At 41.6% G+C, this 68675-nt stretch overlaps 9 protein-coding genes across 13 annotated transcripts in view; 4 read left to right on the top strand and 5 right to left on the bottom strand.

The window, feature by feature from the left end:
* The window catches only part of LOC109467070 (zinc transporter 7-B-like), a 10842-nt gene extending 5964 nt beyond the window's left edge, over window positions 1-4878 (top strand). The window contains exons 6-11 of the mRNA XM_019764974.1: window positions 1-66; window positions 410-478; window positions 820-955; window positions 1482-1572; window positions 1990-2139; window positions 2668-4878. The exon at window positions 1-66 is cut by the window's left edge and continues 54 nt beyond it. Coding sequence (XP_019620533.1) covers window positions 1-66; window positions 410-478; window positions 820-955; window positions 1482-1572; window positions 1990-2139; window positions 2668-2715 — 560 coding nt within the window. The 3' untranslated portion in view covers window positions 2716-4878. The remainder of the gene's footprint in view (window positions 67-409; window positions 479-819; window positions 956-1481; window positions 1573-1989; window positions 2140-2667) is intronic.
* Window positions 4879-11356: 6478 nt separating this feature from the next.
* Window positions 11357-14693, bottom strand: LOC109467073 (cytochrome b-c1 complex subunit 6, mitochondrial-like). Of its 2 annotated transcripts, none has more exons than XM_019764978.1 (4): window positions 14572-14692; window positions 13905-13955; window positions 12858-13022; window positions 11357-11808 (listed from the first exon to the last, which is right to left on the bottom strand). In XM_019764978.1, exons 1-4 carry the CDS (start codon window positions 14611-14613, stop codon window positions 11776-11778), a joined length of 291 nt encoding a protein of 96 aa, XP_019620537.1. In that variant the 5' UTR covers window positions 14614-14692; the 3' UTR covers window positions 11357-11775. The 2 variants fall into 2 exon arrangements, with proteins under 2 accessions (XP_019620537.1, XP_019620538.1); XM_019764979.1 differs by lacking the exon at window positions 11357-11808 and adding an exon at window positions 11815-12370 and having other exon boundaries at window positions 14572-14693.
* Window positions 14694-15352: 659 nt separating this feature from the next.
* On the top strand, window positions 15353-41303 carry LOC109467040. 2 transcript variants are annotated; one of them, XM_019764936.1, is made up of 17 exons: window positions 15353-15533; window positions 17979-18154; window positions 18568-18630; window positions 19150-19233; window positions 19531-19772; window positions 20113-20322; window positions 20746-20893; window positions 21531-21667; window positions 36624-36759; window positions 37251-37346; window positions 37806-37936; window positions 38248-38339; window positions 38665-38821; window positions 39182-39274; window positions 39459-39620; window positions 40111-40206; window positions 40728-41303. In XM_019764936.1, exons 2-17 carry the CDS (start codon window positions 17983-17985, stop codon window positions 41022-41024), a joined length of 2316 nt encoding a protein of 771 aa, XP_019620495.1. In that variant the 5' UTR covers window positions 15353-15533; window positions 17979-17982; the 3' UTR covers window positions 41025-41303. The 2 variants fall into 2 exon arrangements, with proteins under 2 accessions (XP_019620495.1, XP_019620496.1); XM_019764937.1 differs by lacking the exon at window positions 18568-18630 and having other exon boundaries at window positions 15354-15533.
* Window positions 21846-29954, bottom strand: LOC109467054 (hydroxysteroid dehydrogenase-like protein 2). 3 transcript variants are annotated; one of them, XM_019764956.1, is made up of 8 exons: window positions 29885-29954; window positions 29030-29193; window positions 28546-28652; window positions 24697-24803; window positions 24200-24306; window positions 23861-23962; window positions 23290-23481; window positions 21846-22293 (listed from the first exon to the last, which is right to left on the bottom strand). In XM_019764956.1, the coding sequence occupies exons 1-8, from the start codon at window positions 29896-29898 to the stop codon at window positions 22181-22183; spliced, it is 906 nt and encodes a 301-aa protein (XP_019620515.1). In that variant the 5' UTR covers window positions 29899-29954; the 3' UTR covers window positions 21846-22180. The 3 variants fall into 3 exon arrangements, with proteins under 3 accessions (XP_019620515.1, XP_019620514.1, XP_019620513.1); XM_019764955.1 differs by lacking the exons at window positions 24200-24306; window positions 24697-24803 and adding an exon at window positions 27899-28005 and having other exon boundaries at window positions 21848-22293; window positions 28439-28652; XM_019764954.1 differs by lacking the exons at window positions 28546-28652; window positions 29030-29193; window positions 29885-29954 and adding exons at window positions 25320-25483; window positions 25840-26071 and having other exon boundaries at window positions 21853-22293; window positions 24697-24910.
* On the bottom strand, window positions 30762-35976 carry LOC109467052 (hydroxysteroid dehydrogenase-like protein 2). The gene is made up of 9 exons (XM_019764951.1): window positions 35910-35976; window positions 35128-35291; window positions 34819-34877; window positions 34380-34534; window positions 33886-33989; window positions 33392-33493; window positions 32297-32494; window positions 31614-31808; window positions 30762-31118 (listed from the first exon to the last, which is right to left on the bottom strand). The coding sequence occupies exons 1-9, from the start codon at window positions 35921-35923 to the stop codon at window positions 30874-30876; spliced, it is 1236 nt and encodes a 411-aa protein (XP_019620510.1). The 5' UTR covers window positions 35924-35976; the 3' UTR covers window positions 30762-30873.
* Window positions 41304-45422: 4119 nt separating the features above from the next.
* On the top strand, window positions 45423-48208 carry LOC109467050 (slit homolog 2 protein-like). The gene is made up of 2 exons (XM_019764949.1): window positions 45423-45810; window positions 46747-48208. Exons 1-2 carry the CDS (start codon window positions 45423-45425, stop codon window positions 47712-47714), a joined length of 1356 nt encoding a protein of 451 aa, XP_019620508.1. The 3' UTR covers window positions 47715-48208.
* A 7582-nt stretch (window positions 48209-55790) lies between these two features.
* On the bottom strand, window positions 55791-59289 carry LOC109467057 (transcription elongation factor A N-terminal and central domain-containing protein 2-like). Its single transcript, XM_019764960.1, has 4 exons — window positions 59127-59289; window positions 56991-57132; window positions 56451-56644; window positions 55791-56149 (listed from the first exon to the last, which is right to left on the bottom strand). Exons 1-4 carry the CDS (start codon window positions 59226-59228, stop codon window positions 55955-55957), a joined length of 633 nt encoding a protein of 210 aa, XP_019620519.1. The 5' UTR covers window positions 59229-59289; the 3' UTR covers window positions 55791-55954.
* Window positions 59290-59502: 213 nt separating this feature from the next.
* Window positions 59503-68675, top strand: part of LOC109467060 (serine/threonine-protein kinase Nek8-like) — a 19014-nt gene continuing 9841 nt past the window's right edge. The window contains exons 1-7 of the mRNA XM_019764962.1: window positions 59503-59667; window positions 60207-60412; window positions 60593-60648; window positions 60779-60849; window positions 61315-61470; window positions 62462-62543; window positions 63079-63287. Of these exons, the coding sequence (XP_019620521.1) occupies window positions 59621-59667; window positions 60207-60412; window positions 60593-60648; window positions 60779-60849; window positions 61315-61470; window positions 62462-62543; window positions 63079-63287 (827 nt within the window). The 5' untranslated portion in view covers window positions 59503-59620. The remainder of the gene's footprint in view (window positions 59668-60206; window positions 60413-60592; window positions 60649-60778; window positions 60850-61314; window positions 61471-62461; window positions 62544-63078; window positions 63288-68675) is intronic.
* LOC109467056 (tripartite motif-containing protein 2-like) lies at window positions 64614-65647 on the bottom strand. The gene is made up of 2 exons (XM_019764959.1): window positions 65369-65647; window positions 64614-65254 (listed from the first exon to the last, which is right to left on the bottom strand). The coding sequence occupies exons 1-2, from the start codon at window positions 65537-65539 to the stop codon at window positions 64670-64672; spliced, it is 756 nt and encodes a 251-aa protein (XP_019620518.1). The 5' UTR covers window positions 65540-65647; the 3' UTR covers window positions 64614-64669.

The following is a 68675-nucleotide window of genomic DNA, read 5'->3' as shown; positions in this document are numbered from 1 at the left end:
ATGGTCACAGCCACGGAGGTCACGGACATTCCCACAGTCATGGGCACGGGCACTCCCATGGACTAGGTATGGACTTGATGATTTTTTAAATATTTATTTATCCAAACATATGGGGGCAGGGGGAGTCACAGATGTGTCCCTACTGAATTACCTATAGTTTGTAGCATGCAAAGACAATAATGTACAAAAGTATATTGACTGGGGCAGTTAGTCCTCTCTTAGTGAGTTGAACCCGTGTCTTAATCATTGATGGTTCTGACTTCCAGGGAAGAGATGGTGTTACAGTAGCCCAAACTTGGGTCAGTGCCTAAAAGTAGTCTCTTTGCCTGACACTACGAAAATTTGTCAAAAAGAGAAAAAAAAAACAAGTTTTTTGTTTAATAAATTTGTTTTTGATGTGTTTCCCCAGGTTTAGGTGGAGATGACTGCACAGAACCGTCACAACCGGTAAATTCTTCACAGAACCAGATTCTTAAAGGTACAGTCTATGTTTTCATTTTCAAGCTTCTATTCTAATTTCTTGATTAGTCAAAGAGGGGTGTTGCTTTTGTTTGAAATCATCCTCTAGACCTGTGTGGCTTTGCTATGGCTCATATTGTCAGCCAAACAGTTTGACAAACAAAACCACAGAAAATACAACATACTACTATAAATTACTAAAATAACGACATACTTTTTTTCCACAGGAGTTTTCCTGCACATCCTTGCGGACACACTAAGCATTCGACTAGTCACTCTGGTACACTGTTTAGTCAGACCCATGAAATAACACACTGCAGATGATATTTCCAAAGTTGACTTCCTTTTTTCTTTTCCCAGGTGTATTCCTGCACATCCTTGCGGACACACTGGGCAGTGTTGGAGTGATCATCTCTGCGTTCCTGATGCAGCAGTTTGGCTGGATGATCGCTGATCCCATCTGTTCCATGATCATAGCCACACTTATAGGCATGAGGTGGGTTTGGTGTTTCCAGAACGCTGCTTTATCCAGAACTATGCTCAGGCATAGTTCTGGATAGTCCACACATGCCCAGAACCATGCTTTTTCCAGAACTGTGCTCCAGCTGTGCTTCAGTTCTAGGTAGTTACCATGTATCTAGAACCATGCTATATCCAGAACCATGCTCTGGCTCGGTTCTGGATAGTCCATGCATGTGTATCCAGAATTGTGCTTTATGCAAAACCATGCTCAAGCGCCATTTGGGATAGTCCACGCGTATCCAGAACCATGCCTTGGGCAAATTTATGTTCTTGACTACATAGGGAATATATCCAGAACTGTGTCCAATCCTAACCCATTCAGGCATAGAGCTTGATAGGCACAGTTCTAGATATGATAATGTTGCTAAGCACTAACTACAAGTAGTTTAACGTAACTACAGAATTGCAAGCAAACCTACAGACATGCCACAAAGAAACCTGCTGTACATAGAAGTAAAAATAACTGTTGTCTTCAAATTGTTTGTGCCCCCCTCCCGCAGTGTGATCCCGTTGATACGTGACTCCGTCAGTATCCTGATGCAGAGGACACCGTATGACCTGGACCATCAACTGCCAGCCTGCTATCAAAGAGTGAGTTTAATGGAACGTAGAAGCTTTAAAACTCTTAATCTTTTTATGGAAAGTCTTGGGTGGATAGGCTATGAAATTGGCAAGTTTGAGACTAAAAAATGTTACAGTACTTGATCCCTGTAACACTACAAAAAGATAGCCTTTCATGAAAGAAAATAAAGGCAAAATTCTTCCAAAAGTAACCTACTAGAGACTCTCATCAGTTTCTTTTGTGACCAAAAAGGCTGTCTTTGCTTCATACTATACTGTGCAGTGCTGCATGTTTTGCAATTGGAGTCTAATAGGTTTTTGCAGCAATCTTCCCCCTCTTGTGTTTTCCTGTAAATGCTCTAACAGTGTTCCTACTTCAGGTAATAAGAGGGGGTTTGTGGGGGTTCATCAGTACCCACATCTAACAGTACCCATATTTTTACACAGGTAATGGGACTTGAGGGAGTTTACAGTGTACACGAACCCCACTTCTGGACCCTCTGCAGTGACGTCTACATCGGCACAGTTAAGGTCGAGGTTTCTCCTGAAGCTGACGCCAAATACATCCTGAGTGCCACACATAACATCTTCACACAGGTACTACAGTTCAAGTTACAAGTTAAAGTTCTTTCTGCACTAGATGGTGTATATGGTCTCTGAAAATCTGGTTCAGTAGCCCTTGGGAAACACAGTTGTGCAGCCACTACAGCAGGGGGCTAGTCCACTGGTAGTGGTATGTGTTTAACTCCCATGCTATCTCTCAAATGCTGATTACAAAGCAAAGAAAGCAGTATGTACCATTTTTAAAGTCTTTGATATGACTTGGCCAGGGATTGAACTCACAACCTACCGAATGCAGGATGGATACTCTACCCACTTGGCAATGAGAGTTTGCAATGTGTGTAGTCCAGTGGATAAGTGAATAACAACCCTCGCTCCGGACCAATAAGTCATTTGAATCCTGTACTGGTACAAAAACCTGTACACAATTATGACATGGCTTCTGTTTTATGTCATGACCAAATGTAAGTACTGACAATTATTTCTTGTCTTAACCAATGAGATGATCCGTTACAAACCTGTAGTGTTTGTTAACAATTGTGTCGTTTTGTGTCGTGCCCTCAGGTTGGTGTGAGACAACTCTACGTGCAAATCGACAGGGCGGAAATGTGATGAGGAACGGACCATTGTGGAGTGGGGGAGGACAGGTTTCTATTTCATCATCCTCATACGAACAAGTGAAATAGCCTAGTTTTGGGGTCAGCTTAATGCAGTTGTTAAAGCTTTTATTTTAGATCTCAGATAAGGTTTTTGTCCAAAAAACCTCTGTGGGTTGAGCCACATTGTCTAATTTTTGAAGATTACTTTGTGGTAAAGTGTTTTAGGGGGAAGCTTAAGACAACAACATGTCCAGTATTGTTCTTTTGTGGTCCTATAAGAGAGAAACCACTCACTGAATTTGATGTGTAAATGGAAGAAAAATGCACCACCATCCCCCAACAAATTTTGCATGTTTTTCCTGTCTGCAAGAAAATTAAGTGGAGTGGAGACACAGAACGTTTGTGTCAATGTCAGCAATGTGTTTAAGAAATGGACCAAAGTCCTGATACTAACACATAAAGCTCATCCTCTCTAAATTGTCATTTTGGTCAGACATACCATCTCAAAAATTAGATCATGTGGTTCAAGAAAGTTATGTTATGTCAATATCTTTTAATGTGAAAAGTGCCCAATGTGTAATTGTATAATTATCATAAAATGCTGCCATTCCTTTTCATTGTACAGACTTAATTAAAGTGTTATAATTCCTTTATGTATAAATGCAGTCTTCAGAATAGTTTACACAATGTCATGACAATTTCCAATAGCGTTATCATGTTATACTAGACTAGTATATTCTGAAATCGAAATGAAAAATGAAGAACTACTTAACATTCAATTATTTTAGTTTCATTTTAAAAAGGAGGGCAGATGATGACACAAAGTTAATAAAGAAGTAACTGTGTTAAACACAGGTAACATGAAGAGTTCACTTTATTATTTATTAGTTTACTGCACATCATACTAAACAGCTGCGTCTACAGGCTTTTAGTACAAAGTTACATGTTTTGTTGTTGCAAAGAGCATATTAGTTTGTTTTTTTTGCAGTTGAAAACCTAAGTACAGACAGACATGAAAACTCTGGTGGAAAGTAGGAAATTCAGTAAATTTGTATCACTGGATAACCTCTACCAGGCTCCAGAAGCATACTAGTCAGTATTTGTGTATCATTTGACTTGAAGATACAATTACTGGTAATACATGTATCATAATTTTGATTCAGACCCTCTACATGTACAGTGTATTGTTGAGAGCTGCTTGTAAGAACTTAAGTGAAGCCATTGCTGCAATAGACTCTGATCCTACATTCCTATGATGAACTACATTTATCCTTCTGACACTGTGACATAAGTGTAAAATTTGAGTTTGCATTCCTTTGACAATGTCAGCTTTCTAACAAGGGATAGGAGTTGGGAGAGTTGAGTAAAGATTAGCTTGTTTGTGTCCTTATTGCTAACATTATTGCAAATCATTCCCCAGTCCCTGAGAAAAAGTGAGATTATCGTACTTGGGGGGAGGGGAGAGACTTGCCAAAATTGATGTGTGTGTGGCTGTAATGAAAGTACTTGACGATTGTCGAAGTGTGGACACAAGGGCCATATGTACAATGAAACACAGTAACAATGTCTGAATCATTGTAAACAACATGACAGTTGCAGGAATTTGACATATATAGCTGTATGCAGTATTGGCCAAGATTGTTAGGCCACACCAATTTTGATGTCCTTGGATCTGGAACATTTTCAAGCAAAGATTAAATTTTAGTAAAATGGCTGGAAGAAAACTGCATCTCAGACTGTATTCAGTCCCCAGAACTGTGTCAACCAAAGTTAGTCACTGACGAAAAGTAGTTGATTCTACCTGAAATGTCTGACCAAACAGTTACTTGAGTAACAGATTTCTTATGTATCTCATTACCTGGATGTGACTTGGTATAATCTTCATTGATGTGTCGACCAAGGTACAGACTTTCCCCAGTATTTTTACAGAATTCCAGAGCCAACAAATCTTATTGGTGTGGCCTAAGGTTACTTTGTGGAAGTGTTTGAAAGTTTCACTCAAGTCATGCCATGTCTTTATTTGTTAGCTATGGGTTAAACCATAAGAAAATATTTGAGGAGGAAGCTGGAAGAAGAAAAAAACATCTTGGCATTCCAGACTCTCAGACATGTTCCTTACATGTACCTAAGATTTTATCATGTCAGCAGTATTTAGTAAAGTCATCAGTGGAAAATATCAGACTTTTGGTGTCATTTACTACTTTCCTTTTAACCTTCTTCTGACAGTGCTTGGTTACCATTCAGCAGTAGCCATTGTGAGTTATTTAAGTATGTTCTGGGTGCATTCTAATGAATGTTTAAAAGGCTTCTTTTAATCATAATATTTATGAGTGAAACTCGCTACAGAATTCAGCATAGCTAAGGGCTGGCTAACATATATCTGTATGATTAAACTGGGAGAATTCCTGGGATTGTTGTGCATGTGTCATACAAAATTCAGCTATCTAAAATATCATGGTTTGTTCTGTCACAGCCTGCTTCAAATTCAACAGTATTAAAGACGTAGGACAGCCTACGACAAATATGACTATGCTGGAAATGAAATACCCTGGTAAAGCAAATTGGTGGGAGGCATAATTTATTTTTTTAGACTTTAATTTCAGGCCATTTCATTTTCCTTAGAGCAACAGTTTTACTTCTCTTTTAGTCTTTATTTATTTTACAAATCACAAAGCAACACAAAGCCAAGTATGAAATATATACTGACTTTATTTTGAGACCATACCATACTGTCAGCCATACGTACAATACAGAATGGCTCATATTTATGGACTTATGGACTTTCCAATTCATGATATCCTGATTAATAAAACATGCACAGTCCTGCAAATTGACATGACAATTACACACTACTAAGTATTACTAACAACAGTTCTTGACCAAAAAGGCCAAATTTCCACAAATTGATTGTGGCAGCAAATTCCACATACATGGAACAGTAAAATCTGAACAATAGCCAGGTAGTCCTTACATGTATGTAGAGATGGGACTTGTACAGATTTACAAGTAATGGCTAGTTGGTCATTATAAAGTCTCCTCACAACATGATCACAAAGCAGCAAAACATTCTCTTCGAACTCTCTTCGAAGACTTAACAAGATTCTGTGCCAAATATAGATACACAGTTCGCAGGACTATACTGTAACTTGTAAGAGATATGATACCATGACAAAAACAATAGACAAATTGTCATAACTTACATTATAATCATATGCTGAATAAATTGGTACAATTGTATCTTGACTAAATGATGCTTTAGCCTGGGTGATAATAATGCTACTAACAGTAGTGATAGACTGACTGAATCTGACAGATGCACATTCATTTATTCCAAGTACCTCAACAAATTGGTTTTGCCTCTTTGGTACACAGAAATATGTGCAGGCTTTACACAAAGCAATCAGACCTCCCATAGAAAACTCTCCTCAAAATTTCTAAAATACCTCTTTCTTTCAACACAATACATTATTGCGTAGTACTGGCCTGATGTGCGTCAGCTGCTGATGGCATGGTAGTCATAGCAACCATCACCATGACAACCATCACTGTGGCAACCGTTTCCATGGCGACTAGAGTATGCAGCATCCCTTCTGCTCCCTGTAGGGGTTCTGGGAGTTGGGTATCCCGACCACCAGAGGGTCGTTGTTCTGCCGCTGCTCCACGTACTTCTGCAGGTCAGCCGCACAGACTGACACCTGTCAATCAAACCAGAACACCTGTCAATCAAACCAGAACACCTGTCAATCAAATCAGAGCACCTGTCAATCAAACCAGAACACCTGTCAATCAAACCAGAACACCTGTCAATCAAACCAGAACACCTGTCAATCAACCCAGAACACCTGTCAATCAAACCAGAACACCTGTCAATCAAACCAAAACACTTGTCAATCAAACCAGAACACCTGTCAATCAACCCAGAACACCTGTCAATCAAACCAGAACACTTGTCAATCAAACCAGAACACCTGTCAATCAACCCAAAACACCTGTCAATCAAACCAGAACACCTGTCAATCAAACCAAAACACTTGTCAATCAAACCAAAACACTTGTCAATCAAACCAGAACACCTGTCAATCAACCCAGAACACCTGTCAATCAAACCAGAACACCTGTCAATCAAACCAGAACACCTGTCAATCAAACCAGAACACCTGTCAATCAAACCAGAAAACCTGTCAATCAGTGAGATCTCCTCTTGTATAATAAGGATGTGTATAGATTTATTAGGACTTTCACATTAAACTGTAAACTGTGACCTCAATGAAAAGTGGCCTGCAGGCTGGTTTGAGCTTCACATGCTCAAACAATAGAATCTGATTCTACATTCCAGTGATGGCAGTACAATTGAGATGTTTTTCCCCAAAGGATAAATGCTTTTCAAAACCTTTTCAAACCTTTCTTAAGATATCTGGCATGTTGTATAATCAGTGCACATTGTGTAGAAACTGAAAAGAGTTGTCAGCTCAACACACCACTGCCACTTAGAGAGTGTATCCCACTATTGGCAGGCTGTAATGAAGAGAAAATTAGTGCTGATACAAAATCTTTATATTAATAATCATTACGGCCTTCACCCTATCTGGAAATCATATTAAAGTATCACATAAAAGAATTTATGCTGAATGTTTGATGTTCTTAGACTCGTGCTGCAGCTAAAACCTGAACTTATATTCACCCCTAAAACTGTGTGTACCTAAAAAATCACAAGTTATATCACAAGGAACAAAAAAAAGCTCAGGACCTTCTCCCGTTTGGTGTTTTTAGCCTCATACTGGAGCTGGCTGAGCTCCTCCTGTGCCTCATGCAGGTCCTGCTCCTCCCGACTCTGGAACATCTCCCCGTACGACAGCAGGGCGGCCGTGTTCTCCAGCTCAGCTGGGCACAACGGAAAATCAAAAGACAGGGTTAGACACTTTGGTAAATAGAAAGGTCCCATAGCATTTTTGAGGCCTGGCTACCTGTGTCAGGGACACCCACAGCAGTATAATCAAAACTTGGATGGTGAGTGAGGGGCAAGTGGGTTGCAATTTTGAGTCATTACTTGCAGTAACTCAGACTTCAGCATTTTGGCCCATTTAGACTAGCGATTTGCTGACACTCTATATAATAAACACTGCTGGACATCACAAAAAAGAAAACAGTGCTGTGTCAGACATTTTAGTGCACAATCTGTATTTCATTAACTCATACATAGTTCACCATTTGGGATCACTTGGAAGATTTGTCAACAGTACTCTGAATGTGTCTCCAGTTCAGCTGGGTGCAAACGAAAAACATATAAACAAGTTGAATGATTTTGTAAAACATTATCTTGACCAACAGTATCTGTTGTACAAATTTTACATGAAATTTAGATTTATTTCTTGCATGGGCAAAATAGCTGAATAGGATTAAAAGCACTTTGAAGGAAATTAAACCATGCTTGATAATAATAACATTCAATTAATGATAGTCATGCATGGATGAGACAGCATATTCATTACACACTTCCAAACCAATCTACACATACATAAAGAATGCAAATTGATTTTTAAATATTGATGTAATACATTGACCCACATGCTGGAATAGAATTTTCATTCATGAAGTTCTTAAGCCTGTGTTCAGAAGGAAGATTTTTAAAAGAGGAAAAGTCGTCAGTTTAGGCTTAAAAATTGCTGTCCAAACCCATTTTGTTTAGCCCTGATGTAGTAAGTCGTTGGTTGACGCTTCTGGTGAGAGTTCTTCTCTCTTCTTGTTCTCCGCAGCAAAAGAAATATGATAAACGTCACGCATCCCACTCATCATGCGGGTAATTATCTTTAGAAAAATTATTTTTACATGTAGTACAAAGGCTGGTAGTTTACCCTCATACCAGGAGCCAAGCGAGAGGCCTGAAGATGAAACCCTGCTGATTTATAAATCGTTTAGGTACAAAGCCTGAGGCCTGGGGAAAAAATGTTTCCTGTTTCAGTCCAGACAAAATTAGGGTCGGTAGTTAGGGATTACTTTTTTTTTTATAGTACAGTTTAACAAAGTAAAACTTGCATGAGGACACTTATATCTTCAATGTCAATGTCAAAGAACTAATATTGTACAACGTTACAATCATCAAATCATGGAGCTAGAAAATGTTGATCAGCTCAAAAAATGTATGTCCCTTGCAGGGGTCCACCCAAAAAAGGCTAAGGTTGGCAGTTTTTTCTAGGGTCAGTCAGGAAACAAAAAACACAAAATTTATTTCCCCAGGCCTGAGGTATTTGTGGAATATCGGACTGTGAGGGTACAATAGGCCAGGCATGAGGTCTGGTGATGAAGAACTGTAATTTATTCTGATCTGAAGCAGGAAATGTCAATCATAGGCCACAAGAAATCTACCACTGCTTTCATGACTTTCTATATGAAAGAATGCTCATTGTTTAACAATATGAGCCTTTTGAATGATTTCAATGATTTAGACTTAGTTATTTTAATGTAACATACAGAAAATACTAAATCATTCAACCAAGTCTTGCAGTAAAACCTGAGAAGCTACTTTTTAATGAATCCATAATCAGAGATGATCATGAATGTTTAATAAGTAATTTCAGCTCCATAACATTTTTATTTCATGGAACCCTGGCACAAATAGAGTTTTCTTTGAGTTTTATATGAAATTTATACATGTTGAAATTTCTGAACTATGGATAGTAGGATTCCGCAGAAACTGGGTGAATGATTGGCCAGGAGAGTGATTTTTTCCTTCTTGTATCCTGGCCATAGAATAGCTGGCAAAATAGAAACACTGGCAAAACGCCTAAAACTTTCAAAACAAGCCCTAACCTCTACTCGGAGAGTTTTTAACAAATAGGAAGAATAATTTTGAAATTATTTCCTTACTTGGCTAAATTTTATTATTTTTCATCTATTGTTATTTTTTCATCCATTCTGTCCGGCAGTATTTTATCATGTCCAGACCTGGAGATGCCACGTTCCTACCAGTAACCCTATCCCCGTACCTTTAACATTTGTTTGTGTTTCTGTGAGAACTTCGCGTGAGAAAGATCCTGGTTGGAGGACTCTCCAGTCAGACACAAGGACTCGGGATCGATGGTTTAAGGAACTGGTACTCTCCCAGCAAAGGTTAGGCCTGCTTTGGGGACGGTTCTTGAAGCTTTTGTAGACATTTTGTTGCACTTTCTATTTTGTCGAGTTTTCTTTCACTATTCTGGCAGAAAATACGTCTAGAAAAGCTGTATTAATTAAGAGCCGAAAACAGCCCGCCAAAACGTTTAAAAAAAACTCTTTAAAACGTCCCGAAATGGGCCTAACATGGATGCGATATTCCATAGTACCGTATGATAAAGGCTCTTTGTCCCTGGCGTTTGCAATTGACTAGGGAGCCGGCGCGCGGTATTAAAAACTACGGAGGATATCTGGCAACCAGGCTAAAACGGATTTAGCCTCTGCTTGGAGAGTCTGCTTTAAGCTACACTGCGTGAACAGATCTTCTCTTATTCCTTCCCTACTGAGAAGCTAACTAGAAGGGTCAAGGATCCGCGGGAAGGTGAGACCGCTGTCTGCGCCAAACCGGGGCGCGCTTAATGACTGTAATTTACCGCAACGAGCTCAAAACTACCTGCAGGTGGATCTTCAATAGCCTATGAAGATGTCAATTTCTCCTCAACCTTTTACGCTATGCGTTTCTTCTTATTTTGCCGTTTTTCAAGTGTCATCCTGACATTTTTGCTTAACGCGTTTCAACCTACCCTTTCTCTTAAGCCTTTTAAGGGCCAGGATCGTTACTTTCCTTTCGTAATGATATAGCAGCAAACATTGGCCAAAAGAAATTTCAGTGCCGCTACCGTTTTCTCTATACAGTACAATTATTTTCTACTTTGCAGCATGCAGCATCAAATTTGACGAGACAATATAAATATTTAATTTAGAAATTCTAAGGTATAATTACGTTAGGGATATGAGCAACACGTTACATGTGGCCGGGCGCGCCGGCTAGTTAAAGATCCCCACACGCAGGTAAAAAAGAACAAAAACAGGTGTTCCCGCTAAGATTTCTCATTCCTTCTTACCTTGACTTCGCGTTATCTTGTGTCTTAGAACGGTGGAAAGTCTAGAAGTCACCCGGCGATTTCTTGTGGTGTTGGGGACAACTTTTGCAGAGCCGCTCAGTACTGGTGGTGCGTCCGCCGCCGGCTCTCTCGCGGGTTCCTATGTTGCGCGAGTTACCGCGAAACGTGACGGGCTTGCCTGACGTGACGTCACGCCGTGACTGTCGTAAATTCACCTGACGTTAGGCGTCAAACTGTCGCAAAATGTACAGCAGCCTTTGACTGAGGCTATTGCCATGGAATCCATGCTATTGCAGGATGATCCTGTCAATAACCGAAAATTTTACATTATTGACATGTTCAGCCTATGTATCAATAAGTTTTTTTTTTCCACTTTAAAATGCTTACTTGTACTTGTCTGGCCTTTTTATAATAGTTTGAAGTGTGTCATCATTGTTATAATTTGAAGTTCACAAGTTTTATACTACAAAATGGAGTGACAAAGAGACATCTCAACTCTCAACACTTTACATGGGAAAATCTTTATTATGAACAAGAGAGGTGGACACTGGTTGGAGTAAGACTTATACATGCAGTAGTGTGTGATGTTCAGAATTTAACTAGCCGCTAAAAAATAAAGTAACATATCTACTTTTACATCAGAGTTGAAACATGTTTACATACTGAAGCATTGTTTTTGATGGAGCATACAAGTTTTCAGAACCCACACTGCTGTTTACGTCACTGGAATCAAGGGTATCCATAGCAACTGTCTCCATAGCAACTGTCTCCATGACAACTGTCTCCATAGCAACAGTAGCACAGTAGTTACAGTAGTTCGTAATTTCAATCTAGTAGAATTCAGACACAACAGCAAATTGACACATACTAGTACTGATTCCTACAGTAACGTTGTTGAGAATTATTCTATGACAACACATTTCATATTTTTCTCGTTTATTTTTATCTCTCTAATAACTCCAACTCCAGCACTGGAAGTGGCAAGCCTTGAGTGTGGAAGCTCTGCAGAAAAAGCATTTCTATTTCATCGTCGGCCACAACTTGCCCACTAGCTGCAGGGGAGCAGGCAAAAAAGAAAGCAAAGCAGGGGTTACAAGACAAGCAAAGCAGGCTGCACAAGCAGAAATGAATATACAGTCAATGTACCCAAGAAACCCGTACCCAAGCAACCATCTCTTCAAGACAGCCTCCTGGTTATAACATTAACAACCACCTTTTCCAGGTCAAACTGCCCAAGAAGACCACTTTACCTCAGTCCCCTGGGTAGCTTTCTTAGGCAGGTTTGACTGTACATGGTGTTTGTGGAATCATGTCCACTACATGTATTATGGCAATTTTGGAGAAAGCTCATTCCAAAACAACTGAAAAAGGTTATGTCTCCCTGCACTTAATGCTGGGAAAACAAAAAGCTGCTGCTTAAGCAAGCTGACAGAAAATGCTGCAAAGAAGCAAACAGGTTAAGCATCGCTGAGTCGAACCCTCTATAATTTCTCAAAGTTTAACATGTTTCAATTTCATGTCCAAAATGCCGCTGCTATAACCAGTGTCGATGTAGCTCTAATTTTTACACTGCTGTCTTCTCTATACAATAGTCTTCCATAAGGTCTCTGCAAGCTGTGGGGAGAAGATGAGCATTTGTTAAAAAAGTTATAGAATTTAGAACCATTTCTATATAGAAAGGATTTCAATCTAGCAAGTTTACACTACCTGGAAACAATAGATACCAACGTGTGAGGAATAGCTACCTCTATAAAAGAAGTATTATGAGTACTAGTACATGTAACCCCATCCTTAAACTTAGGAAAATAATTTTTCAACTTAAAAGGGGTATGTTATATCCAGACTTGGGTTCTCACATGTAGAAAAAGAACCCCACATTTTAAAGTGGTAGTACACTGATATTGATAAAAACACTTTATGACAGTGAGTCAATGTTTTAAAAATACCTAACACTTCAAAGTGAAACTGAAATAAAAGTATTCTGTTTTAATTTCTTTCAACGATCAGTGCACTGAAGTACTCAACTGTACTGTCAGTCAGTCTCATAGTACAGTGTCATACAGTCTTATATATCTAGATAAAAAAAGAATGTACCACTTACACAGTGGTCAGCACAGTGTAGAAAGTCGAGCAGTTCCTCGGTGCAGTGTTCCTCGGGCTCCCCGTTCCCGCTGTTCACCCGATCCTCACACTCCATGAACCGGGACTTCACCGCGGCACAGTGGTGGCTGTTCTGGCAGTCCTCACGGATCGTGTCCATTGGGTCCTGGGATAGAAACAGTTTTACGTCAACAAGTAAAAGTTAGGAGTGATTAGTATCGTTACCTTTGAGACAGTGGTTTAAGATCTGTTTTCAAAGTCTTCCTTGATTGTGTCCATAGGGTCCTGGGATAGAAGCATTTTTTACATCAACAAGTAAAGGTTATGAATATCTTGGACCCCCTGTCCATGGCCTAGTGGTTGGCATACCATTGTTCTATGTGTTTTTCTTATCATCACCTTACAGATAATGGTTTAAGATCTGTCTTCCCTGACTGTCCTAACTAAGGACATAAGCATTTTACATCAACATGTTTGATATTTGATGTTTTATTATACATTCAGGGTTGGACAAGTCCCATTGCCCACTTGCCCAGGGCAAGTAAAAGCACTGTTTGGGCAAGTAAATATCCCCCTGTACTTGCCCGATTGGGAAAGTAAATTTTTGGGATGCGAAGTATACCCGCTACGGTGTTTAGAGCAAAATTACTCATGATTTGGCCATAATGATATTATATTAAGTCTCAAACCACCTTATTTTGATAACTCTAAAATGAAAATAGTTTTCTTGCTGGTAGTGAAAATGCATATAAAAATGTCGTTTGTTTTGGGCAAGTGAAAAGTTGGTTCGGGCAAGTGGAGATGTCCATGTACTTGCCCAATATAAGGCAAGTGGATTTTTGAAAACTTGTCCAACCCTGAGTCATTCATTATCATGGGTCCAATTGCACAGGAGCAACTCAACAGAAGTCTTCTACCTCTGGCCATCCTCCACCAGTCCACCAAGATACTAGTAATGTAACTTAAGATAAAACCCTCCTCACAAAAACTGGACAACAAAAAGCATGAAGTTCATAGAGTAGAGTCATGATTTGTTGTGAACTCTGACCTCCAGGTCCTCCTCTTCTTCTTCTTCCTCTTCCTCCTCCTCTGGAGGATCCTGGGATTGATGGGAAACAGAAGAAATGTTAAAAACTTAATGATGACAAATAAATTTATTTCTCATCTACATCTGTACAACTCAACTCCTGGTAAATATCTTACACTTAGATTTGTACCTTTAAAACAACAGTGGTGTTGTAGCAACTGTATTTTCCTAAGAACATACATGAATGAATATAAAAGTAGCTTTTGATTAAGACAGGAGCCAGAATTTGTGACCTTCAACATCATAACTTGACCTGATGTCTTGACAAGTGCGCCCCCCTCCCCCTTCCAACCTAGCGCCTTCCTGACATGTATCAGGTTTCTGTTCAACTTGGTTTACTTACTGCATTTACCCGTGACAATCTCCCTACACTTTGACGAGAAAAAAAGGCGTTTATTCCATTATTTTGATCACTTTTGGTGGCTGCGTAAAAACTATAAAATTTACGCAACGGAAACCAACGTGCGCGCCAGGCGCCCTTGAAAAGCGGTCAGAGACACCGCGATTTTACCCAAAATATCAAGCCCCAATGCGCCTCTACGTGCCCCAAATCGTTAAATACATCCTCTGCTAAGAGCTAAAAATCATTTAGTAGTAATTATTCCTCAGTATCGAGTAAAATACGTACGTCTTCGAACTCGTCAGCGATTGCGAGGTTTTCCACCACCATCTTGGATGTTCTCGTAAGGACGCACAATGTCCCGGATGTAAGATGACCCCTAACCTTTCACCTGATTACCCACACAGCGTCTATTAGTAGTGGACTAACTTATAGCATGGAGGTAGAAAAATCACATGCTTTATTATAATACAGCGTATATTAAAGAACGTTAACATAGATTGTTGAAAAAAATGAATGATAGAAGATCGTTCGCAATTCTTCCCGCTTGCAAAAAAGAATGCCATGCGTTAGTTCCTAGGGGTAAATTCAACCGCATTTTAGGGTGTGGTGAGAATGTGTTTGTATTGTTCCTTTTATTAAAAAACGGTGACGGAAGATCATGAGATGTTGCAATTTTCCATGCAAACACTATTAATTTGATCTCTAGATCTATTAATTACTACATTCCTACATACGTAAAATGCTAGTCTCACGTGCACTGGCAAATACTTCTAGTATAAAACACACTTACAACACACATATAACTGTTATCTTTCTATCACTTTCTATCACTGATTGTCGAAGCCATAGATAACAATAAAAGTTCAGAGGCCATTAATCTACATACATACGTATACATACACACATACATACATACACACCATGGTCTTTATACCATGTGTGTACACTGATTTACAGTCATCCTATCTATCACCCCACATCTGCTTGTAGCATGAGTAGGTCGTCCTGCCCCTAACAAGTTGTCTGCGCGCAGTCAAACGTGCAAAGCGCACCGGCCCAACAGGTTCTACCTCCTCTCTCTCTCAGTTATTAAAATTCCTGTGTGTGCGCTGGTGGTAAGCTGTTCATCAACACCTGTCCAGAGAGAACGCAACAACAACTCGACTTTTCCTGCAACAAGAAACATTTTCCTTCAACTCCTCTGCTCAACGGATTGATAAGAAAGTGCGAGTTTGAGTATTACAAAGGTACGTACCCGTATGCATGTAACTGTTGCATTTAGTACAGCTAGCATTGCACAACTGTGTGAAGCGACAAGCAACCATGACGGTTTGTGTCCTAACAAATCTACCACAACACCTGTCGGCCTCGACTTACTTCTTAGACTTAACACGGCGAACTTTTTCTTTGGGTGAATTTTTGACGAATCCTGAGTTCCTAGCTGTAGCGTGTGTTACGATGTTTTAGAGGAGCGTGTGCGACAACTGGTAGAAAGTCGCAGATGTAGTCTGTAACACGTAACGCCTTCGCCATAGGCCGAAACACTGTGTTACATGTACTAGTATGTGTGCCACAGGTACAGACAATGTTGGCGATTGCATGATTGTGATACATTTGTACTACAAAATGTACATTTACGAGCAAAGTATGGACACTGTTTCGAAGCAGAAAATTTGAAAATTACAAAAACTGGGATTTTGAACAATACCGACATTACCAGTGTTAATATATGTCGTCTAGGATCGTAAAGTGACTTAATTTATGGAAACACTAGTCCTTGGCCCATTTACATTACTAGTATGTGTTATTTTGAACAGCTTTGTCTGAAGGTACATATATTTGTAACTCTAGGCTTTCAAGAGAATTCCATCTACACAACGTAAACAATTTTCAGTAATTATTGAGCAGACAAACAAAGTAGAAGATAAACATCTTACGGTTTTGTGTTACTACTAGTAATCAAATGAAGACCAAATAAATAGCTTTACACATTGTGCATGGTCGACAGAAGCAGCTATCTCAGAGCGCGCTGTACGAGTCGGGCCTTTGGCACGGTGGCTTACAATGTGTGTTCAGTCCTCTTTGGAGGCGGTCCAAAATACTTAAACCTTGGTAGTACAAAGAACTGATGCCATCAGAAATACCCCCCCCCCCCAAAGGCATGACTGGTAGAGCCTGCTTAGATTGCTAGTTGCCAAGAGTCCACGTAGTGCACAAACTAAAAAATTGTGTAATCTTTAGAAACGTTATAGCCAAACCGACCAAACTGCTGATGCATAGACCCTGCTAAATTGGCTGTATTAATTGTGAAGGACCCCGGCTACTGTCTTATCAGTGCACAGACGACTGGGAACTTGTCTGAGTGTGTAGTCTGTATAAAAGTTTTAATTAACCGATCAACCTGCGAACGCAAGACCTGTTTTGGTAGTCAGGGTGGATTGCGACTGAGTGTCCACTGTCCAGAATCTTAAGTTTTGGAATCAAACATTTAAATCTACATCAACATGCTTAACGCTTAAGGAGGATGGTTGATGGAAAGAAACTCAATGCATGCTTCCTTTCTCATTATAATAACAATTAGTACATCATTTGATCAACAAAAGGGCATGAAAGTGAAATAAAACAAAGCTCAATGCTTACACTATGGCAGGCTTTAGTTTAGAAATGTATGAATGGCCGTTTTAATAGTATACAGAGCTCAACTATCTGAACCAGTGTGAGTTTTTTCATTCGTCCCTTGTTGTGTGATGTTGCATAATTTACGGTAGAATTAATCTGTTTACTTCTTCATGCATATTGAAATAAATATTTGAGTTCGGTTCTTTATTAGAAGTTCATGCCTGAGAGCTAATTGCAAACAGACATTGACAAGAACAATGAGTGCAGAATGTATTTATATATAATTATATGCTGACACCAAGTTATACAATAAATAGATATCTTGATTGACAGGATGACCCCTCCTACTCTAAACATACTCTGCTGACCTCGCCATTATTCTGGTCCCAGGGAAAGAAGTTGTCGACCCGGTTCAGTTCACCAGGTCCTGGTGTGGATCTCTTCAGTTTACTTTCCAAGAAAGCATCATAGTAAATGTAGTTACCTTCGCCTAAAAGGTTATGCTTTGAGGTGTGTGTGTCTGCGTGAATACGATAAACTTAGAATGTCTGAGTGGATTGTCTTGGTATTTTATATGAGTGTAGCTCTTGATGAGGCATTGAAATGATTAGATTTTAGGCCTCCTACCAGCTTGGTATGGTACTGCAGCGGAAATTCCGGTTTTGATATCTTGTGACTGGAAATAAGTGACAGGGTTTGGGACCCTCTACTCTGACCCATGCATTGTCTGTACAATTTTGTAATGGATTGATTCAATACAAGGCCAAGAACCACTTTTAGACGATGAACTAAGTTCAGGTTACTGCAGCAGAATCAGTGCTGGAGACAAGTTTGAGTTTTTAGCTACTTTTACTACATTTAACATTACTGTACTCAGTTATTTAGTACGTTGGGTAATACTTTGCATGTTATCTTTCCATTAATTCAACCCGCCTGCAGGGATCTTTGACAGGAAAAGAGGGTGATCTCGATCCAGCTAATCTCCCACTAGTCTTAACAGAGAAAACAACCCCAGTGGTTTCTGGTAAATAAAGTAACTGAATAACTTATCAATGATCTGTCTCCCCTGACAGAAAGATGGGTAAGAAGAAGGATAAGAAGAACGGGACCGTGAACAAGGCGGAAGACGCCCCGGCAGAGACCCCCGCAGCCGACACACCAGAGGCCCCGGCAGCAGAGACACCGCCGGCCGAGGATGGCGCCCCTCCACCACCACCACCCCCACCTCCTCCACCGCCTCCCAATGCAGGTTAGACATATCTGTGACTGGGTAGTCTGGGCCCAGAGTCATAACCATAGTCTGCTAGACCCACAGCACGCTAGGTCCAGAGTTAGCCAGGGTCTATCTGAGAGGGTTGTGGTATTCCTTGGGGGCATGTTGGCCCTGGAGCCACAGAACGGGCCCTGGAAACAGTTTGGCGCGCAGGCTATCCTGCAGGAGCGCAATCTGAGTCTCTGGATGGCGGGGATGTACATGTATTAGGAAGGTACATCCAAGGTACATGAATCGCGGGGTTGAAAAGTTCCGTCTTTTAGCAACTGTCTTAGAAAATACAGACTCCGATCGGGAATCGTCAATTGTATTGGCAAAGATCCTAAAAGCAAAGAATCTCTATAGTTCGGGTAGGGGAAATGATAATGTTCAATGGTATTCCCTTCCAGCGCCTGCCCCAGACGACGATCCTACTCGCGCTTTAGACGAAGTAGTGGCGGAGGCAGAAAAAGGTGAACTACGTGTAGACTGTCTGTGTAGCGGGGCACAGTGTGTTCTAACCCTCATCTCTAACAGGACTACCTTCATGTAACAATGTCGTTTTAGGGTTCACATTGTTGGAAAGGTGCATCACCCTCTAAAACTACTGACATCATCCACGGTGCACCGGTGATATGAAGACTCATAGCCTGCTGAAGGTACCTTGCGGAGCATAGGGATGGTACCCATCTCTATTTCTGTAGCCCTCAGTAGGCCACACAGTTGTACAAGCACTACAGCAGAGGGCTAGTCTGCTGGTAGTTGTGTGTGTTTGACCTTCCCATACTCTTTCTCATGGACCATGCTGAGTGCTAAGCAGAGAAAGCAATGTGCAGTACTACCACTTTTGAAGTCTTTGGAATGGCCTGCACGGGGTTTGAACTCGCGACCTCCCGGTTGCAAAACGAGCACTCTTTCTGATTAAGCTATTGTACCGGTAAACAATCAGGACATTGATGATGTATCGATTGTGAATTTTTATCTTTCTTTAGATGATGCAGCAGTCACGGAAGACGGCGATGCGATGGAAGCAACCATTGACTTCAGCAACGAGGGGGAGCTACCGGCAGAAGGAGGTACGGTTTACACATTTGTTACGTTTGATGGGAAGGTTCTGCTGCTTTTTTTTCAATGACAGCAGACACTATTGGAAAGGCTTGCAGTCCTCAGAACAGGTACATCATTGTGCTTGTCGAAAAGGTCTCGGGGAATTTTCCTAGTACATGTATATGTACAATGGACCTGTAAATACTGCACAGTACGTTTGTCTTATGTCATGACCAGTGGAACTGAACTGTTCATGAGTTTTTTGGCTAAATTTTTTTGAGATCGCTCTCACAAAAATCTAACACTGTCTTCCCCTACCACTCCAGCGACAGACAACACAGAGTTCTACAAGAAGCTGTCTGATGACGAGGCGAGCGAGAGGGCTTCAAATTCCCTGGAAGTTCCAGACGAGGTGAAACCGCTGGAGAGGAAACCGTCCTTCCTGGAGACGCTGTCCCGCAAGTTCAGCTTCAAGAAGTCAGAAAACGACGAGCCGAAGCGCAAGAGAAGCAACCCGTTCGCCGGCATGATGGCCATCATCAGAGACGCTTCTAAGATGCCACCGAAGGTAAGATGTGACCAATACACATATTGGTTACAACTGTTATTTTTGGAAGGCTTGAAGTTTTGTTTCTCCTTTTATACTGGCTTTCTTATAGTACGCGGAGAGTTTTTTTATCTCCTGAATATTTCACCCGCCTGCGACATCCGGAAGGCAGAAAATTTTCTCCTTAAACATGCTTCCCGGTACATTTTTCCCCCCTACTTAAGGCTACTTTATCTCGAAATTCACGAGGAAAGTTACTCATTGACAAGCAACTGCAGAGGTTTTGAAAGTAGCACCCACTACAGTGAGTGTATCTCATTACCTGGATGTCTAACCTTCATTTTTTGTTTGATTTGCGAAGGACAACAACGAGAAGGCGCTGGCGAAGCCGAACATGATGGACTCTCTGTTCTCTAAGTTCCGCCCGAAGCAGAGGATCGAGTTTAACCTGGAGGGGATGCTGGACGATGACGTCAGGGGGAAGTTCGCGCGCTATGACTTCCCGTTCGAGAACCTGGTTCTGGAGGGAGCCGGGGGACACAGGGGGCTGGCATACGCCGGGGCAGCCAAGGTTCGTTACCGGACAACCTTTTTATTATGTCCACGTTCACAAAAGGAAAACATATTGTTTTGCTCTGTTTCTTCTTCCAAACAATGGCCTGGACCAGACTGCCATCACCATGGTAACTGGTGCTGTAGCAGAAACCTTCTGGTGTTGGATTACATTATGTAGCAAGTGGCAGGACTGGTCATTCTGTTTTATCATCTACAAGCTTGGGTCTGCATGGGGGGACCCCAGCAACGCTTAGCTTTAAATTTAGGAGGGGGCCACAACGCTTAGCATTGGAACTGGAACTGAACTAAATGGTTCCAACTCTGTCCCCATGGGTGCCATCCCTGCTACGCTGGGACTGTACTAAATGCCCCCAGTCCTGTGCCCACAGGTTCAGTTTGTATTTAACTGTACTAAATGGTTCCAATTCTGTCCCCACAGGTTCTCCAGGCGCTCGGAGTGCTGAAGACAATTAAGCGGTTTGGAGGCGTGGGGACGGGCGCCATCCCTGCCACCCTGCTCGCGCTCGGCAGCACACCTGAGGAGGTGGCCGGGCTCACGGACGAGAGCTTCTACGTCATCTTTGAAGGTAAAAATTGATTCTGATCTTTCACATTTTCTATTGAATAAGAAATGGGCTTCACACTTGGCACACTCCGTCCAAAATTTTCTTGGTCTACCAAGACCTCTGTTGCCTGGCTCACGGACGAAAGCTTCTATACGTCATCTTTGAAAGTAGAATAGGTTCTTATCTTTGACGTTCCTGCCTTTTACTTGAGTAACCTGACTGTCGGGTGTCAACTTTCCTCGGGTAGTCAAACCACAATGGTTGCCCAAAAGCTTGCCACTCGTGGCCGTCCCTATGCCATCAATACCTTTTAAACACCTCTCTGCTGTTTTTGATCAGGGCCCAGCAAGCATCGGCTTTTTGGCTGGACCTTCAGACCTTCCTGTCAGTCTGTGGTTACACCATTTCCCCCTCACTTCCTGTGACTCTACTGTATTGTCAATGATAGAGAAAGACACTGGTCTCACAGGGACTGCTCTTAGACTAGTGTCCACCATGAGGGACAGGGGGTACTGGAGTGACTTTATCAATCATACCTCACCAGATTAAAATCCGGAGGCATCGTGATGATGATAATTATTGTATTGAAGTAACTACTAACAAACACACTGAAAACAAAACCTGCTAACATGAAGGTAATTTTCCATGTTCCTTACAGACAGCAAGCTGGCCTACCTGAGCATGATGCCTAACATGATTAAGGGCTACGGCATCTACAAGGGACAGAAGTTCCTGGACTGGCTGGGCAAGATCCTGGCAGAGAAGACAGGCAACGCTGATATCACATTCGCACAGGTAGGGAGGGTGGATGGATGGATGGATAAATCATTGAATGGATCGATGAATGGATTCATGAATGAGTGAATGAATGTAATCCATGGATGGATGCATGAACGCATGGATGAATGGATGGATAAATTAAAGGAATGGATGGATGGATTTATGGATGGATGGATAAGTCTGTATAACTGCCCTTCAGCATAACATGGCAGCATTGCAGTCATGCGCGCAGCGGCAGAATGAATGAACAAAATAAAATGAAACAAACAACATGCGCAGTGCTTGCCTTACCTTGGCACAAAAGTAGGATGAATGTATTGAAAAATCCATACATGTACGTGATATCATGGATGTTGAACACATTTGGTGCATACTTTGTCATGGATGGTAGTTTAAAAGACAACTTTACAGCAATTGCATTGCTATATTAACATATTTAATGTGATTACCAACTTCTATGCTGTCATATCTTTTACCAGTGGTAGTGACTTTGAAACATGGTGCCTGGACATAACAAGTTTGCCACCGCTACAGTTTGCTGGTCTTGCTTGTCCCTGCAGTTCCTCTGCTAGTCACTCGAGGGCGCTTGTTTAATTCCTCCATGGTTTCATCCACGAAGAGGTCTGGATACAGATCATGGCCTGGTGTCAACAGGAATAGAAAACACTAGTGTTATTTCAGAGAATGACACGAAAAACACATGATTCAATCTTTTCATATTGAACCACAAGACACAGGACATTATCCTTGGTAGCACATACAGACTGTGTGTAACTTTTTGTAGGCCATTTGGCAACTAGGCTCTGTCTTATATATTAGCTTAGGGCCCGGTAGATTCATAATTTTTTTCAGATTAAGGACATTCTTGGGATATAGTTCAGTCTGCATATGTTGTACAAAGTTTAGCTGTCTTGTTACAGAAAAGGCAGTGACAGATCCCTGTCAGCAGTTAGTTCTGTCACAGCATGCTTGAAAATTCCACCACTTCAAAATCATACGACAAATGCGAAAGTGTTATATGGTGGTCCCTCCTTTTACAAAGTTAAACTGTAACTGTGCACCCCCACCAGAGTGGTATCTCTCAACATCATGCCTGGATTGTTCTGTAATAGTCTGTGATGGATCACCTGAGTAGTCTGCTTCAGGTATGTACATGTCTGCAGGGCACAACATCTGCAACATGCACTGGTGTCCAAATATTAACTACAATGTATTAAATAATGCTGGCTGAAAAGTAGTAAAATTCAGCCAAATAGGGAGAAAAATTTGCTTGGAAAGTTTGTCCACCGAAGGGTTTCATGTGCCCAAAATGTAACACCTACTCCAAGTATTGAAGCTCTTTACCAGCGTGACTCTTCTGGTCAATTACTCTGTCTTATCAGGTGGATTCTTCTGGCCAATTACTTAATTTAAAAGTATTCAGTCACTCTAAATTGTATTTTTGCCATCAATTCTACAGGTACTTACATTCTATATCTACTTAGGAAGGCCCAGTAGAGGCTCAGACTTGGCCTACCATCTGTAAAGCTATCTAATGATAATGCCCCTACTGTACTTGGTGGCAGCGAGTTCCACTCTGTGATAGTTCTAGAAAAGAATGAGTTTTAAGAATCTTAAAGACATTCTGAAGTCCCCACCTGGTACACAGGAGTATTTCTCGAAGTCTCGCACCCCGGCTTCCCGTAGCACGTCCTCGTCAATGGCGATGTTTCCGGTGTAGGACCGTCCATCCCGTGTCAGCATAACGTACGCGGCGTCCGCCATGATGTCCGTGGTGCGGCTGCCTCCCCTCCCCCTCCCTGTAACGTCTATAGCAGCTGTGCCGATGGCTAGGGTATAAATATCACGGCTATGAGACGGCATTCATCACAACCTTAGCTGTGACACACAGACAAAAACAGTACTAGTAGCACTGAGGATAGGAACTCTCTCTCTCTCTCTCTCTCTCTCTCTATCCAGTTCAATGTCTGTTGTTCCCCTTGTTCCGAGGGTTACGTGTGCTTGCACGCTGATGCTGGGGATTGATGGTAGCTCGCCATTTGCCTCTGTCTTAACCTAAGTCAACTGATGAAATACTTAGTAGGTCCTTTAGGGCACAATTTTTGCACCTGCTGTAGGGATGCCAACATTGTGCCCATTTCTTGCAAAAGGCACTTTACTTGGCCTTAAAGGCACTTTACTTTTAAAGTATTTTACTTTGCTACTTACTTGTTCTCGGCCAGAGTGCGTTGACCCCTATCCCATCATCCCTGAACTCCTCTGCCATCCCCAGCACACACATGGACATACCATATTTGGCCATGGTGTAGGCTGGAAAAGGACACAAATTCCTGGAATTTCAATCTTCAGCTCACAAAATTCACCATATGGTACTGCCTTGTCACATCTATAAACAAAACAAACAAATATACAAAGATTCACTGGGTCAGTCTACTGAGGAAGACCAGAGTAACTGGTCAAAACTAAAAGCTAGAGATAGGTGAGAGAAATTTTTGTGTTGGAACAAGAGTTTTAACTTTAAAAAAATATACAACGAAAATGCCATACCGACATGTCCCTTGAACCAGTGAGACTGCATGTTGAGAGGAGGGCTGATGTTTAAGATGTGGGGATTCTTACGACTCTTCTTCAAGTGTGGGAGACACTTCTGAGACCTGGACAGGGAGGGGAAAACATCTTGAGAAAAAATTGTACAAGCTTCAAGTCTGGGACACATTTGAGATTTGATTTGATTTAGATTCCCAATGCAAGTACTGTACAATACACATGGAGCACATACTGCATGTGCCAGTATTGTGCAGCATACAGAACAAATATTACATTGTGCACTGTTACAAAACATGCTGGAGTTGCGAATGTATTTCGATATAACAGTTGATACCACCAAAAAATTGCCCCCTAAAAGTTCCAGTATATTTTATGCAATCTTTTTTACAACTTCCTGATGTAATTTCCTTGTCATTTTAACCATGGAGCCCTCTCTATCTTCCTACCTACCAACATCTTTCACTGAAAAGCTAAGAGAAAAAACTACCCCCACTCACACCATGAATGTCCCCCTGGTGTTGATGTTGTTCATGAGATCGTATCTCTTCATGGGCGTCTCCAGCGTCCCAGTCAGACTGATGGCGCTGGCGTTGTTCACCAGGATGTCAATCCCTCCAAACGTCTGCACAGCCTGCTCTACTGCTGACTGGACCTGGTCCTCAAACCGGATGTCTACTACACAGGGCAGGCATTTTCCTCCTGCTGCTTCAACTGTATGGAGAAGAAATCTTTAGATCAGACCCAAAACTCAAATAAAAGTACGTTAGCTAATCTTCCACTGTATGTGACAGAGAAGACAGATGCTATATATAACAGTATTTACAGGTTCATTGTACCGGGGAAATTCTTCTAGCTTATTTTCAACAAGTGAAATGAACAGTGACTCATTATTATCCTCAACGTCCTGTCCCAAGGATTGTGACCGTTTCTAGTAGCACACATGTTGGGTGAGCAACAAAACCAGGATTCAAACTTACAACTGGTATTGGTTCAGAGACAGGGTCACCAACCAATGAACTATGCACACTAAGTAGGAGAGGATCTCATCCTTTCACAACAGTTTATATGCATTTTTCCCTTCTTGAATACCCTACTATAAAATAGTAACTTGAGAACTCACCCTCCTGAGCTGCTGTATAGATGGTCCCTGGGAGTTTTGGGTGGGGTTCTGCTGTCTTGGCCGCGATGACAACATTGGCTCCGTCTCGAGCACACTTGATGGCGATGGCTTTCCCTATACCCCTGCTCGCCCCGGAGATGAAGACGGTACGACCCGCTAGCTTCCTGAAAAATGACAGTGGTCAATTGAAATGCTACTCTTTTTAATAATGCTCTGTATTGAATGGTGAAAAAAATGCACCTGCATTATTCTTCAGTAAATTATTCTCTTTAGTAGACTGGCCCTGGCGCTAAGTCATAATGTTCGGTATAGAAGCCTAGGACACTAGCATTGTCTTTCCAAGAAGAATCTATTAAATCATGGATGCCACTATTCAAACAGTTCAGTGCTGCATGAACTGTGCATCGCCACAATCTATCCCTTGGTCTGATTATATATATATGGCTATATACTATAGCCACATATGCAAGATTAGATATAGTTTTAAATTCAAGGAATAACACAGAAGAAACCAGCTCACCCAGTGTTTTCCATGGCTCCTTCCTGATCACTGCCTACTTTGCTTACAATCCACTGGACTTTACACCTGCCCTGTGGGTCATTGCCCCCACAGGGTGAAAGGTCATGGGATGTACCATTCAGGAGAAGGGGACAGAGTGTTCTACAGGCCTGATGATTGTATAATGTCAGAGTCAAACTACATGTATGTCAGTTTGTTGAGTTGTATACGTCTAGTACCTTTCTTACTGTTCTTGCAAAGAACATTCTATAACACAATGACTGTTGACATATCAGTCAATCAACACATGTGTATTCCAGTTTATTGCTTTAAGAAGTTCAACACTTTTAGAAGTTCTTATTACCTTGGCAATGTACTAGTATTAGAGGATAGTACACTTAAAACCAGCTATGACTCATCACTGTCATCCAAAGGCTTTATTCATGATCATAGAAAATGCAAATGTACAACAAAAGTTGGCAAACCTATTTGCATAAATGTATTACAATTACATTTAATTTATCATACAATGTACTTGTATCAGTTTTTAAAAAATTGCTTGCAGGTTACTGACCAACTGTAGAGCAATAACCAGAACCAAACCAGAATGCATTGTTCTTCATCATTACAACTTGCTAGCCTTGGTTGTGCCTGCAATTCCGTCATGGCCCATCAGGTGGAGCCTCTGGTCCATCTCGTCTTGTGTATGTTCCAAGAAGCCACAGGGCATCAGGGGATTGCCTTTGCAAGAAAAGCAGAAGGCTGATTAGTGAAATGGGGTTTTCGTACTTACAGTTTTTTTTTAAATGATGGCGAGAATTAGCCTCTGTCAGGCTTCGTAAGGTGGAAAAAGTAGAAATTTTCCATAATATTATAACATGTGTGTCCAAAATATCACCAGGGTCCATAATATTGCCACCTTGAGAAATAGTGTGATTAAAGATATTTATACATACCCTAGGTATATACATTTGACGTGTGAAGGAGTGCATACCAAAAGTATGTTGCAATAAAAATATCTTTAAGCACACTGTTTCTCAAGTCAAGGTGGTGATATTATGGACCCTGGTGAATTATGGACACAGATGTTACATAGATAACATGCCAGTGGTCCAGTAAAAGACTAGATACAAATGTTTTGTACCTGGTACATATGCATACTGCTCGAAATCCACCACCCCAGCCTGTCGTAGGATGTCCTCATCAACACCAAAGTTCCCCGTGAAGGTTCGACTGTCCCGAGTCAGGATCCAGTACGCAGCGTCCGCCATGATGTCTGGTTTTCGACACATGTGCCGAGGAAATCCAATAATGTTGTCTGTGGCAGCTGTGAAGATCGCTATGGCAACAACAACAGATCATTAAATCAGCCTATAACTGTATTGTGTCAGCTAAATTGATTTGATTTCAATTGCTGATGTGAACATTTTTCTATTTCAATTTTTTTTCTATTTTGTCACACACGTCATATACACGACGTTGTATATTTTTAGTGTTGTTTGTCATACATCATAATTCATCAGACTTAAACCACATAAGATTAATTGGTGGTGTGTATTACAATTGCTGGGTTTGCTTGTATCTATTTGGTTTGTTGCTTTTTTAAGTCCTGTCTTTGCTATAAATGGTTTTTGTGTGACTTGTACTATTATGAGGATAGCAGTTTCCAGGTACCTTTCTTAGGCCAGAGTGCGTTGACCCCTATCCCATCATCCCTGAACTCCTCTGCCATCCCCAGCACACACATGGACATGCCATATTTGGCAATGGTGTAGGCTGGAAGAAAAAATAATATCACAAAGAATGGGATGTTGCATTTAATTTGGACAGTTAGTTATTCAGAAAGATTGCCAATCCAGTTTGCTGGGGTAGACTCACTGACATTCTAGCTGTAATGTAGGTCCTGGAGCAAACCATTTTCAAACACATGAAGCAGTTTGTTTCTGATATTTCACAATTGCAGATGAAGCAGTCAGTTTGGCCGCTTTCTTTTCAACATAGCAGAGCTTTGTGCTTTTTGAACACAGTCAAGTTTTATGCATGCAGCTCAGCTAGAAATTTCTGACAGTTTGATCCTTACCAACATTACCCTTGAACCACCTGGGTTCCATGACCAGAGGAGGACAGTTGTTTAAGATGTGGGGGTTCTTCTTACTTTTCTTCAAGTAGGGGAGGCATTTCTGAGACCTGGACACGAAGAAAGAATTGTCCATCAGTTTAGACTTCTAAGAATCTAAGTCTTGTAAGATTCTAATGGAAACAAGTGTTTTGATAACTTGAAATTTTTTGCCTGTCTTCTAGTGACTTTGTTTTCTTTTTAGTGACACTAGCACCCCTTTTCTTAGTCTCCACCAGACTCCTTTGCAGGCTGTATAGATAGTAGAAATCGGCTAAGGGGGACATTATTGGCCAGAGGAGTTGGCCGGCCATAGAGGGTCCAGCTTGCCTGCAAAGGAGTCTGGTGGAGACTACCCTTTTCTAGTAACTCCTATAGTTCAATCAATCAATCAATTAATCAATTAATCAATCAATCAATCAATCAATCAATCAATCAATCAATCAATCAATCAATCAATCAATCAATCAATCAATCAGTTAATCAACACCATGCCCCACTCACACCATGAAGGTGCCCCTGGCGTTGATGTTGTTCATGAGGTCGTAAGTTTTCATCGGCGTGTGGAGGGTTCCTGTGGGGCTGATGGCGCTGGCGTTGTTCACCAGGATGTCAATCCCTCCAAACTTCTGCACAGCCTGCTCTACTGCTGACTGGACCTGGTCCTCAAACCTGATGTCTACTATACATGGAAGGCATTTTCCTCCTGCTGCCTCAACTGTAAGAAATTTGTAACAGATCATCCAGAACCATCTTCAAACTGGTTAGGCTACAACTTACTAGGGAAGGTCAACGTTCAGAATCTGACCTATAAATTTCTGAGGTGAAGTCATAAGTTTTAGTTGAAGCTGACAGTAGAGCTAGCAAGAAACACTGGAACAGCCCTCCCCTTCCCCCTAAAAAAAGCATCACGAGCCTCATGTAAAAATTTCAAATCAGCAATTCACATTTTCTTAAGTTGTTGAATTAAGACAAGCAATTGATTCAGAGGCCTTTTTTATTAGCTTGATTTTCAACCATGGCTAAGATCTAGAGTTTAGTTGAATATGTTTTATAATGTTTCACTTGAACAAAAATGAGGAATATCAGACTCACCCTCCTGAGCAGCTGTATAGATGGTCCCTGGGAGTTTGGGGTGGGGTTCTGTCGTCTTGGCCGCGATGACAACGTTGGCTCCGTCTCGAGCACACTTGATGGCGATGGCTTTCCCAATACCCCTGCTCGCCCCCGTGATGAAAATGGTACGACCCGCTAGCTCCCTGGAATACATTTTTCGACACATAATATTGCAGGTTTAAACAATTAAGGCTCTGCACATAATATTATGTACAAAGGTGTGCATATTGTTGTTCTCTATCAATTCTATTTGCAATATCCTGTGTTCTGAGCTAACATGATGACGAACATTTATGAAATGTTGCTATTGGCAGACATCCAATACAATAAATCAATATTTGTTGCACATACCTTGCTTGCAAATTACTAATAAAATGTAGACATAATTCCATGTTCAGCTGTTTCCTAATGCTACTCAGTGTCCTGTAGTCTAACTTAGTAAAAAAACTGGATGCCTAAAAACACTGGGGAAAGAGGTTAACTTAATATCTAAGAAGGTTATAACCATACATAAACAACATGATCCAACACAGGTACACATTTAGGTGACAAGAACCTCTCCAAACACTGTGGTTAGTTCTGGAAAACACAGTGGTCATCAGACTCATGTAATTCTAGGGGCTCCTGGCTTGAACATATAATTTCCTGCCTCCATTCTGGTATAGTACTAAGAGGCTACTGTACTTAAAGCCTTTGTAAACATGATCTTTGGGCTAATTTAAGAACATACAACAATCCCTGTGTAAACTTAATTAAGCGGAGAGATCTAAAAACAAATTAACTTCCTTGCTTACTTAGAAGATTTCTTGAGAAATTACTTAAGCTTAAGCTTACCCAGTGTTCTGCATGGTTGTGTTGTGATCACCTGTGACTGTGCTTTCCACTTGCCCTTAAGGTCACTCACCCCAAGAGGTACTAGGTGAAAGGTCAAGGGTTATTCTAAGGAATAAACCATTTAAAGAGAAGGGGGTATATACTGTGAAGTCTAATTACACCATTAATAAAAGTATATCAGAGAAGGAAAGCCTTGCACAGGAATAGATTTTTACTGAATGATAAAATGTTACGTTTCTGGCTATTAAACATAATTATAATTCAATGAAATTGCAAGGATTTCTACAAAGTCAACAAGAACAAAACTAACAGTTCTGAGGCATTGACTCACCTGGTTTATTTTTCATACCTACACAACGAAATTAGACTCATAGACGATAATAACAGGTAAGCTGAATACAGAATGTAGAGATAGTCAAGACATGTTTTAATTTGCATTGTTTGCAGCATAGGTCAACAAGTATAGGTGACATAATGTCTTTGAACAGGAGCACTTAGAGTCATAAAAATTACAACAAAGCCTTTAAATTTGTAATATACAATATTTTCCACATAGGGCATCTATTTTCTGTCTTTCTGCTCTATGTATTATGGCTGGGTACAAAATCCAGGCACTATAGTATAGACTTTCGTTGTAAAGTATATGTACTAGAACATTCACTGAAGCTTATTGAACATTTTCCCATGATGATTTTACTTGCCCCACAAATTCCTCAGTTCATAATAACACTGACACTCAACCTACCAGTGAATATAGTGTGGCAATATGGCAGTATCTTGTTATGGATACGTTCACTGTTTTTTTTTCACACTGGAAGTATGTTTCAAATGTAGTTATTGAAGTACTGTTCTACAACGTTGTTTTAACTATCTATGAACACCGCAAAAGCCTCCTTTCTTCTGTCCACATGGAAATAAATGAATTTACAGTATCAGGTAACTACATTGTAGCATTACAACTTTCACAGCAGCCTGTTGGATACTTCCTACTACAACTTAGACTTCATCTGCCCCATGAGTTTCTCCAGCTTGATAGCCATGGCCAGGTCCCCCTTGATGCGCAGTTTTCCCGACATGAAGGCCTGTGTCGGCTGCAGTTCTCCTGCAAACATCTTCACAAAGTCTGCCGAGTCCAGGGTCATCAGCACGTCAGGTTTACCTGAGGGAGGCTCCCCCGCCCCGCCCCCACCTGGCGTGTTCTTCAGGTCCAGGTGCCAGGTGCCTTCCTCTGCACCTGGGGGAAGATGGTTCATTAAGTTGATACCTTGTGTTACGCCAAAGGGATGTTATACCTGCTGTACAGATACAGATACCTTCACAGGTGTTTCCATTGTACTGTTGGCAGAACTTAATCTAGAGTAAGATCTTGACATAGGTGAATGTCATACAATGGTCATACCATTCTGAAAAAACACACAATTCAATGCGAAATATGCCAAAAGTGTGTTCAAATTATTTTATGGAACTTTTGGGAGCCTGTGTGATGAGTATTAGAAGCCCATGTGATATCAGTTAGAAGCTTAAGTGATAAGTTAAACTTAAGTTATCAAATGGGCTGGAACACCAGTATCAAATGTTATCACAGCCGAAGAGGCCAAGCATGACATAATGTCATTTACAAAGAAGCCTGATACAGTCAGACTATTAGAAGGAAGCAGCCAGTCCTAACTCCCCTGTAAGAACTTGTCCTACCTAGCAGCTTGCTATGAAGGAAAGTCCTTGAACTTACCTGTGAGGTTAAACTGGAAGACCCCCTTGACAGTGCTGAGGATGTCCTCAGACACGAGGCTGTTGATGACCTCAAATGTCTTGGCGGGTCCTCCTGCCGCCGCCTGTGACGCGCCACCTGCCGCCGCCTGGGGGAGATCCTTGTTCAGCTCCTCTGCTGTGATGTCCAGGAAGAAGTCTGGCATCAGGGGATGGCCTGGAAATTTAAAAAAAAAAATAGATCGATAAATAAACAAAACAAACTTCTTTAGGACACAAAGACTTGATGTTATGGAAATCATCACCAAATATGGACAATATCACCAAATATCGTCAACAAAACCAAATTTGGACAATATTACCAAATTTGGACAATACCACCAAATATGGACAACATCACCAAATATGGTCAACAATTAGCCTGGTTACCAAACCTATTATAGCTCCCAAGTCCTACATCCTCTCGATGTAGGACTCGGGAGCTATAATAGGTTTGGTAACCAGGGTAGTCAACAATACCAAATTTGGACAACACCACCAAATATGGGCAAAATCACCAGTCCTAATATGGACAATGGCATCAAAGATGCTGTAGCTATGTTAGAAAAATCACTTTGCAATAGCCTTTTATTCTAGGAAGTATGGTTTCCTAGCTTTTGTAGAGTCAAATCTGTATTTTGAGTGGAGAAGAAGACCGACCCATACCTGGAACGCATGAGTACTGGTCAAGGTCCTGTATCCCCTCCTCCTTCAGAACATCCTGGTCGATAGCGAAGTTCCCCGTGTAGGACTTACTGTCCCGCGTCACCATGACATAAGCAGCGTCCGCCATGATCTCAGGCTTACGACACTGCTTCTGCGCATCAACGCCAGCGAGCATGTCCATAGCAGCTGTGGAGATGGCTGGGAGAAACAAAATCAATCAAACATATCAGATATTGTTGTCCTACATTACAATTGTCTACAAATGGCTTGTTGTCAAAGTGAGTGTTACTTTGTCTCTTGACAGTCAAAAAGATCTTACGTCCTTCATGCATTTTCTTGTCTTCATTTAGCTTAACTGAACTCCCAGTTAGCTTAAAAATGGAAACATTTAATGCATTCGTCATGCAGGAATCTTTAATTAAAGTTCTGAGGTTGCAGTTTTATCTCTTTTGGAGGTATTTTCCAATATTCATTTCCAACCATGCGTTTTCTTCAGCTTGATTTTGAAGCTGGTTTGTGAGAGAAACAAAGAAATAAGTTGGTGTTGATTGTATATTGGTCTGACAAGTTCACACATTTTAGGTCTTTGAATCTTTAGACAATCACATTTGGAACAAATCATTTCTTGTAGTGATCACTCTTGTCTCGCTGAATTTCATTTTGAGGATCAATCTTCAATTTTTTGGTTTGATTGTAACCATGGTTACCTGTCCAAACGTACCAGTTTGAGGCCAAAGTGCATTGACCGCTATCCCATGATCCTTAAATTCCTCGGCCATACCCAGAGCACACATGGACATGCCATATTTGGCCATGGTGTAGGCTGTAGCAATGTGAAGAAAACATACCTTAAACAAACACCAAACAAACAACATACAGAGAGAGACTTAAGCTAGAGGTGACAGGTCACTGGTTTTGTGTATTCAAAATATCTTTACAACCAAATTTCATTAAATTTGGGCATTTTACTTCAGTTTTGAAAAATTACAAAAAGTCTCCATTCAAGATTTAGTCCAGAGTTACAGCCAAAACCATAGTTGCCTGGTCACCTCTGAACTTTAACCTCTCCCTGACACTTGACCCTCACCAACCTACCAGTCAGAGGCCAAAGGGCATTCACCCCTATCCTGTCAGGCTTCAACTCTTCTGCCATGCCAAGTACACACATGGACATGCCATATTTGGCCATTGTGTAGGCTGTGTTTGGGGTATAACGGTCATGGCATCAGAATTATTACAGAGCAGAATTCTACATCACATAACACTACTTGTTCGGACATGTCTTTCCTTATAACATAGCCAGCTGCCACCTGAAGGTAAAAAGAGTTTCATCTAGAATGTAAACATGAAATAAACAATATTATCAGAATCAGAAACTCGCATTTCCAGCATTTTGACTAACATTCTTGGGGCACAAATCTTCCAACAAAGTTGAACATTGAAATACAGATACATTTAAAACAATTCTAGCCATAAGAAGACCACAATGCTTAAACTAAGGCATCCTGTTGTTTGTCAAAATTGGAAGTATAGCAGATATTGGAACCAATGCTGTATTGTCTGGTAAGATGTCTTATAAGATTTCTTACCGACGTGTCCCTTGAACCAGTGAGGCTGCATGTTGAGTGGAGGACTGATGTTTAAGATGTGGGGGTTCTTCCCAGTCTTGAGGTAGGGAAGGCACTTCTGGGAACTACAGGGAAAGAAAATGAACGTTTTTACATAGAATTGTTAAGCCACCTTGTACGTTTTGCTGTAATTAGTGTTTTTTGTCATGTCCTATATATATATATCAGCAGGGCAAGCTTTTTCTATACAAAGATATATATATATATAACCGCTAGCTAGTTGGGCTGCCATGTCTGTGAGGGTTGAGAACAGCCAGACCAATAAATAAATGGTTTTTAGACAAAATGCATTGAAGGTATGAAAAACTAGAACATTCAGAGCTGAAAGGCATCTGGTATTACACTCAAAACTTCATAAATCTCTTCATTAAGACATAAGTTCCTATAATAAGCTTCTTGTATTCCTTTAAGACTCACACAAGATCGCTAACTGCTGGGCCATACAAGCAACTTACACGAGATACGTTCCCCTTGCGTTGATGCCGTTCATGAGATCATATTTCTTCATGGGTGTCTCCAGTGTCCCAGTCAGACTGATGGCGCTGGCGTTGTTCACCAGGATGTCAATCCCTCCAAACTTCTGCACAGCCTGCTCTACTGCTGACTGGACCTGTGGGGGGGGGGGGGGTTAATACAGAACATTAGTCCATAACCTTGAACCATGCTCTACAGCTGACTGCACCAATCAAAGTAGTAACTGAAGAAAGCTAGTGGATACTACATGTAGCTGAAACATCTGACCGTTTCCAAAATCATATCCAGTTGCTTGAGTAACTTTTTTTGGTGTATCTTATTACCTGGCTGTCTAACCTTCATTGACGTGACTGCACCAATGTTTAGTGGTTAGAATATATTGAGACCTATAATACGCTATATAGGAACAATATTTCATACCTGATCCTCATATCGGATGTCCACGATACATGGCAGACATTTTCCTCCAGCTGCTTCAACTGGAGAAAAAATCCAACATTATAAAATGCTACCCAAAGGCATCCCTCAACAACATTTTCTGTTGTTTTCTGATATGTCAAGAGGCAGGAAGTTGAGACTTAGCATGACCTAATATGATCAAATGATAAATTTTGATTTGCCTTTTTTTTGCGAGATTGGAAGAAAGCAAAACATTTCAGCCCAAAAGGTCAACATACAGTATAAGCAAAGATCCCATTACTTTTCTTAAGGTGTTCAAGAAAGACCTACTTTCTTCAGCTGCTGTGTAGATGGTCCCTGGAAGTTTGGGGTGGGGTTCTGCCGTCTTGGCCGCGATGACAACGTTGGCTCCGTCTCGAGCACACTTGATGGCGATGGCTTTCCCAATCCCCCTGCTCGCCCCCGAAATGAATATGGTACGACCCGCTAGCTTCCTGCATCAGGGACACACAGGAATGTGACCCAACCTGTTCTTAACACACAGTTGTACTGGGGGCTAAAGGGTCCCATCACAGAGTCTATATCTATCTATATAGTCTGAGTAGTGTTTCTAATTTATTTCTATCGGACTATGCTACGCTGGCTAATTGTTTGCATTATTTTACATTAAATTAGTTTTCACTCTCCTGGATATGGAAAAATTTTTAGTCCTATTTTTACCGAATTTTACTATCCATAACCCCTCTTGATTTGTTGGGAGTTTCTACTTCTAGATAGTGTTCTAGAAAAAATATGCTAACGTTAAACGTTACAAGCGTGCTCAAAGTCCCATTCGTCCGTAGATTACATTTTATCCAACCGGTACTGAGCAATCGGACGACAGATATATTCATGTTTTTACAAAGCAAATAACGCCGTACTCTACACCACCCCGCCTATGATCTGTAGATCATGAGCCCCGATGCCCTTCGCGATCGCCCCCCTCCCCCATAAAAAAACAGTGCTCTACACCCTTCTTTCTACACTTTCGGGCCCCAAAACTCGCTAAAAAGTTGCCAGAACACTTCACAAACAAGAAAAGTACTCAGTATTTGCGACAGAAGCGTATTTACCCGGTATTTAGCATGTTGTCCGGCCGGTGTGAGTTGTTGAGAAACTGTCACACGATACTCCCAGGCAGCAAAGGTCAAAGAGCACAGCAGACTGTACCATTACAAAAAAGGGAGGCGAAGGGTACAGGCATCTGTCCTTGGTGCTGAACGCCATCCACGCACGAGCTGATACAGTTCATTTGCCACGGAAATCGACTCGTGATCCTCTTTGCAGGCATATGCTGCCAACTTACCAATATAAGAACTTGTAAAAAGCAAGTTTTTAATGAAAACAAGACTAATTTGTGGGCAAATCACTGGTTATTGGACAAATAATTGGAATGGAAGGGTGAGGAAGATTGCACTAACTTTACCTGCCTTCACGTCAGCCCACAATCAGGGCTCATTGTTTGAACTTGGCTTGTTGAACATTGCCATCGCCTTAAGTTTGAAGATCATTGCCATTGGCACAACCCTGTATGACATGGCCCCAGGATGATAGCCAAAAAGTGAGTGAATGAATGAATGTGTTAAAGAAAAGTGAATGAAAGAATGAATACTACCCCGGTAGTCAGTGAATAAGTAACCATGAATGAATGCATGGAAATTGAGTGAAAGAATGAATACACAAGTTAATGGCTGATAATGACTAAATGGCTTGATAAAAAAGACTGATGTGCATAGCAAATGAATGAGTAAACTGAAGGTATACAAATGTTCTGTCTTTCATTCCAGCTATACAAGCTGTACGAGACAGAGCTGTGTATCGTGGTGACTAACCTGAATGCTAAGATGGAGGAGTACTGCCACGTCAAGACCACTCCGGACATGCCCATCAGGGTCGCCATACGCATGTCCATGTCTATTCCTGGTATGGCTTTATCATCTATTCGTTTATTTGAAGTCACCACAAGAAACACATGGAAGGGAGGAAAAACACATCTTGTCTTAACATCTGGTCTTGTCCAATGCAGTACCTCATATCATCCCCTATTTATCCCTTAGTCTACTTACCAGTATTTGGACATTTGGGCACCGCAGAACATCTGAAAACCAGTTTTCTCCTCCCTTCTCAGTTTTCTAGTTGGTTAACGTTTGACTTGACGAAGTGAAGGTGTGAATGTTTGACTTAGTGTCATGCTGGTCCATTCCGTGATGTCATTTTCCATTGCCTTCCCCTCTTTCTTCCTCCCTGGACTGTTCCTCATATATAGTTTTCTAGGATATTTTGATAAGATCTTTGACAATGGTGGTTACCCATATTAAGATACATGTACATACTGCTTTGCAATAGATCTTTGTTGCAGGCATAAGGATTCTGTTGTTATGTTTTTATTAATCCATTGTGTTCTTCTTCCCCAGGGTTCTTCCAGCCTGTGAAGTACACTAAGAACGGCCGGGAGTGTCTGTTTGTGGACGGAGGCATCTGCTGTAACTACCCCATACACTCCTTTGATGGTAAGATTTTTACTTCTGATGATGATATATGATAAAACAACAAGCTGTATCTATTGATATTGTCCCTTATGTGCTATTTATGGCCCTGAGTTTCACTCCACAGCTCTGGGAAGAAAATGCATGTTGAGCACCAAAATTCTGGGATGAAACTCTACTACTAAATAAATGTAGTACCGTGTGTGTCTGTGTGTGACCATATTCTCTGTGTGTGTGCATGTGTGACTGTGTCTGACTGTATGAGCCTGTGTGTGATTATCTGTTTGTGTCTGTCTGTCTAAGGGTAACCGTATGTCTGCATCTGTTCCAGGTTGGTGGTTGTCCATGGACAGTCAGAACATGTTCTTTCACCGGATGGAAGAGTTTGGAGAGTCTGTGTGTGTCAGTCAATCTGACTGACTGACTGTCTGTCTGTTTGTGACCATGTGTCTGTGTGTAACCATATGTCTTTATCTGTTGCAGGTTGGTGGTTGTCCATGGACAGTCAGAACTCCTTCTTTAACCGGATGGGTGAGGTGGGAGAACTGCTGGATGTTAATGAGATGTCTGACCGCTTCGACACCTACAACAACTCCACCATTGGTGTCATGGTGGTATGTAAAGTATTATCAATTAGTTGGTTGAGTATCTGTGTTTGTAGCTACATGTACATGTTTAAAATTAAAGTTAAAACTTTGATCCAACACAAAGGGTAAATGTCCACACCTAGAGCTTTCGACCAGTCACTCTGATCTTCCTCACTAGACTGACCCAGGGAGACTTGTCACGTCAAAACTGGGTCAAAGGTATCTGGTAAACAATGTTGGCACTGGTAAAAAGCTCTAGGTGAGAACATTTACCGTATGTGTTGTAACAAAAGTTTTATTGATGTTGTTAATGTATTTATGTTTGTTTGTTTGTTTAGTACTCTAATGACGACCCAGAGGACATGAGAACCACACTGAAGGCCCGTGAAGGGAAGAAAAAGACCATCAGACCAGACACCATACTGGCTGGGTGAGTTCTGTGTTTTTGGTAACAAACTTAATTTGAGCAAAAACTGTCTCCTTGAATGCAATAACGTAACTTCTACATACAGCTTTCTGAGTGCCAAGCTGACACAATTTGAGATCTATTGCAGATTTAACTATACAACATGACAAACAATGATAGCATCATCACCATTTAGTGATGATGCAAAGATACCAACATGTCAGCACCAAGCACAGGGACAAGCAGAATATGCTGAACGTGTGGTATGCATGACAGAAAAGAATTGAGTTAATGCATCGTGAGTCCAAACACTGTACCAAATGAAATAAATCTTTATCCATGTTTTCAGCACCAAGGACAAGGCAGAGCGTGAGAAGATCAGTGCTCAGGAGTTCCGTAAGAGGACGAAGGACCTGATCGGAGACTTCCTGACCGCCGTGAAGACCAGCGACGAGGACGGCAGCGGAACCATCAACAGGAAGGAGCTGGAGGATGCCTTCATGAAGGTGCAGCTGGCTGTTTGTTTCTTTGTTCGTTTTGACCTCTTTAAGTAGTTTAGTGCTGCTACTTCTATTGGAAACCAGAAACTTTAAGTACACCAACAATACCAAGTGAATATGAATGGCCGGATTTTACAAAGAAGGAAATGCAATTGGAGTGAGGGAAGGAAAGATGAAGGAATAAATTGAAGAAAATGATCTGTAATCACTAGCTTTATTTGTTTATCTATTTATTTATTGATATATTTCTGTGTTCTTTAATCAGGGTAGCACGACTCAGTGACTTAGCACTGCTTTTCAAAAACCCAGTACCATCACTTATCCATGTGCACAAATGTCTGACCTCTCCCCTCCATTGGTCCCCAGGAGTCAGAAAATGTGAATGACGGAGAATCCCTGCCGGCCGGAGTGTCTGTGGGACAACTGTTTGATGCACTCGACGTCAACAAAGATGGAGAGGTAAGGGAATAGCATTCTTATTATGCTTGTGTTGTTTTTTTCTTGGTACTTTCACGCTTTTCAAACTTTCACGGTCACATATAGTTCCCAGAACAATGTAAATCTTCCTCAGACTGCAAACTTTTGCTTCCAAGAACATAAAGTGACTTACAGTATTTGACTACTCAATGTCTTGTACCTACAGATCACGTACCAGGAGGTTGTGCAGTTCTTTGAGAACCAGGGCTACTCCCTGATGACGAAGGACCTGAAGGATGAACAGGGCACGTCTGTCAACTCTCTCAGCGAGTATCACGTGTCGTACCAGCAGCTGCTCAACCTGCTGGCAAAGAGGGTCCATCTGGAGGTAGGCTTACGTCACAGCTGTCATATTTTCTTAATCTTACTCCCTATTCTCTGTCAGTCTCAAAAGACTATGACTTGACTGCACAAAACAGGATGGTATATCCTTAACAAATCAAATTCAATCTCAAATTCAAATACAAAAGAGAGATACACCTCCTATTCAGCAATACTGATTTAATTGTATAGATGACATTTTGTAATTGTGGGCATTGTAAAAGGGATGTGAGAATCCAGAAATTGTTGCCGTAATTCAGTAGGGTAAAAAATAGAAAAACAAACTCTTGCACTTGAGAAAATCAACAAACACTTTTTGTCACATGAAGCTGGCCACGTGTGTTGTCAGCAAGTCAGTGAGTGAGTGATTAAATGCCACAATACTCTTTTGTCACTGTTGATAAGGGGCAACACACCAATGTTGATTTGAGTGTATACTTTTAGTAAAACAAACAACAAGCAACAACAAACCAAACCTGTACCTTCCCATCCCCCAGCCGCGTGAGTTTGACCGGACCATCGGCATCAACACAGACTACGTGCACGCCACGGATCTGTTCCTGGAGCTGGCAGACAAGGAGTTCGCTCTGCAGGTACGAAGACTTTCTTAGCACCTTGAATCACATGAAGACAAGCATATTCTTTTTTTCTCTGCTTCTTCTTCTTTTCCAAACACATAAGGTCAATGACCTGGACCAGATAGATGTCACAATGGTAACTATGACAGACACCTTGTGGTGTTGGATTAGATTATGTAGCAAGTAGCAGGACACTCTGAGCTGAAGGAACTGGTCACCATGTTCAGTTTCCTTATTGTGTTGAATCACATGAAGACATGACTGTTGAAACAGAAGAAGGCTGTTGCTTATAAGGGCTAGCATGGGATTGTAGATGGATGGGCAGGATTTGGCCATTGTGGAGTGTACAGCAATGGTGGAATCTTAGAGGTTACGCTCAATGTGCCTTGAATGTTAAAACACATGTGGGATTGTGTGGTGTAACAGCAGAGTGTTTAGCTCAGAACCGAGAGAGTTCGATTCCTGCCCTTGGGAAAAGCACCTCCACTCTTCACTTCACACAATTTTTGACTGAATTTTTCTGTTCTACATTGCAGCAAGGAGTGAAGGGCACGAAGGCGTTCCTGAAGAAGTACATCAAGAAGTGGAAGCTGAAGCCGCGGCCGGAGGAGACCGCCGCGCTGCCTGCCGAGGAGGACAACGACGCCATCATCCTCATCCCGGCTGGCGAGGAGGTCGCCATGGAAACGGTGGAGCCTGCAGAAAACCACGTCGGTACAGAGGAGGCGACTCCGGAGGAGGCAAGTCCGGAGGAGGAGAAGCCTGCTGAAGAGGAGAAGAAGGAGGAGGGGAAACCAGAAGAAGGGAAACCCCCAGAAATTGTCGTAACCTAGGCAATGGGATAACAATAGAAGAAATGGCGCTCTTGAAGAAAGAAAGAAGAAAAAAAGAAAGAATCATGGAAGGAAGAAAGGAAGGAAAGTGTTCTTAAGAAAAGTTTTTAAAAAAAAGAAAGACCTGTCACTCACTGAATTTATGTTATTACGCATCATTCTGTTATTGAAGTTGGGATTGAGGTGAAATTATTATTGAAAACAATGCAATGGGGTATGTTTTTGATTGGGAATTATTAGATATGTATATTAGACAGAATTCAATAAGGATTGTGGGTGGTATTGATATCAGAAAAAAATAAGAACGGAACTCTTTTCTTAACGATATTTCTAACTGCATATTTCTACATGCATATATATAATTTGTCCTTATTGGGTGAAATTCGCTTTTTTGAAATACAGTGTACAAACATGCATTCGATGATGGAGCAAAGCAAGGATTCGTTGGGTTTCTCTATAGCTTGTAACTATAAAGCACAAATTCAATCATACCGTAGTCACCATACTTCGATGCAATATGATAATTCGTTTAAGTGATTATCTACCATGTTAAACATGGGAAGTTTATCTCAAGGTTTGGGGATTTTTGGTGCAGATATTATAATCCATTGTGGTGAGATATGACTGTATGTAGCAGGAAGCATTGTTATTCATATGTATGTAGGACTCGTACAAGAGTTTGCAATCCAAACAAAGAACGTCATGTGGTCTCAAACTGGAGTTTGCCGGTCAAGAGGAAAATATTCTGGGTGTCTGCATGTAATTTTTCGCGATGACAACATTTATGTCAGTAACTTAAGTCTATATGACATTTTAAGTAGATAGCATTTACATATCATTCAACAATATTTGAAACGACTTCGTTTGCAATCATTATGCATATTTAAGATTATACACATTGAAGTTACATCGGTATTATGGAACTCAATAAAGTTTTGTCACATTCTAGACATACTGACTGACTGGAGTATTATCATGATAATGACATCTGAAACAGTCTGGCATCCAGGTTAGCACACTGAGGGCATTCTTGAGATACTTGTTAATGTGTTCTGAAAACATTTGTCTGTTTGGAAAGGAATATCTTGCTTCTAGGAAAGCCTGCTCGAAACTTGCCATGACCCATGGCAAATGTGACCGTGATGTTAGTATGTTCAGCCAAGTACATGTATGTGGTTGTCCAACGTTAATAATTGAATGTTTAAGGTAGCACAGTATAGATAACGAAATATGGGGTTGTCCAGTGTAGGTAGCTGACACGTGGTAACCAAATATGGGGTTGTCGAGTGTAGGTAGCTGACACGTGTTAACCAAATATGGGGTTGTCCAGTGTAGGTAGTTGACAGGTGTCTCCCGTCCAGCCCACGTCACACAGACACAGGTAGCGGGACAGCAGGTTCACACAGGAGCCGCCGTTAGCGCAGGGGCTGCTGTCGCACTCGTCAATTTCTGTACGGGAACAAATTAGTTAACTTAGCTAGGCCACTCACCGATTTTGACCTAGAAAAAAAGCGAAAGACAGACACAACAAGAAACCTCCGTTGTTGACCTCAGAACCTTCGTGTCAATCTACAGTTACAACGTCTCCGTACAGATAGATAGATAAAGGTAATCTCCCAGGAGATCTTTTGGTGACTGCAAAGGCAGTATCAATTTGGCCATTTGCCAGTCGACCGTATCCAATACCGCCACCCAATTGTATGCCAAATGGCCTGGCCAATCTAATACAGTTTGCAGCCACCAAAAGATCTGCTTGGAGATTAATATAAAGACACGATCACTGTCGGGCACGCCAAAAACAGCACCTCACTCCCCTGGAGTTAAGTGATAAGAGGCTGTGTTGTAATTGTCAATACTTACCTGTGCAGAACCCGGCGGCGCCATCTGTATAACCGTCTTTACACTCACATCGAAAACTGCCTTCAGAGTTCACACAGTCGGAGTTCGGGTCAGGGCAGGCGTTCGCGTTCGCCGCGCATTCGTCAATATCTGTAAACATTTAAGTTATCAATCTATCAATCAATCAATCAATCACTGATAATAAATGATCAATAAATAAATCAATAAGATAACAAACCCGCCCCTTCTTCACACACACACACACACACACACACACACACACACATACACACGCGCGCGCGCGCGCACACACACACACACACACACACACACACACACACACACACACACATACACATACACACACACACACACACACAAATACCAGTGTTTACGACCATGAAGTTGTTTACCGAAACAGTTGTTTACAGTCCCGTCACCCTGGAAACCGTTGTTACACTGGCAGGTGCGACTGCCGGGGGTGTTGACGCAGCGGCCTCGGTTTGGATCGCAGCCCCCAGACTGCACCGCGCACTCGTCCACATCTGAGGAGAGAAGGAACGAATGAATGAGTGTATGGATGGATGGATGGATGAATAAACGAACAAATTCTCCATTCGAGAATGAACGAATGGATGGTTGAATGGATAGATGAATAAACGAACTAAAGAACGAATAAACGAAGTGAGTGAATGACTGAATGGATGAATGGATAAATTAATGAACATTCAAGTAAATGAACGAAAGAATAAATGAATGAATGAGTGAGTGAGTGAGTGAGTGAGTGAGTGAGTGAGTGAGTGAGTGAGTGAATGAATAGATAAATGCTTGAGAGAGAGAGAGAGATCTGGTATACACTGCTTAGTGACTCCAATGCATTCGGCTTCTTCTTGCTCCTCAAAAAATGTGAAAATGTACAGCACGCGGGAGTTACCAGTGTAAAATAAACAACAAACAACCTGACCTGCGCACTGCCCGCCCGAGTCCTGGTAGCCTTCCCGGCAGTCACAGCGGAAACTTCCCGCCGTGTTCACACAGACCGAGTTCCCGTCCGGACAGGCCGCAGCGTCTTCCGCACACTCGTCTATGTCTTAAAGACATGAAAAGTGAAAGTGGTCTCCAATCAGTTGAGCTTGAAAATGCTCCGTGAATAGTTGATATAAATAAACCTCAAGATTTTAAATGCATAAAAATAATTCTGTCCGAGACAACCCTCTTAAATTCTAAACAAAAGTTTTCTACGTAAAAATTAATTTATTTTGTAGTTGTAGGGACTATCCAAACTGATAACATGCAAATTTGATTGCAGTTGATGACTAATGTACATGCAGGCAGGGAAGCGAAAAAAGGCTAATCGGCAGAAATGAAGGCAGACGTGATATCATGCCGATGATAACACTGATTAATCCAACATACGACCTCTGGCCACTAGTGCTACGTGGGTCTCAGCCTCGTCTAACACATCCTGTCTCTGTTTCTTATCTCTCGTAGGCAGTGCAGCTCACAAAGGAAGTTCATGACAGCTAATGTACTGATCTAGCATTGTTTAGACCCCAATGAGTTCCTCTTTCTTCTTCCGGTATGGTTTCTGGAGCGGATGATGACACAAACAGTGTTGCACAGTCAGGAATTTCCTGCAAACCCCGAGTGCCAGCCAAGTTCACATACGCCCGGGTCATGCACTACACTTCCATATTAGCTGAATGGCAGTACAGATAAAATATGTTACACCACTGAAAGACATGGTTAAGATAGATTTTCTGAGACTTTAAGGAGTTTGAAGACTGAAGACAACTTCCTTCCATACTGAGGTGAGTCAATCAACTTCTTTTTCGAGTACGTGATATCTGATGTATTTTTTGATGTATTTCCATGACAGCTAAATTTGTTGGAACGATTGTTCGAGCAACGTGGTTCATGTGTCAAAACAAAATGCTGACAAGGAAATGTCAAACAGGGAAATCAAACAGAAATCAAACAGTCAGCACGAATTCTGACTATTTGTTTGAAGTCAGAAATTTAACGGACTTTCTAGAATTTACGCTTCTTCATACAAGGATGGTAGAAAGCAGATTTCATGGTTTTAGATATACTTGTGTCAACATTACGAACAGAAAACAGTAACCACATTATACATACTATCAGCTACAGGAGAATGATGAAATATTCAAATACATGTACTACCGAAATATTTCTCAACTTTGCCCAACATTTTCCATTCTGCTTACTGAGGTGTTCGCAGATATCTTATAGAAATGCTGTACTTCAATGTTATTCTCTGAGCTACAGACGACCTTACAGTCTGTTTTATTTTTTTTATTTTTGCAGACACCATTTCCTTGTCTTGATCCACCGAAAAATCTGGGCCTCCAAGCGGCTGTCCTTTCTTCAAGGATCGAAGAAGGATCATTCTTAGGATCATCTCTGCCAAGGTTAGTTTGAACCTTACTATATTAGGCCTCATCAAGTCCATCATTTCTTGTGCAATTCTGTCAACACAACTGAACGTGCATGCTACAAAATCTCATCTCTGTTCTACAGACGACACTTCAGTAGAGTATGTCAAACAAAGCGAGGAGGATGCTGGTTCTTCTGCTGATCATCCTGAAGGAAGCTGGCCCGACCGCAGCCTGCAGCAGCAGCTGTTCATCAGTCTGTGACTGCAGCAACAGAGGCCTCACCAGTGTTCCTCAGGACCTGCCTACGTATATCAGTTGGCTTGACTTGGAGGGAAATGCCATCACAGACATAAGTCAGTCTGATTTCTCAAGGTATAGGAGCTTGAAAACATTAGATCTTCCATCCAATCAGATCTCCATTATTCAAAACAAAACATTCCACTATTTAACCAGCCTAACTCTCCTGTACCTTGAAAATAATCATTTAACTAGACTGCCAGCTGACATATTTGAGGGACTTGGTAATCTGGAGTCATTGTGGCTTGACAATAACAAGTTAACTAGTCTGCCAGCTAACATATTTGAGGGACTTGGTAATCTGGAGACATTGCGGCTTGACAATAACAAGTTAACTAGTCTGCCAGCTGACATATTTGAGGGACTTGGTAATCTGGAGACATTGTGGCTTGACAATAACAACTTAACAAGTCTACCAGCTGGCATATTTCTGGGACTTGGTAATCTGAAGACATTGTGGCTTGACAATAACAAGTTAACTAGTCTGCCAGCTGACATATTTGTGGGACTTGGTGAACTGCAGTACTTGTGGCTTGACAACAACCAGTTAACAAGTCTACCAGCTGACATATTTAAGGGACTTGGTAATCTGGAGACCTTGTGGCTTGACAACAACCAGTTAACAAGTCTACCAGCTGACATATTTGAGGGACTTGGTAATCTGAAGACCTTGCTACTTGGTAATAACCAGTTAACAAGTCTGCCAGCTGACATATTTGTGAAACTTGGTAATCTGGAGACCTTGCGGCTTGGTAATAACCAGTTAACAAGTCTGTCAGCTGACATATTTGTGGGACTTGGTAATCTGCAGACCTTGTCTCTTCACTATAACAAGTTAACAAGTCTGCCAGCTGACATATTTGAGGGGCTTGGTAATCTGCAAATCTTGAATCTTCTCTCTAATCAGTTGACAAGTCTACCAGCTGACATATTTGTGGGACTTGGTAATCTGCGATCCTTATCTCTTTCTTCTAACCAGTTAACTAGTCTACCGGCAGACATATTTGTAAGGCTTGGTAATCTGGAGACCTTGTGGCTTGTCAATATACAGTTAACTAGTCTGTCGGCTGACATATTTCTGGGACTTGTTAGCTTAGAGAGGCTTGTACTTGCCAGGAATAACATCCAAAGTATTGAGGCAGGAACCTTCAATGACACAACAAAGCTACGTATTCTATACCTTCAACACAACAACATCAGCACCATCACAGCTGACACATTTGGGAACCTACTTGAGCTTCAAACACTGAAACTTTCTGGTAATAACATCAGCACTTTCCCTGTAGAGGCCTTGTCAAATTTGAATACTTCAGTGCTGTCAGACCTTCGATTAGATAGTAACAAATTAGAGACATTAACATCGATGGCATATGACATACTGGCCTCCATTTCAACAGTCAACATTTCCAACAACCCCTGGCAGTGTGACTGTAGGATGGCTCCCTTTAAGCAGAGGATGAACGGGTCTTACCCTTTTGAAGACCAGACCAGGTGTGCCGGACCTGCTAATCTTACAGGGCATCTTTTACGGGATGTAAATCCCGAAGACCTGATCTGTAAAGAGACAACACCAGTCTCAGTCTACTCAACTTCCAGCACAAAACACATGGTTGACTCTACTCTTACTCTTAGCTTGTCAGACAGCAGTTCTTCTCCTTTCCATCAGTCAGTTATGCCAACGTCAAAGGCACCAACATTGTCCCCAACATTGAGCAACACTCCCACCGCTGACTCTAACCCAGGCAGGTCTACAGGCAGTAATGACTCTCCTTTTGTAACTTCCAAAGCATCAACATTAGAGATTCTAGCATCTTCTCCAACACCCCACACAGCCCACACTACTGAATCTAACCCAGGCTGGTCTACAGTCAGTACTGATTCTCCTTTTGGTTTTCAGTCAACACTGACAGAGGGCAATACTGGCCCTGCTGATGGTGGCATTGTCCTGTCTGTGCCCTTGATTGCTACTTTGTGCGATGTTCTTGGACTATTCATTATTTCTATCATTGCCTTTGTAGTATGGCGCATGTATAGGAGAATGCAAGGGGACTCTACTTCTGTGCAAGGCTTTAGTAACACAAACACAGACACATCCAGTGTTAATGACCAGATAAGGCTACAGGCAGTTACAACAAATGAAGAAATAAACACTTAATCACAGCAGCTGCCCCTGGTGCTGACAGCCCTCACAACTATGAACCCCTGAGGAACCCCAAAAGTCAGCAGCAGCACACATACACATCCCTGCTTTCTAACTCTAAGGATTCTCAACACCAATAGACAGCAGCAAATGACTGATTTGAAGAATAATGTACACCCCCGAAAAAATGGTTAAGCACACCAGATCACAATATGGTGAAGGAGCGGGAGGATGGGCTCCACCTTCAAATATCAATTGCCCAAAGACAGAATGGATAACAACTCACGGTCTGAAAAAAGCTATAGAACCTCTTTCATATTATTATAAAATGGATAACTTCAATGTCTGACCTCTCTTACACTGAAAGAATTGAACTAATACTTAAATTATATTACATGTACAAACTAACAACTGCATGAAAACCACACTATATTTCTGGTGAAAAAAAGTTGCTTGTTTGTAAATTATAGCTGAAGGTACTGTGGAAAAATGTTTTCAATTGGCTTGTATCAGACATAGGACTGTGAACAGTGTGGTTATTATTTTCAGTAAACTAACCACTTTCCACATGTTAGGACGACATGACTAGTTTGGTTACTGTGGATTATAATACATGTATTGAAAAACATAGTTAAATTTGTCACCTTGCTAGAATCAAGTTCTTATTATATCTATCATTAATTCATCTATATCTATTTTTATCATTTATTCAAATGTAGAAACAAAACAACTACAGTTTTGTACAGACATAGTGATGGAGCACGTATAAGGTTACAAAATGTATGTTGATGCTACCACTAAACCTTGTATGTGATTTTATGAGTTGAGTAACTTTTAGAGCAGTTAAGTGTAAAATAAGGCTAATTATATTTTGGATCCAAATAAAGTATAAAAGACAACTCCCTCCCACGTATCATCAATGTTATTGTATATTGACTATGCGCGTTTGTTGATGATAAAAAAAAATTGATGTATTTTGAGACATGAGTATATATATGAGTATATATATATATATATATATATATATATATATATATATATATATATATATATATATATATATATATATATATATATATATGTGCCTGAGTGCTGTTGTGTGTGTGTGTGTGTGTGTTTCATTGTTGTAATATGTGCCTAGAACTCAATACAGAAAAAAATATATATATAGTATTACCGAAACAGTTGTTGACAGTCCCGTCGCCTTGATAACCGTCCAAACACTGACAGGTCCTGCTTCCGTCCGTGTTGACGCACTGGCCCCGGTCTACGTCACAGCCCCCAGACTGCACCGCGCACTCGTCAATATCTGCCGTAAAAACAGAGAAAAGAAAAGGGCATTATGAAACAAGTTAGTAATTTCCTACACAAGAAATTGATCGTCACTAAATTTTTGACGGCACAACTCCAGTCTTTGTTAAGGGATGAGCAATCCACCGCTTCTGAGACGTCACGTTATGCAGATAACACTTGTGAGAAGTGGATGGCAGAAAGTTTGTGGCGCCCTCCGTCTCGGTCGAAAATTTGGGAAAGTCCAATTCTTGTGTTGGAAAGTATAGTTCAAACTCCTTTCATAAACACATCGACGATTTACCTGTACACTGCCCGCCCGAGTCCTGGTAGCCGTCCTGACATGCGCACTGGAAGCTTCCCTCTGTGTTGACGCAGTCGGCGTTGGTGACGTCACTGCACGCTGCACCATCCTCGGCGCACTCGTCTACATCTGTTCGGTACGACAAAAAGTCAATTCGGTCGGAAATAGTAGAGTACTCCATCCAGAATGATCCACTATTATTAGCTTAGAAATTAACGCTTTCAAGAGGTTGTCATGAACGAAAAACCTCAGTTAGAAACGAAGTTTTAATAGAATGTAAGAATTAGATAGGTCTGATTGATACAAAACATCAAGTACATATACCTTCGAATCATGGGCCAATGATCATGACCCTTGACTGTGTTGCTTACCTACGCAAGAGAAGCCGTCTCCCGTGAATCCTTGCGCACACGCGCACTGGAAGGAGCCCATGACGTTATCACAGACTGCTCTGACGTCACAGGCACGGCCCGAGTCGGTTGAACACTCGTCCACATCTATAAGCAAGATGAGAGACGAATTTAGGGCGTCCTAGGCAAGTCAGAGCACCATACAGGGTAAATCAAAACTGTAACCTTGTTTTCAGCACCAAGGACGGGGCCAGGTGGAAAATGCTGCGCGAGCATGTTCAACAGCCAGAATGACGCCCAATACGATGTGGTCTTGAATGTGATTAAAGTTATTGACTCAGAATCTACATGTCCTGGGTTCGAACCCCATGCAGGACCCAATGCCGTGCCCTTAGGAAAGGCACTTTACACCATTTCCCCATCCGACTAAGGCGAAAATGAGAATCGAAGTATCCCTACGTTGTTATTATGACGTGAGTGAGGTATGTTATCATTATCTTAATATCGATATATCAATATCTAAATGATATTTTGGTTGTGAAATTTTAATATAAAGCGTAGTAAGTCAACACAATCCAGTCTCAATGACTGCGAAGGTGAATGCAGAACAGACAAAGTTAGATAGCTTACCCCTGAGACAGTTCTGTCCCCAGAATCCGTCCGGACAGATGCAGGTGTAGTCCTGTCCGTCCGCGCTCCCCACGCACACTCCGTCATTCCGGCATGGGCCGGACAGGCATGCGGAGGGGCGGGGCGTTACCATGGCAGCAGACTCCGTCGCCACGTCCACTGATGGGCGGGAAATATGATGCAAAGGTCTTACGAAACAGATGAGATGGAATAGTATATGTAATTCTTTCGTCGATGTATCTCTTTCTCCCCTTCTTGTGGTATCCATCCGACAGCTATCCTTTATCTGCACCCTCTATTCTATTCTATTCTATTCTATTCTATTCTATTCTATTCTATTCTATTCTATTCTGTTCTGTTCTGTTCTATTCTATTCTATTCTGCACCGTTTCTTTATATCCTTTCTCTTTCTTTCTTTTTCTTTCTTTCTTTCTTTCTTTCTGTCCTTTACTTTTTTCCATTCTTTCTTTTCCCTTCTTTCTTTCTTTTTTCCCATTTGTTTCTGCACATTTTAATAGATCTAGAAAACCCCCTACAAAACTTTCCACCCTACATCATACCTATTAGATACGTGATGACGACAGCCACCACCAGCGCCAGGACGGCCAGGACGATGCAGAAGTTCCGGCTGGTCACGTTCTGAGTTCTCGCGAGATTCTGCGTGTCCCTGAGCAGCCGCCGCTTGTGTCTGATGACGGACAGGTACAGCTGCGCTTCCGTGTAGCGCTTCTCCTGGTCTGTTTTCTTAGACAGGATGGAGAAAGATAAGAAATCAGCATCATCTAAATTCATCCTCAGCATCATCATTTAATCCTCAGCATCATCATTCAAACCATTATCAGTGACATTCAAATCACCACTGTCATCATTCTTCATTATCTTCAAGCATATATACAGTTTGATTTCAAATGGCTTTTTATGTGTTTTGAGTGATACATAGAAAACAACTCGCAATATTGTAACATACTATATGTAGTATGTCTCCGCCGCTACTATTATAAAATTCATTGATGTTTGAAGTATCTTCATTTGAGAATAATAAAGAGTCAGTACCTGAGGTTTGTCATTTTCCTCTACAACGTTTTCAGAGATCGTTACAGCTTTTTCCTCTGCCGTTGAAACCTGCAGCGGAACTACTACGGCGCTTTGCCTGCGATGGTCGGCGAGAGAGGTCGCTCTAGCTCTACCCGGATCAGTTGTCTCCGTCTGCACGGTGAGGTTCGGCTGCCCGGTACATGAGGCGGCCCTGTCTTCAACTGTTCCGGGTACTCCACTGTCTGTCGTCGGAACTCTATATATTTATGGGGAAAAGTGTTCAAAAGTTCGTAAAAGAAACAACAAAAAACCAAAGCAGAAGACACAAGCAAGAAAGCAAGGGCACGTAAGAGTTCTTACCACAACATAATACAACTGGATAGCCCGTCTAGTAGTAGGCGAGTACCAAGGAGGTTAAAAATCTAGACTTTTAACCTCCTTGCTTCAACTTATGAAAATAATTTTCACGAAGGCCCAGTATATACAGAACAAAACATATTACTCTCAGTGTGGTGGAGGCAAAATGGGTGTAACATTCATGTGGGCTGTGGTCAACAAATAGGGGTCATCAAATATGATTCAATAGCCTTCTACGGCTTTCCAAATCTAATAAGGTGATAAGTTTACCTGTCGGTGTCTTCCTGCGCCTTGCAGTCCTCCGCGTCTTCCACCGAGAAGACGTCTTTGCTGTGACGTGTGAGCGGCCTGACGACGTGCGTGGACGGGCTCACCTTGACGGTGACGACGTCTTGGGAGAGACTTCTGAAGGAGTTGGTTCTTCTTACGGTGAGAAGAAGACACGAAGTAAGACATGTGACTTATCTAGAACCATATCTATATAGTATCCATATTTATCTAGCGTCTACACATTTAGAACCGTGCCTATCTAGTTCTATGCCTGAATGGGTTAGGGCCAGGATCAGACACGGTTCTGGATTTGTTCCAGGCACTGTTCTGGAAAGTCTCCGCGTATCCAAGGACGTAGTTTGCCCCTGGCACGGTTCTGGATACGCGTAGGCTATCCAGAACCATCCTCCTTCGCAGGGCTAAAATCCTCCGGTTCCTTCCTTCGGGTTTTAGCCCTGCTATTTACCGCTGACAGTTTGACTTTTGGTGACGTCACTTATAAATAATTCATGAGCTTGCCTTATTTGGCACAAACCAATCAGCGCCAAGATTACAACTTTACAAAATGGCGGCGCGGTAGAATAACAACAACAGAGAAGCATGGAGCGTGCTGAGGGGGGAGGAACCAAGATTTGCTTGTTTTGTGGGAAGGGGGTCGTTCCAAAAAGTTACCGCTCGCTGTTTTCAGTTCACGTGACCTCCCTTCACGCACAGATCCGGCAGATTTTGCACGTGACACCTGACAAAAAAGTCTGGACGAGGAAAGGGCTGTCAAGCGCCATCTGCCGCGAGTGCTTTGCAAAACTTAACCGGCTGGCCAAGACGGATGTCGGGGGGCTTGCCCTAACTCTGTCTCGGCTTTGGCCAGGGCTTTGGCCGCTGCTGGGAAGCCCATATAGCACAGGCTCTTCCCTCCTCCTGTCCGCACACTCAGAAAAACGTCTCTGCCATCAAGCAGCGCCCGTAGCGTCGACTGCTGATGCTCACGAAGCTGCTCGACTCCAAATAAATCTTGCACGGCTCGCACGAAACTTCTAGTATCTGTAATAGCCGCCATCTTGGCCTGTCCCAACATGGGAATGTAAGACGTAACCTGATTGGCTAATAGGTTCCCAGCGACCTTTGCGGTTTTTGCGCAAAGCTCGGTGCGCAAATTCTCTGATTGGCTGACAGCAGTTTGGCGGTGACGTCACCAAAAGTCAAACTGTCAGCGGTAAATAGCAGGGCTAAAACCCGAAGGAAGGAACCGGAGGATTTTAGCCCTGCGAAGGAGGATGTCCAGAACTGGGTCTGAGCATAGTTCTGGATAAGCCGGTTCTGAATACAACATGAGTGCATTGTCACACCCATAAAATGAGATTTGCTGTTCGCTACAATGTTGAATACGCAAATCAAGGATACCTGTCTTTAGTCCAAGGTTCTGGAGAAGACGTCTTGGAGTTTGCCGTGAAGACATTGGAGCTTGCCGGGCGGACGTCTTCGTTTCCGAAGAGGGAATTTTGCCGATACGGTCTGTCTTCTAACGTCTTCACTGGAGTAATCTTCCCACGATCGTAATGCTGAAACGTTTGGTACTGATTCATGAGGGATAACATTCTGTGGTATAAACTATAAAAAAGAACAACAAAGCAGGTTGTCAAAGAATTCTTGGCCAGCACAAGGCAGTAGTTTGTTTCACATAGACGGTAAACCACTTGGACTTAACACATGCACACAACGGCTTTGTACAATACGTACAAAATGTGTAAGAAAGGACTGTAAGGTCTGCACTCCTCACACCGGAATAGGAAGTGCCTTTCCAAAGGGCAGAACATCGGGGCCTGCTTGGGCTTCGAACCCAGAACCTTTTACAATGTAGATTACTCGATGAGTATACATAGTGTTAGGTTCTTACCGTGAATGTAATATGCCGTTCCCTCTCCAGACCATGGATGGCGAGAAAGGGACTCCGGGTTTCCGTGACGTTCTGTACAGAAGTCATCATGTGCCGTCTGCTTTTTTTTTTGCCCCAGAAAACTGCCTCCTAGAGGATAATAAAGTTACGTGGAAAACGGTAAGTGTACATTCCACGAACGGATTAATCGAACGTGTGTCGTATTTTCGGACGGAAGTTCTCAAAAGCGCACGAGAATAATCATATCACTACAAATCTGAAAAAAAATCATAGCGTGTCTAAAATTGCTTGAGAAGACTTTCTCCCAATGTTTAAGTGCAGTCAATTGACAATTTCAGCTAGATTTTTAGTATGCCCGCTGTATGGATCGACCACGCATTCGATGTTCAACTTAATTCGCTCAGTCTTCAGACGTAATCAGATTAAACATGCTTACCTTCTTGTCTTTTCCCGTTCTTACAGAAATCCACTTAAGATCACATAAGCCAGCGTCTTGAGCGATCGTCTGACTCAAGATACCTGGGACGATTAAAGGAGCACCAAGGCGTCTCTTCAGGCAACTCCTCTCTTTCTTAAGTGCTTGCTCTTCCTTGCAAGACTGTTTCCTTAATTAATGACAAACGCGTTACTCGAACCCCTTCCGTTCTGTAAGACTTACATCCCGCGCAGTTTTCGTCAAACGCAGAGACCGTACTTCCCGTCTTGTACTGAGGGAATCTACTCTGGTTCTGCCCTGTGCGACTTTTGTGGTCTAAACAACGCTCTTCTAAGCCCAGCGCTGTAGATCTAATCCTGGAGACAAACACGCTCTCATTAGTAGGCACGCCTACTCTTCAATGTAACGAGCAATTGGCTTTTTGCCACAATTTCTCCCACTACACTAGGAAGCAGCCCACATAAACGTTACAGAATGTTGCATTTTAACCACAACATGTAGCCATGTGTAGCCATGTAGCGTTTGTACTCATTTCATATTCTATGGAACCAGGTTCTGAAATTCAATACCTTCGTCAGAAAAATGTGGCATTCAGATGAACTGTTCTATAGAACATAGGTCTGGAATTCTATACCCTCCTTTCAGTGTTTAATGTTTCAACTTACAACATGACGTTGGGCCTTTAGAGGTTGCTAAGTGACAAAAACAGAAGAGGGAAACTTTTTACTTCTATTTCTTCCTGTACAACCAGTTATTGTGGGACTTCCTTACTAGTGGGAATGGCATTACATAACTGAAGTGTCCACTTATGTCTTTAAGGAGTGTTGGGTTGCAGAAGACATCTTCTTGGACGCACGGAAAGTCTTGAGAGGTACTTCAGATAATTGGTCCAATTAGCACACCTGTTATAGAAGTGTCGTTACTGTTGTTGTTGCCAAATCGTTTGGAAAGTGAGGTCTGAAGGGCTTTATATTCAGCCATAGGGCGTATTGACTGTGTTAGAGTGCAGGAGTGGCTTGTGACATACATTTTACCAACTTTAAGAAGGCCACTCAAATTTATTTCATTGCTTCATGGACAGTTCAAATTAAGAATTTTGTAATAGGTTAATATCAAAACAGAGGACTGGGAGGAAAACTAGGATCTGACTCAGTTAATCCATTAGACTACTTGTACCAGACTTTCCCCTCAGATCCTGGGTAGTAACCCAAAACATGGTATCAGCAAACTACATGTAATCCAAAATCAGTTTATTATCTTTCTTTATTTGATCTTGATCATTAAAAGAAGCTTGTCAATTGTTGAAATAATAGACTAGAGTTTACCCTCAATACTCACCTAAAATAACGGACAAAAGTTCAAAGTGAAATATAGAAGTTAGAACATTAAAAGAGGCCTTTTTTCTTATGTCTTCTAAAATCTTTTGCAAAAAAATATCTATTCTTGACAAAGTCAACAACTATAGATTCCTTTTTTTGGGTACACATTGTATGAGATACAAGTCCGCTACAGTATATATGTATACAAATTCAACATTTTATACAAACAGAGGTAGCTAGTTTTGGAACAGTTTGGAAATATTGCACTTTAAAGCTTTCCTCATAAAATGCCTTTACATAAAAAGGTTGTAAGACTTGTTCCCTTTTGATGACCACTTTAAGAAAACTTCCCTCATACTCCTTTTTCTTATCAAGACTTGCACTTTAAGGACTTGACCAAGTCTTTCACGGCTAGTTCTCCACTGAGAACCAGTTTTCTGGTGTCTTCATTTCCCTTCAGAGTAAAGATGAGTTTCCTCATGGTTCTTTTGTAGCTCCTGTCTAAGAGCCGTTTACACTCGTGGAATGTTTCTCTCTCAATGTTCTCTGGTAAAAGATGGCCCTCCTGTGAGAGAAAAGGAGACACAACAGTTAATTACACTGTTAATTAACAATTAATTGCAAGGAAAGGTAACGATCACACATCCTAGGGTGTGTGTGTGTTTGGGGGGGAGGTGGATGAGGATAGCAAAAGAACATTCAATTAAAGGTGGAAGAAACAGAAGCCATGTTTTTTTCACTGCACAGAAAATTAGGAAATCAAAATTTGATTCCTGGACTTTTGAACCACAAATTTAAGAACTGTTCATACAAAAGACTGGTTAAAACACAAAAGTAAAAAAAAAGAAATCATTAATAAATCTTACCTCCAGCCCGAGTGAGTCGGCGAGCATTCTCCTCCCAGAAGTCCTAGTTTTCTCCGTCTTGAGGTCACAGCGTACCTCTAAGACAGGCTTGTTGTCCTGTTCTTGGATGAAGTGTTTCCACTTGTAGACGATGCTTCTCGCTAAGGAGGCCACCTCCTTGTCTTCATGCCTCTTCAGCTTGTTTACTGCATGTCCTGGGGGTAAACAAACAAACAATTAGGCAAACAAAGTAGTACTACTAGTACTAAAACTAGTGGTTTTATATTTTGCACTTTTCATGTACGTTAACCTGTCCACTGGGAATTTTCTATATGCATTACTACTATTACTTGAGCACAGTGAAAACCTCATCTCCTCTACTGCAAAATTAAATCTCAGTAAAAATTATATAGATTTAGAGCATTCAATACACTAATACAGCTTATACTCTATTTACAGTGGGGAACTGGTGTGTTACATCATGAGTCATGACACTCTTTACAGGCTATATGACAGACACAAACAAGGAAGCAAACAAATAAACAATCACTACAACCATACCTATTTTTGTTGACAGTAGGACCTGTTTGGATGGTATTTTCTTGTTCAGTTCCGTCAGAGCCTCCAGCAGCACTCCGCTGGCCTGACCTTCCAGCTCCAAGGTCACCTTCAGACGTTCTATGTCATCAATCACCACAACTCTCTGGGAACAAACAACAGTGACTGAATGAAGGAGTGGCTGAATGAGTAAAGTGAGTGAAAGAATGAATGAACTTTATAGCTAGACAATTGTATATATAAAACTATAAATATAGATGTGGTAACTAGTTTTCATTAATAATACTATTCTACAACACCAGGGAATAACATTGATTATAAATGTCAACTCTTCCTGATTATGAATGTATTATGCTGAGACTTGACTTTTTTTGCTGGCTATACAGATACATTATTATTATTATTGCGCTGTAGGGCTGTAGTTGCCCCGACGGCAGGACAGACTGCTATGGGACCGGTGAGGTGAGGTGAGGAGGTAGGGAAGTTACTAGTAGTAGTAGTCTAGTAGTAGCCTTAGTTGCCAGACCTATTTTAGCTCTGGAGTATGTACACTTGGGAGCTAAAATAGGCCTGGCAACCAGGCTATTGGGAAGTTGTATCAGCTATATATACAGTTACACCAAACCAAGCCATTTAGATACAAAGAATAGCCATGCCAGCAAGAGACCTTTCCTGTTCCCCTATGCTATAGAGTATACATCTCTCCAGTGTTTTTACTAGAAATGCTGGTTGTTGTCCGGATGCAGAGCAGTCCCAATGACCTCACCTGGAGCATTTCCCACCTGTGTGTTTCCACATCATTGGACAGGTGAGAAATCCTACAGGTGTGACCAGAGTGACTAATGGGTGACGTATATTCCTGTTTCCCTATAGTATACATCTCTCCAACAGTCCAACTTGTTTTTGCTAGAAATGCTGGTTGTTGTCCAGATGCAGAGTTATCACAATGATCTCACCTGTAGCGTTTCCCACCTGTGTGTTTCCACATCTTTGTGCAGGTGAGAAATCCTATAAGTGTGACCAGTGTGAGTAATGGTCATGTGTTGCATTAGCCACACTGAGGACACTTGTAGGAGTTCTGTCCTGTATGGTCTATACCTTCCTGTGGTACAAAGACTCGGCTTCTTTCTTCACAGAATGTTTGGACCTTTAGACTTTAAAGCCAGATGCTTGGAAGCTTGCACACTAATAGGTTTTCTCTCCAGTTATATGTTTCAAGACTTGGAAAAAACGTACACGTGTGATCAGCACGACTTGCATTGGCTTCTTTCTGAGATAGTCAAAAATACATGTAGTACAAAATAATGATCTAGAGCATGACAATGAATTGACATACAATCTACGTACGGTATACTGGGAAACAGACCAAGTTATGCAAGTGATCAAGAGTGACTTGATTGAAGAAGCTTTTAGGAAATCAAATTCAAAACTAAGGTTAAGCAAATTAAATCTCAAAAGGCTGTAAGTGTGTCAAAAAAGGTGAAGTGAAAGTGATTATTCTATGCTATCACTATCAGGTTACTCCCTTTCACTGTCCTCCATCAGTCGCTCGTTAGCTCGTCTTGTCTGCTTCAGGTTTCTTGTCTTGTGTTTTCCCATGCCTTTCCTCTTCCCCTGCGTGCGTTCACATGGTACAAAGCGCGTTTAGGTTGAGACTGTGGAACGAGAAGTTCTCATCTTCAAATTAGTGCCACCTTCCTTCTACAAGACTTCTTCGGACATATGAAGGAGTTCACTCAGCAAAAGACTTCCGGTGAAAGGTTCTCTGATGACTCCGCTGTGCTGCTTGCTTGCTGGATATTTGATTGCTCTCTCTCTCTGTCGGACGCCTCTTGATCGCGATTTCCGAAGTGTGCCTTCTTCTTGTCTGCGGCACACGCGCTATATGTAGGCTTTCTACACCTGGTTTCTTACGTCTACCTGGCATTCCTTGGCGCTCACCTGGCTCATCACACCTGTTCTAAATTAGTTTGACGATCCTATCTTAATTTTCGCGGGAATGCTAAAATTAGAAGGGTAGATAGAAAGACAGAAAAGGGATTATAGCGAGTTTGATTACTTAGTATGCCCCCCTCCCCATTCGACATTCGACATACAAGTCTTTAACTTTTGAACCTTAAAGATCGCGTTTAAACTTACCTGTAGAGACTCTATTGTTGCTTGTTTGTACACCTTTCCTTGGGACTTGGACTTGGCCTTCGCCGCAGTTTCTCGTGGAAGTCGGACGACAAATTTGTCCATTTTAAAACGTGACTTTTGCAAATTTCCTTCTAAATTTTCATTCAAAACGACTGCGGAAAGAAACGGCTGTTCACAGAAAAACGTGCCTGGACCTGGAAAAATATTGTCAAAAATACAATGAAATGTTAATAAAATTCATACTACCAGGATGAAAAGTATTTATTTGTCCGTTTTGATTTAAGTATTACTATTTTTTGCTACATAAGTCTATTTTTGAGTACTTATTCACGCAAAATATTGCAGGCGGTATTTTCATACATTTTAGACAGCCGTTCACCTTTGACATTACACACATTCCATCATGGCGGCGGCGGATGTAAACAATTGATCACTTTTGGCAGATTTTCGTGATTTTTCACTCCCAAAAAGTCTGTAAACGGTAACAAACAGCGATGGACAAATACGAGAAGATTCGTGTCGTCGGCCGGGGAGCGTATGGGTGAGTCGGATGTCAGGGAGAAGAAGGAGCGTTCATTTAATATCACTTGATGATGATGATTAATAATCTCCAAGCAGAGGTGGCCGCAAATACAGTATTTTAATTGCCCAGGCGGTAGCCATAAATTATTTGGCCATCCGACGAAGTTGATACTGTATTTGCGGCCACCGAAAGATCAAGATCTGCTTGGAGTTTATATGTGACAGTGTTATGAAAAAAGGCTGTGAAATCATTATATTGGACTTAGGCCTTCTCCATGCTACCAAATTTATAAACTACTACTAGTATACAAACTTGGTATCGGAAGGCTAATAGCCTTCTAGTAAAGATGAAGTGGTTTAATTTCAGCAAAAGCTAATGATTCTACATCTTACAGTTTGTTTGTAATTCTTCACCGCTGCCAGCATATTCAGCATATATGCCAACATATACAGCTTATTACTGGTATACAAAAGATGCTTCCTTAGTGGCTACATGGCTAATTCTGTACAACATTCATTGTAGTCCTGATGTTGACCATCTTTCTGCCCCCCTCCCAGTACTGTGTACCTGTGCAAGCGTCTGGACACCATGAAGGAAGTCATCATCAAACAGATTCCCATCGAGCAGATGACGAAAGACGAGCGACAGTCGGCGCTAAACGAAGTCCGCGTTCTCTCCATGTTACATCATCCAAACATCATCGAGTACTATGAGAGCTTTCTCGAGGACAAGGCACTCATGATCGTTATGGAGTATGCGCCAGGTGGGCTTGTTTGTTTGTTTGTTTGTTACATCATCCAAACATCATTGAATACTACATGTATGTGTCAGAGCTTTCCCAATTACTCATATCAGTACATGCATTCCTCCTTCCATAAGTGGACCATGAATAGTAATGTATTAAATGACTTTTTATGTATATACTCTACAATGCTCTTTTCAGGGGGAACAATATTTGAATATCTGCAGCAGAGAGGAAATGCACTACTGGATGAAGAGGTATGTAATAATATTCAATGCTTGTTTCTTTATTATATAATATATGCCCATACACGTAATTCAGTAAGTACATTTTGTACAATGTAGATCTGAATCTACAAAACTAATTGTTTTTCCACTTTTCTTGCAGGAAATTCTGCAGTTCTTTGTCCAGATGTTGTTGTCATTACAGCATGTCCATGCCAAACAGATCTTACACAGGTAGGTACTATAACCTTCTCCCTGCTGCCTAATCCTGTAACCAATAGAGAGCCAATGGTAGCCATTTAGGCCTACTTCAGTATGCTAAAGGTTAACCCTTCTTAAGCTGCCTGCTACATAACCGAACTGAAATGGCAGCCAAACGGCTACTTCAGTGTGCTAAAGGTTAACATTTCCCTTGCTGAGTGCTGCCTAACATCATTTTCAAGATCCGGAGACCAGACTCTAAGAATGTTGATCAACTCACACCAGGATGGACCCTTCCTCTATTGATAACTGTGGTGGGTTCTTTAACATGCTTGAGGTTGTGGCTCATATTTTCAAGATGTTGAACTTTGAAACTGAAGCTAGGTCAATCATACCAGGTTGGACCTCTGCTATACAGATAACTCTGATTATTAAAAGATTTGTGGGTTCTTTAACCAGCTTTGGGTGAATATTTAATGTTCTTGTTTTTCTTCACAGAGACTTAAAGACACAGAACATCTTGCTGAACAGGAAGAAGAATGTGGTTAAGATCGGAGACTTCGGCATCTCTAAGATCCTGAGCAGTAAGAGTAAGGCTTACACAGTGGTGGGGACGCCTTGTTACATCTCACCTGAGCTGTGTGAGGGAAAACCGTATCCTTTAACTTATGTAATAACACCTGTATCACACACCTGTGTCATATACATGTATAACACCTGAGCAGTAAGAGTAAGGCTTACACAGTGGTGGGGACGCCGTGTTACATCTCACCTGAACTGTGTGAGGGGAAACCGTATCCTTTAACCTGTGTAGTAACACCTGTATCACACACCTGTGTCATATACTTGTATAACACCTGAGCAGTAAGAGTAAGGCTTACACAGTGGTGGGGACGCCGTGTTACATCTCACCTGAACTGTGTGAGGGGAAACCGTATCCTTTAACCTGTGTAGTAACACCTGTATCACACACCTGTGTCATATACTTGTATAACACCTGAGCAGTAAGAGTAAGGCTTACACATTGGTGGGGACGCCTTGTTACATCTCACCTGAGCTGTGTGAGGGGAAACCGTATCCTTTATAACAGTACATGTGTAGTAACACCTGTATCACACACCTGTATCATATACATGTACCCGTATAACACCTGAGCAGTAAGAGTAAGGCTTACACAGTGGTGGGGACACCTTGTTTCATCTCACCTGAGCTGTGTGAGGGAAAACCGTATCCTTTATAACAGTACCTGTTTAATACACCTGCTGGCAAACCTGTATCACACATCTTTACAATACAGCTGTGTACAATACAGCTGTGTGGAATGATACAATGTAGCTTATAAAATATTACAATGTCAAATCTATAATACCTAAGTCATACCAGTATATGCCATATATATGTTAAACTTCTCCTTAATAATGTAGCCTTCAAATTTGTGTTGCTTACAGTGTTATAAAGCAGGAACACTATCATGTACGAAAAGTCTAACTTTTTACATTTCTTCAAAAGGAAACATTTTCTAGTATTTCTTGACTTGCTAGAGAAATCTATAGTAACTAACCGTTCAAAAGTAAATAGGCACTGAATTCATTAGACTCCTGCAAATGGAAGTTGATGTTTTTCCTTGACGTAGTTTGTTTGCCAGCTATAACCAGAAGAGTGACATCTGGGCCCTTGGCTGTGTCCTGTACGAGCTGGCAAGTCTCAAGAGGGCATTCGAGGCTGCTGTAAGTGTAATCTTTGTTAATTTATCTATTACCGGTAATGAAGATGTGCCACATTTGTGGAAGGATTGACATAACAGGTCAACTTTTCAATGTCCAATGCCAAGTAAGCAGAGCCTATCCCTCTCCTTCCACTGCTTTTTACCACCCCAACCATAGTGAGATACCCATTTAACACCTGGGTGGATTAAAGGAAAGTTATGCCTTTCCCAAGAACATCTAGCCAGCAATGTCAGGAATTGAACCCGTGACCTCTTAGTCTTGTGTCCACTAGCCTAACCTCTTGGCTTTTCAATGCCTGTATCTATGGCAATCACTCAATATCTTTATTTATTAGTAATATTACAGAAACGTGTAAAGTGCCTTTCCCAAGGGCACAGCATGTTCAGACATGCCCCTGTGCTCTGACCGGGAATCAAACCCGGGTCTCCTTGTTTGAGTGCCAAATGCTCTATCCACTATGCCACACGATGCCACTACAATGCCTGACCCCTGTATACATGAGGCATAATGTAAGTTATCTTCATTCTGTCCCCAGAACCTGCCAGCCCTGGTGCTGAAGATCATGCGTGGCACGTTTGCGCCGATCTCGGACCGCTACAGCGAAGACCTGCGGAGACTCATCCTCAGCATGCTGCACCTGGACCCCAGCAAGCGGCCGACTATCACCCAGATCATGGCTCAACCCATCGTCATAACGGCTCTCATAGCACTGTACACGGACCTGGGAGGGATCCAGCCTTCAAAGTATGTACTGTGGTTGTTTTGGTTGTTTTGTTTTATTTTGGTTGTTAGTAACCACATGACACATGCCATGTAGAATTTCTACCATATGACACATGCCATGGTAGCTGACAACCCATTGTTTTGAAAGACAGTCATAGTGCCATATTGTACCAACTTGGGAGGGGTTCAGCCTTCAAAGTATGCAGTTGTTGTTTTTAAGTAGACTAAAGGCTATATTACAAAAGCAAAGGGCTGACCATTACTCAGATGATAGCTAACCCATTGTTGTAATGGCACTCATCACACTGTACACTGACCTGGGAGGGATTTAGCCTTCAAAATATGTACTTTTTTGTTGTTTTGGTTATTAACAAGCTTTTAACTTACAAATTTGTGAAATTAGCAGTAAATGTCCCACCATCACACATATCATATGGTAGCTGACAACCCATTGACATAACGGTACTCATTGCACTGTACACGGACCTAGGAGGGATTCAGCCTTGTTGTTGTTGTTGTACACTTTCTCTTGAAGTAGACTATAGGTTATACATGTATTACAAAAGCAGCAGACTATAGGTTATACATGTATTACAAAAGCAAAAGGCCAACCATCACACTGATCATGGCTCAACCCATAGTCATAACGGCTCTCATCTCATTGTACACAGTGGATATACTGTTGTTTTATTTTGGTTATTTTTGTAGAATTATAGCAGTAAATGTCCCACAATCATACCTATCATGGTAGCTGACAACCCATTGTTATAACAGCTCTCATTGCATTGTACATGGAGCTAGGAGGGATTTAAAGTATGTTGTTGTTGTCATTTGTTGTAGACTAAAGGCTACATTACAAAGGAAAACAGCCGACCACCACATAACTTATTAGATTTTTATTTCTTGTCATGAAGAACACCAGGTAAAAACCATTGTCACTGTGTTATGACATCATCAAATATTAAGTGACATAATGGCAAAATTTAAATAAACACATTTTGGAAAAGAACATCACTATTTTCTCTTTAGATCATGCTAGTTTATCAACACTGGCACACCACATATGTGAGCTGTCCAGTAAGGTGCTGTTGTTTACAAATTCTCCACATGTTGCTTACCAGTAATGGCAAATGTGTTCTTTTACTGGTATATACATGGATTGAAACTGGAAGTTGATAAAAAAAAAACTGTGATAGTCTCATTGTAACATTTCATGTGAATATGGAAAACTTGTCAGAGCTAACCAAACTACTGGTAAGTCCAATCATAAAAGCATAAATGAAAGAAGTATATGATAGGCTGAGTTATCATTATATTAAATTCTTCCTATTGCAAAGCCCTCCTCAGTGAGCCTGTAACTGTGTAAGGAAAGCCTGTTCCTGTACATGGTTTGTTCTGCACTGTTACATGTATCTGTACTTCCTGATACTGTGGTCCCCAGTATCAGATACAAACACATGTCCATCCTCTGTCACAGCCACCCCGTGGGGTTCGTTCAGTTTGTCCCCATCACTGCTAATGGTGGACACCCAGGTGCCGTCTGGGCGGAACACCTGAAGCTTCTCACTGTGCCCAATGCCACCAGTTATACCCCCAATGTTTGCCAGAACTATGTTCCCCCTGCTGTCAGCTGACACCCCCATGGGACCAAACATGTCCTGTGGCTGTCTGCCCTTCTGACCAAACTTGTGTTTATAGTTCAGGTTCCTGTCAAACACCTGAACACGGCTGTTGCCATAATCTGTCACAATGATGTTGTCTTCTTTATCCACACAGACAAAAAATGGCTCATCAAACTGTCCCTCCCCCTTCCCCTTCCCTCCCACCTGTTTCACCAGTGTCCCATCTGCCTCAAACAGGAAGATGCTGTGTTTGTCTCGATCAGCTACAACAACCCTCCCATCCCTCTGCACTGCCAGGCCATAGGGGCGTGTGCAATATTCACCCAGAGGGAATTTGTGCAGCAGTTCTCCTGATGGGGAAAATTTCTTCACTTCCTTCCCAGATCTCATTGCTAAGGTGCCATCAGTCTGAACAGCAAGTCCTGCAGGGCCAGGATTTACTGAAACTGTGGAGCAAAACTTCCCACTCAGATCAAACACCTGAACACGATCGTTCCAAGTATCAGCCACATACAGCCTGTCCCCCCTGACTGCTACATCTATAGGACTGTCAAACTGCCCCAGTTGGCTACCTTTCTGCCCATATCTCAGCACACGATTGTTACTGGCCACATCTACAGTGAGAGAACAAAGATCCTTTGTATCCCCCATACAGACCCCCAGCGTGTGTTTGCCTGACTGCTGAGGTCTCCACTCTGCACCCCAGACCCTGCTAACTCTGCTGGTTTGTCCCTTCCCTGCAGCTAGTGGGGGACTAGTGTGTGCTGTTGTTTGTAAGAGGGTGGTTTTACCCTGGGGGGAGGTCACTTCTATCTGTGGTTCAACTTTCCCACCTGTTAGATCTGCATTGTTGGTTGTAACTGTGACAGAGCAGGGTAGACTCTCTACTGCCAGCTCCTGTACATCAATAGTGAATCCAGCAAACACTGACAAGGAACCTCCAGAAACCTGGGATAGGCTACAGGGATGGAAAGACACTTTTGTATGAGCTACCAAACTGTTCTTACCTGTTTCCTCCAAGGCCAGCTTCTGGAACTTTTCTTCCATTTCTTTTCTCAAGATCAAGGATTGTGTGTCATCTTTACAGTCTATTATCTTCTCACATAATTTTACCTCTTCCTTGTGCTTTTCAAGTTCTGTCACCAATTTTTCTTTCTCCCGAGTCAGCTCCCCTCCCCTGTCTCGGTTGACTTTTTGTACCTTGGTGACCATCTCCTGCTCCTCCAGCTGGAGTTTGGAGATGAGCCTTTTGTAGTGCTGATGGATTTCCTTCTTCACCTGGCTACAGTTCTCTTCTGTGGCTGTTTGTTCCCTGTCAACGTTCTTCATTTCCTCAGTCATCTTGGAGATGGCAGCTTCTATGGATGCCTTGTACTCTGCTGCAGTTTTTCTCCCTAAGATAAGTACATGTATTAGCAAAAGGACTGAATCATTACAAAACCAGCCTTCAAGTTGTTAAATGTGCAAAATGTTAGATGACATTGCTAAATGGTATCTAACGATCTTATTTTTGTAAAATTACTTGTCAAATTGAGTGTTAAGTGATGCTGAAAGCTCATCTTTCTGAGAAAGAAATCTCACCTTCAGGACCAGCTGATGCATAGCCTGAATCTGACGATAGAACACTTCCTGCTGATATGGTGCTTGTGACTGATTGGATGCTTGCAATTGTTTGGATACTTCCTTCCCTCTGTAATTCTAAGGTTTGTCTGATGGTGTCCAGTGAGGAAACATGTGATGTCACCTCTTCTACCTGCACATCTTCAGGGTCCAGTGGCTTACCTGTGACAGGTTGTACAAAAAAGTAATGTAGTAACTATGCTTTAAATTGCTCTAGAGCTGCTGTTGCACCTGTCAAACTAAGTGCAATCATGTAACATACATATTTTCAGAAAACTTTAAATTAGTTATTATGTAGAAAATTGTCAGGAGCACTTACATTGTAGTTTAGAACACTCTGATCTACCATTCTTAGAATCAAACCCTTCCCAAAATTTCCCAGGGCAAAAACCATCATGATGACAAACACAAAAGTCTTCATATGACGGAAGAAAAAAAAAACTTCAAGTGTACCCTTCCCAAAGTAGTCCCTCCATGCGGTGTAGTCCTGCTGCAGTACGAGTGTCTTCACCACCAGCTGGTCTCCTCCCTCCAGTTTCCGCAGCTCCTCAGTAATCAGCAGCTCAGTCAGGCTGGCAGACAGACGGCCGCTCGTGCACGAGCCCCAGAAATGGGCAAATTTGGGTTCAGACTCAAACGTCAGAAACAGAATTACACAGCCCTTGTATTTACTGACAATAATGGCTCGTTCTGCTTCAACTTTGGCAAAAAGCTGGTCAAACTTTCTCTCGAAACTTTCTTGGGACAATTTTTTGTGTGCTTTTTTTAAATAATGCTGCTGCTTTTTTTGATACCTGTAAAGTTCCTTAAGGTCTTCATTCTTCATTTTCGTCTTTAGTTTACGAACCTGTTCTTTTTGATATGCTGTGATTAAAGGATGTTGATTTGGAATGGTTATCTGGCCATGGGGTAGTTCTGCAATGGACACATGGAAACTTTCACCCCCTTGGATGGCTGGGTAGATGGCCAGTGCCATGGGCGTCGCTGAAAGACAAGATTATGACTTTTAACAAAGTATAGTATCCTTGTAGGTATTTTGGGATATCCTTACCATCAATGTGTTAGTTAAAGATGAAATCGAATTTCATTTGACAGTCTTGTTTATCATGATTGTTGTTTTATGTCCACACTAATAGGACATGTAGCACACTGAATTAGTTGTTTTGCTCAATTATCTATTTGATTCGTGGGTTATGCAGCAGGGAGAAGGAAATATGTATTACTAAGCTCTCATGATGATGGAAAATAGAGTGGCAGTTCTGGTATAAAGAATAACAACAAAAATGGACAACTTATAATAATTAATGACCCTAATGTACCCTCTGCTAAGAAAATTGCAAATGGTTTAACTTTTTCACCCATATACCCCATGATGCTTCATGAACTCAGTCAAACCCATACTCACGCGGCATGAGTTCCTGTTGCCCTCCTGTGAGCAGCTCCATGAGATGTGGGTACCCAGCATGCCCCAGGGCTGTACAGAAGATGGTGAAGGCTCTGTCATCTCCCTGCAGAATCATGTGTAGTAACGTCCCAGTCCTCTGGTGTCTCTGGTCCTCAGGGATGGCCAGGATTTCCTCCCTCATCCCATCTGTGAGCACTCCCTGCTGGTGTAGGTAGTCCAACACTCTGGTGGCGTCTAGTTCCTGGTAGATGGTCGGGTAGTTCCTCAGCAGGAGGGTGCGATGGGCCTCGCTCATGTGTTCTGTCTCATGCACAGCTGCTGCTGCTCCTTCTTGCTCTTGTGCTGTGGATAGATGACATGGACACATTGACTAATATGGACTTACAATGTTACATGTAAGTACATGTTACATGTACTTCAACTGTAACAGTGTCATATTTTTGTCAATTACATTGTATATTAAGTTATTAACTATGGCAAGTATGCACTTAAATGTCATTTTCTAATGCTTGACAGGGGTGAAGCTTGTCCTTTTCATATTTGCATATCCTTAGTCTTCTACTTTGTACTGGATGTACAATGTACGTTGTGTTGTCTGCTTTTGATGTGGGCCTATATATAGGGCCAAAATTAATGCAAACAACTGTCCTGGGACCTTTTCAAATTTATTTTGCTGTTTAAGTCCTGCTGTATGATGATAGGGACTACATATTCAATATCATGCTGCCCCAAAGTTACCAAATAGATAGACAAAATTATTAA

The sequence above is a fragment of the Branchiostoma belcheri genome, unplaced genomic scaffold (genome assembly GCF_001625305.1).
Source record: "Branchiostoma belcheri isolate BF01 breed outbred unplaced genomic scaffold, Haploidv18h27 scaffold174, whole genome shotgun sequence".
Lineage (NCBI taxonomy): Eukaryota > Metazoa > Chordata > Leptocardii > Amphioxiformes > Branchiostomatidae > Branchiostoma > Branchiostoma belcheri.
This window is presented reverse-complemented; position numbering and strand designations above follow the sequence as displayed.

Bases quoted from the DNA above. Each gene is read 5' to 3' on its own strand.
- LOC109467073 (XM_019764979.1), bottom strand. From the start codon at position 14,613: ATGGTGGTGGAAAACCTCGCAATCGCTGACGAGTTCGAAGAC. The intron at 13,956-14,571 runs GTACGTATTTTA...CATCAATCCCAG, and splicing joins TCGCTGACGAGTTCGAAGAC to GATCCTCCAGAGGAGGAGGA. The intron at 12,371-12,857 runs GTAAGTGGTACA...TTCTCCCCACAG, and splicing joins TACACTGTGCTGACCACTGT to CTTGCAGAGACCTTATGGAA.
- LOC109467040 (XM_019764936.1), top strand. From the start codon at position 17,983: ATGGGTAAGAAGAAGGATAAGAAGAACGGGACCGTGAACAAGGCGGAA. The intron at 20,323-20,745 runs GTTCGTTACCGG...CTGTCCCCACAG, and splicing joins CATACGCCGGGGCAGCCAAG to GTTCTCCAGGCGCTCGGAGT. The intron at 37,937-38,247 runs GTATGTAAAGTA...TTGTTTGTTTAG, and splicing joins CCACCATTGGTGTCATGGTG to TACTCTAATGACGACCCAGA.
- LOC109467054 (XM_019764956.1), bottom strand. The intron at 23,482-23,860 runs GTAAGTAGCAAA...TTTATACCCTAG, and splicing joins CGCACTCTGGCCGAGAACAA to CCATCGGCACAGCTGCTATA. The intron at 22,294-23,289 runs GTGGGGACTTCA...TGTTGACACCAG, and splicing joins GAAATACTCCTGTGTACCAG to GCCATGATCTGTATCCAGAC.
- LOC109467052 (XM_019764951.1), bottom strand. The intron at 34,878-35,127 runs GTAGGTCTTTCT...TTTTTTCTCCAG, and splicing joins CTACACAGCAGCTGAAGAAA to TTGAAGCAGCTGGAGGAAAA. The intron at 34,535-34,818 runs GTATGAAATATT...CCCCCCCCACAG, and splicing joins ACATCCGATATGAGGATCAG to GTCCAGTCAGCAGTAGAGCA.
- LOC109467050 (XM_019764949.1), top strand. From the start codon at position 45,423: ATGTCAAACAAAGCGAGGAGGATGCTGGTTCTTCTGCTGATCATCCTG. The intron at 45,811-46,746 runs ATAACAAGTTAA...TATACCTTCAAC, and splicing joins GGAGTCATTGTGGCTTGACA to ACAACAACATCAGCACCATC.
- LOC109467057 (XM_019764960.1), bottom strand. From the start codon at position 59,228: ATGGACAAATTTGTCGTCCGACTTCCACGAGAAACTGCGGCGAAGGCC. The intron at 56,645-56,990 runs GTATGGTTGTAG...GTTTACCCCCAG, and splicing joins CCTACTGTCAACAAAAATAG to GACATGCAGTAAACAAGCTG. The intron at 56,150-56,450 runs GTAAGATTTATT...TTTCTCTCACAG, and splicing joins CCGACTCACTCGGGCTGGAG to GAGGGCCATCTTTTACCAGA.
- LOC109467056 (XM_019764959.1), bottom strand. From the start codon at position 65,539: ATGGGGGATACAAAGGATCTTTGTTCTCTCACTGTAGATGTGGCCAGT. The intron at 65,255-65,368 runs GTGTTTGATCTG...AAGGAAGTGAAG, and splicing joins CTTGGAACGATCGTGTTCAG to AAATTTTCCCCATCAGGAGA.